The sequence below is a fragment of the Panthera tigris genome, chromosome A2, assembly GCF_018350195.1.
Source record: "Panthera tigris isolate Pti1 chromosome A2, P.tigris_Pti1_mat1.1, whole genome shotgun sequence".
In the NCBI taxonomy this organism is placed as follows: Eukaryota; Metazoa; Chordata; class Mammalia; order Carnivora; family Felidae; genus Panthera; species Panthera tigris.
In genome coordinates, this window is record NC_056661.1 from 135,073,627 (window position 1) to 135,145,715 (window position 72,089).

The 72,089-nt window shown below is 37.1% G+C and overlaps 2 protein-coding genes and 2 long non-coding RNA genes across 4 annotated transcripts; 2 read left to right on the top strand and 2 right to left on the bottom strand.

The window, feature by feature from the left end:
• The first annotated feature begins 6,780 nt into the window (after positions 1 to 6,780).
• Positions 6,781 to 14,340, top strand: LSM8 (LSM8 homolog, U6 small nuclear RNA associated). Its single transcript, XM_042970675.1, has 4 exons — positions 6,781 to 6,915; positions 7,884 to 7,950; positions 11,241 to 11,368; positions 14,082 to 14,340. Exons 2-4 carry the CDS (start codon positions 7,885 to 7,887, stop codon positions 14,170 to 14,172), a joined length of 285 nt encoding a protein of 94 aa, XP_042826609.1. The 5' UTR covers positions 6,781 to 6,915; position 7,884; the 3' UTR covers positions 14,173 to 14,340.
• A 2,563-nt stretch (positions 14,341 to 16,903) lies between these two features.
• Positions 16,904 to 30,817, bottom strand: LOC122234383. The gene is made up of 3 exons (XR_006212169.1): positions 30,673 to 30,817; positions 22,432 to 22,467; positions 16,904 to 18,010 (listed from the first exon to the last, which is right to left on the bottom strand). It is a non-coding gene; the product is annotated as an uncharacterized LOC122234383 (long non-coding RNA).
• Positions 30,818 to 35,803: 4,986 nt separating this feature from the next.
• Positions 35,804 to 52,415, bottom strand: ANKRD7 (ankyrin repeat domain 7). Its single transcript, XM_015540674.2, has 7 exons — positions 52,032 to 52,415; positions 49,346 to 49,460; positions 49,019 to 49,192; positions 47,216 to 47,322; positions 46,400 to 46,537; positions 37,550 to 37,659; positions 35,804 to 36,132 (listed from the first exon to the last, which is right to left on the bottom strand). Exons 1-7 carry the CDS (start codon positions 52,259 to 52,261, stop codon positions 36,125 to 36,127), a joined length of 882 nt encoding a protein of 293 aa, XP_015396160.2. The 5' UTR covers positions 52,262 to 52,415; the 3' UTR covers positions 35,804 to 36,124.
• A 95-nt stretch (positions 52,416 to 52,510) lies between these two features.
• LOC122236457 lies at positions 52,511 to 59,376 on the top strand. Its single transcript, XR_006214529.1, has 2 exons — positions 52,511 to 52,589; positions 59,284 to 59,376. It is a non-coding gene; the product is annotated as an uncharacterized LOC122236457 (long non-coding RNA).
• Positions 59,377 to 72,089: the final 12,713 nt, after the last annotated feature.

The following is a 72,089-nucleotide window of genomic DNA, read 5'->3' on the forward strand; positions in this document are numbered from 1 at the left end:
CCAAAGATGGACGCTTAATCAACTGAACAACCCAGGCACGCCTCTACCCAATACATATTTTTAAAAAATATTTATTTATTTTTGAGAAAGTGAGCAAGTGAGAGAGAGAGAGAACACGAGCATAGGAAGTGCAGAGAGAGAGGGAGAGAGAGCATCCCAGGCAGGCCCCACACTGTCAGTGCAGAGCTCAAACTCCCAAAACATGAGATCATGACCTGAGCTGAAACCAAAGTTGGACACTTAACTGAGCCACCCAGTTAAGTGTTGCTTAACTACCCAATACATATTTTAACATAATTTCAGCATTTGCTTCCCAAAAGTAACTGAAGGTTACTCATGCTTAGTTTTTGTCAATATAATTCAAATACTTCCCTCTACCACTCCATTTATCTTCTGTACTTTCTCGTATTATTCTTCCCTCATAGCCTAACTTCAGTATTTTTCCCCAAGGATACCAATACATCAAATTTGATCTCTTTTTTTTAAGATTTTTTTAAGTAATCTGTTCACCCAACATGTAGCTCAAACTCACAACCCCAAGATCAAGAGTGGCATGCTCTATAGACTGAGTCAGCCAGGAGCCTCTACATTTGCTCTTTCTTGCAATATAATGTCACAACAAATCTACATCAATCTATTCCTTCAGTGTGGATTATGCCATTCAGGAATGAGTTCACGTGAAACATTATAGACACCTAAGTCAAAGTAATGTCTGCCTTCAATATGATTTTTCAATTTTGTCATGCCAAATCCCAGTGAAAAGGAAAATATAATTTTACCTATACTGCAATCCAAGCCACTAAAGACACTGAGCTTTAAATATTAGCAAAAGTAAAAATGCAAGTGGATGCATTCAACTTAAAATAATGTTTCTTAACTTGCTTTGTGATGGTGATAACACATAGATGGCAATTTATACAAAAAAAAAAAAAGATATTAAATGGCTCAGGCATGCGTGTTCCATTTAGATTAGTCCTACTAGGCGCCTGGGTGGCTTGGTCGGTTAAGCATCCGACTTCAGCTCAGGTCATGATCTCACGGTCCGTGAGTTCGAGCCCCGCGTCGGGCTCTGTGCTGACAGCTCAGAGCCTGGAGCCTGCTTCCGCTTCTGTGTCTCCCTCTCTCTCTGACCCTCCCCCATTCATGCTCTGTCTCTCTCTGTCTCAAAAATAAATAAACGTTAAAAAAAAAAAAATTTTAGATTAGTCCTACTCTCGCTATTTAAATAAAGTCACCCCACACTGTACAAATTCAAACATCCTCTTAGGACAGAGTCAGAGGTTGTAGACCTTCCTACCCAAAAAGGTAGCTGCTACTAAAAGGGAGGATGAACCACAGGAGGGGAGAATAGGGGCAGATTAACCACATTTAAAGCCCATATTCTCAGTGGAACAGTAACAGTCTGTTGTGCTATAGCGCTGTTTTGTATAATGCAAATCAGCTCATGTGATTATTAAATAGGGGGGAAATGTTAGAATGACACAGAAGGCGGGTTGGTTCATACTTAATTTTTCCTAGCACTTTATGTCTTGTGCTACCAAGAAACAACAGCTGAATGCAAAGTACGCAGCTGACTCCACCATGATCACGCCAGGCCTGGAGGAAGACAGTACCCAAATGACATTTCATTGTGTGGCATCCCATTCTTCCTTTGGCTTAGCTCAACCCTGTTTTCCATTTTGATAGTGCTTAGTTTGCAGTTCTCTTAGATCTTTGTGCAAAAGCCACAGAGGACATGAATCAGAGCTATCCATCTCTGGCATTGCTACATTTTGTGCAAAGTTTGCAACTGCTTCTCTACCTGCAACCTCTGATGATAACTACTGCCTGCTCGTGTTTCAATCAGTCAGCAGTATCAACTCTTCCACAAACTCATTTTTCAAGCTAACTTCAACTCTTTTAAAAGGTAAATAAGTAACGACGGCTTTTATTTGTTAGGAATTGTCCCTGTTAATGCTGCAGTTCAGTAGTTCCCAAACTTTGCTTCATGTTGCAGTCACCTGGGGAGCTTTTTGGGAGAGGCTGGATGCCCAGACTCTCCCTTTATTCCATTTAATTCGGAATGTCTGGGGGTGGTTCCCGGGCATCAGTTTTCAAAGATCCCCAGGTGATTTCAGTGAGAGCAGTCAGGGAACTATTACTCATCAGGTCAAGTTTTGAGTGGTCCTTCCCAGATCTATGTTTTCCTTAAGCTCTGTTACATTGAGAACTTTTTTTTTCATGTTTATTTACTTTTGTAAGAGACAGCATGCGATTGGGAGAGGGGCAGGAGTGGGGGGAGAGACACAGAATCCCAAGCAGGCTCCAGGCTCTGAGCTGTCAGCACAGAGCCCAGTGCAGGGCTGGAATTCACAAATCATGAGATCATGACCTGAGCAGAAGCTGGATGCTTAACTGACTGAGCCACTCAGGCGCCCCCAGTGAGCTATTTTTTAAAAGGTAGTATTTACAGGAATATAATTATAATATATATATATATAAATTATAATTTAAAATGTAATGTTTATAGGAATATAATTATAGCACACTGTAACTAAAATGTTTCTATTACTATTTAGGTTTCCAAAATAAAAATAATGTAAAGAATGCATAAAAGCATACATAAGTATTTTATTAACGTATATTATCCTTCATGAAGGCAAATAGTGAACCTCCTGAGATACATTGATTCGCCACTGGACCTTTAAGGTGAAGTGACTGCCATTTTCAGAGTGACCAGTACGTTCTGTAGCCTCACCACTAGCTGGTAAGCAACAAGTGTTACATGTACACAGTTTTACAGACTGGACCATCCACTTTATTACCTAGCAGTCCTATTTTCCTGGGTCTCCTTACACTTGCCATCCTTTCACTTCACCAAAAACTGTCACAGTGCAGCCCACGATATGCTGTCTGCCCCACTGTCTTTCTTAACCATTATTTCTGAATGATCTTTATTCTGCTTTCCTATTCCTTCTGCTATAAATCAGATATTCACACCTGGATTCTTGTTAGCCTTCTTATCCTTAGTTCCTACCACCACTAAATAAATAATGTCAGATTAATTTTCCTAAAGTGTATTTGTACTTTTTTTCAAGCCCCAGTTTAAGTCTTATGCTGTTCATAAAACCTTCCAAGATTCTGGGGTGCCTGGGTGGCTCAGCCAGTTGAGCATGCAACTTCGCTCGGGGTCATGAACTTGCAGATCTTGAGTTCAAGCCCTGCATTGGGCTCTGTGCTGACAGCACCTTCTCTCCTTCTCTCTCTGTTGCTCCCCCACTTTCTCTCTCTCTCAAAAATAAAGATTAAAAAATTAAAAACAAAAAACAAAAAACCTTCCAAGATTCCAATACATATCCCTCTTCCTCAAGCACTTAAAATGTGCAACCCTTCAGTTTGGCCAATCAGAAAAAAGGGCAGTGAACAAACTATTGTAGGAAAACAAGCTTCGGAACTGAAAGGTTATGTGATGTATATCCTTGAGTAATAATAACTAATATTTATTAAGTGCTTTATTTTATGCCAAGTTTTATAAGAATTACTTTTAGTCCCCCAACAATGTGATGAGGTAAGTAACATCTTCTCAATTTTACAGTTGGGGAAACTGAGGTAAAGTTATGCAATCCACTTGGTTACACAGTATCAAAATCTAGACAGGCTAGTTCCTGGGTCAGTCCTCTTAATCATGATCCTGTACTGCTTCTCAATTAACAAGTCAAATTGTATATGATTTTTTTCCCCATCCCTTAACAAATGGGAGTTTAAAATGTCTGTCTTAATAACTTAGAAGACAAAAAAAGAAATATGGGTAACCCTTTGTAATCTATAGTGTTAAATGAGCTAATACTTTAACATCATTTATCTTTCCTTAAATTTGGAATATTTATTGTTTTTCCATGTACTAATTGTTTCAGGTTTATAATTAAAGCTCTGTACCTATTCAGTTTACTTGTAAGGAGAGACCATGATTTATGTCCTTTTCTGTCTTGGAAAATCCTAGAATGATCTATTCAACATATATTACTAATTAGTTGACACTTTTGGAACTCAGGAATGTAAATCAATAAAAAATAAAAGTAAATAAAAGTTCATATCACATTAGGTTAAAAGTAGTATTTTCCATGGGCCATTCACAGGAAAGTGAAAATTTAGTATCCTCAGATCCTAGTATGAGTCTGATTCTTCAGGTTAACAAAAGAATACAGAATACAAAGGGAGATGAGTTATGTCCTGATTCTGCTTCCAGAGAGACCCATTTTATACACATTGGTTTCTACTAACAAAAAGTAACTCCCAGGATGTCAGATGTCTAGGGATACTGCTTTCTCTTTTTGGTCCTGTTCTTGATTAATCTTATCTGTTGTTCTGGATACAGGCGACTGGATTACTAACAAGAGGGAGGCTCATGATTGGGCTGGGAGATATAAAAAATTTTAGGTTAGCCTTTTTTTTTTTTTTTTAATGTTTATTTATTTATTTTTGAGAGAGAGAGAGAGAGAGAGAATGAGTGGGAGGGGAGAGGAGCAGAGAGAGAAGGAGAGAGAAAATCCCAAGCAGGTTCTGCACCATCAGCGCAGAGCCTGATGCAGGGCTTGGGCTCATGAACCATGAGATCATGACCTGAGCCGAAATCAAGAGTCGGTCGATTAACTGACTAAGCCACCCAGGTGTGCCTATAAGCTAGTCTTAAATGAACTACATATGAAAGCAAAACGTAGTTTTCTCCTTAAGGTTTAGATTCAGGACTAATTGAATAAAACGAGTATCTATTCCAGCATACTTTGGTTGACTCTTTTTAACAGTAATAGAGTATCATTTAAATGAGTAGCACTTTGAGAGGTTTTGATCGAAATTAAAGGTCTCATTGTACACCTTGGTTTTTCAGTTGTCAGATGTTTATATTTATCCTTTTCCCCTGATGGGACTTAATTTTCCTTCATGAGGTGTTGAACTCTCTGTCCATATAATCCCAAGGTCATCCGGATATAATTCTTTTTTTTTTTTTTTTTTTGTCTTACTAACTGGACTTTTTATCCATAGGCTTTCTCTCAGCATTTGTGACCCTTATGGACTACAGAAAATACAGCATTTTTAAGACCCGTGTAAAAAAAGTTTCAAACCAAAGTGATGCTACATAAACACTACACATCTGCTATTTATCTGGCATATTAATTTACTGGAAACCACACAGGGTCATAAAGTTGTAATGTATTTATGATAAAATTGTTACTATATAATGTTAATAAACATTTTCAAACATAAGCACTCTAAGAGGTGAAAAACTTACAGATTATTCATTTTAAAAATATAGCAAAATTATTTTTCTTAAATTCTTTACTAATGATACCTCATTTATCACTAATCACCATTCTGTTTTTCATTATTTCAATGTCTAACGTTTGCAAATCGCACAATACCTTCATGTTTTCATGTATGGAAGATACTTTCATTTCCCCCCCTAAAAATAATGGGACACTCATCACCTAATTCCTGACTATCTGGAGTTTCAAACAGGCCAGAATACCTTTCAGTATATAAAATATTAACCATTTGGGAGTGATCTGTAGGTAATTGTGTGGGTATGCCGTAATGAAAACAGATGCTTCACTTTTCAGAAGAAAAAGGCTGAAACTGCAAGTGATTTCAAACCCACAATACTTCAGTTAAGAAATCACAAGCCTAACTAAAACCATTTAGAAATTTTGTAAAAATAGCTTTCGTCGGTATTTTGTATATAGATTCTCTTCTAACCTCAAGTTATAAGTTACAGTAAAATAGTAGTGACGTTTTCTAGTAATATATGGCGATACCCAAAATACCTGTGACAGGATATACGCAAACTCAGATCCAGGTAAGTTGCTGTTACTTGGGCAAGGACGACCGCATAATTCGTTAGCAGAGCCAAGTCTAAAACCCAATCCGGTGCTTATGTGGAAGCCTCTTCCTGAATCTGTCTTTTCGCAAGCAGTGGCAGATCTGCCTTATATTTACTAATTTCACCCTGAGGACACAGAGACCTTGTGGCACGGTAATAGGGAGGCGGTTTTCGGAGGCTCACACATCTTTGTATTCGGTTTCTGAAATAAATTAGTAACAATGCCTTCACGTTGGAGCACTTTTAGAGGGAAATGTAGAATGCGCGAACATGCTTTTTACTGTAGTGTTCTCCAGAGATGTATACTATATGGTCACAACGTGCACAATTTTGTCCTGGGCCACTGAACTTCTAAAATATTAATTTTCGGCCCGTGTGGCAGAAAACCAGGGATCGTTCCAGTTCCCTGCATCTACATTTCATATGAGAACACATTCATCTCTCTACTTGTGATGAAAACACCTTATTTCGTTTTCTCCCGCCTTCCCTGTCTTCTCGCAACATTCTCCCTCAGTGACTTCTACTACTTGCCTTTCACTCCACTAGAAAACTCGCTCTCCCACCTTCTCCCTCCTACCCCACCTTCAAGAAACTTCCTCCTTTCCTCCGCCTGCTGCTCGTTTTTGCCACTCTTGGTTCCTGAGATCGCCGACCGGAAAAACTGCGGAACACACCACGCAGGCGCACTAACTCGCTACCGCTTTGACTCTCAAGTGTGGTTGGCCGGTTTCTTTAAATTTCCGATCCACTTAACCTGCGGGGCTGTAACTCTCGCGATATTTGCTTCCGCCACTCGGCGGGAGCCGCTGCCGGTCCCTGGCGGGCCTTTTTAGCTCCTCTTGTCCCCTTTGCTGCTGTGTTGCTTAGAGCGGCCGGGCCGAGCATCATGACGTCCGCCTTGGAGAACTACATCAACCGTATCCTCGGGCCGGCTGCCACAGCTACCAGCCGGGGCACGGCGAAGCCCGCGTTCGCACTTGGGAGGGCTGGTGCTGGAGAGATCGGGGGTCGGGACCGGCGGGCGGTTGGGATGTCCGGCCCCTGCGCGGCCTGGGCTGCGGGTGAGGGGCTTAAGTACCTGGGACCCGCTAATCCCGCTCCTGGGGCTAGAGCCTGCCGGTCCTGGGGGCCCAGGGCGCCTTTTAATTTTCACCTAAAACCGAAATATTCCTGTCTCTATAGAAACGCCTGTCTCTATAGTAATCAGCCATCTGTTCCTCCACGCTACTTCCCTAGAGGCCTATACGTTCACATTTGGGGAGAAGGGTCTTGTAAATCCTTGAATTTACTTTATTCATTGGCTTTGCTCATTGTTCGACGATACCAGAAACTTTAAAGATGGTGCGCAGATTGAGTTTCTGACCCTTTACCACTTAAAGTCTCAACTTCTTTGTTGATAGAATGACAATAACGCTCGTTGTTGTAATTGCTCTCCACGAAGGGCAAATAACTTCTAAAACCCCATGTGAAGTCTTAATGTACCCTATATAGGTGTTACCATTTTAAAATCTCAGGACAGAAACACTACATTGCTCTCCTGTACAAATTTGGGACAAAAGTGAAATACTAAAGCCTTAATAATGCAAGCGTACTGGCACCTTGTGACACTGATTATAGCTTCTTTTTTGAGTTCCAGAGGCCAGGTCCTAGAATAAAGTGTCTTAACACGTTTGAAAAGAGTCAACGTTGATTAATTTAGCACTGATTGAATTTTCCTTTTAGAGATCAAAGAACAGGTTGACGAATGGGGGAAATGTCTTGCTCAAAGTCCAACTGGCAACATTCCCCAGTGAAAAAGTACCAAACATCTCAACTGTTTTGAGATGGGAAACAACTGATCACAAACAGAAAGGGATTCTCTTTTTCCTGTTTTAATTGTGTAATTTAATTGAGGAAGTTATAAATACTTAAAGTTATCTTGTGAATGTAGTGGCTGTGTTGAATAATATCTTAATTCCGTCCACGTTTTTCCTACTAATTAAAACCATTTCTTTACCAGATTCTAACATTTTTATTTTCATTCCCTGAGAATGCTTTCCTTGATTCAGTTATCAGGAACTGTTGCAGTTATTACTTCTGATGGGAGAATGATTGTGGTAAGTGTTTAGCATATTCATCCTTTCCTTGTAAGCTTCTTGGTTGTAAAGTTTTAAGTCAAACTTCTGATCTCTAATGCCTAAGCATCACAGTACACCTGCATTGCAGTTTTGTTATGATTCACCTCTTTATCATAAATAGCTGCTGATCCATATTTTCTTCATTAATAAACGTTGGGTGCAATTTATATACAAAGCTTCTAGGAACCAAGATGAATAACAGATTCTGTCCTCGGAGAGCTTCGAGAATAGTCTTCAGACATCTGCCTGTATTTTATATTTATCTTCCTCTAACATTTTTTATTTCCTTCCCCCATTCAATGCTCTGACATCGCCGACATGAATCATAGGCTTTCTTTTGAAATTTTGTGTATGCCTCTTAGAAACTTCTTTATGATGTAGATACTACATATATAGAATAATGAACATTTTAAGGCTTGTATGGTTGTTAATATATTTTTAATATTTGTAGGTTGCATGACCTCTGTTTTCTGTAGGATAAATTATAATTGACTCTTTTATATCATTTTATTTGACCTTTTATCACAGTATCCCCTTTATAATTCCAGAAAATTCTTGGATTCTCTCCTTGATCTGTTTCTTGATCTGAGGAATTTATCTCATGATTTTTGGCTACTTAATTATTTCTTCACTTATAATTCATACATTGTTTAAAAAAAAAGTTTTAAAGCTGCTTTCTCTGTTTTCTTTAAATTTTTTTTTTTTAACGTTTATTTATTTTTGAGACAGAGACAGACAGAGCCTGAATGGGGGAGGGTCAGAGAGAGAGGGAGACACAGAATCTGAAACAGGCCCCGGGCTCTGAGCTGCCAGCACAGAGCCCGACGCGGGGCTCGAACTCACAGACTGTGAGATCATGACCGGAGCTGAAGTCAGACGCTCAACCGACTGAGCCACCGAGGCGCCCCCTCTGTTTCCTAATTGTATCTAATTCATGTAATTTAATCTTTTATTTTCCCATTTTGCAGTTGGGTCTTTGTTTTCTTTTTAATCCTTGTGATTTTTCCAAGTGAGTCCCTAAGTGATTTATCAAAGTGTTAAACTTAGCCATTTATTTAAATGTATATCATGTGCCAGGCACTTTACATCTAAATCTTCAATACAACTCTGTAGAAGTATCCCTGAATTCTTGGTTAGGAACCAGGTTCAGAAAAAGTGAGTCACTTTCCCAGAGTCATTGGATAATAAGTGGCAGAACAAAACTGAGATTTAAATTCAATTTGACTCTTTAAAAAAAAGTCCATTTGCCTTGTTTCCTTCTTTAAAAAATTTTTTTAAGTTTATTTATTTATTTTGAGAGAGGCAGAGTCAGCGTGAGTAGGGAGGAGCAGAGATGGAGAGAGAGAGAATCTCATGTGTGCTCCCCACCATCAGCACACGGCCTGATGCCTACCTCGAACTCACTTAACTGTGAGATCATGACCTGAGCCGAAATCCAGAGTCAAGATGCTTAACCCACTGAGCCACCCAGGCGCCCCTGCCTTGCTTCCCTCTTAACTGACTGAGCCACCCAGGCAGCCCTGCCTTGCTTCCTTCTTAAGAAAACAATCTTTTTGTTTTTTAGGCACCTCATTGTATGTTGTCAATAAGGACAGTTTGAAACATTTTTATCTCATCTTGACACTTCAAGAAATCTATTGCTATTAAATATTTGCAAATAGTTTTTTTTTTATTTAAAAAAAAAACAATAATACCTCAAGTTTAATTTTTCCTGTTTTTGTTAATGGGATAGCTAAGTTTGAGAAATATTTTAATTTTATAGAAGAAGGAAAGTTAGGGGCATCTGGGTGGCTCAGTTGGTTAAGCTTCCGACTTCGGCGCAGATCATGATCTTACAGCTGGTGGGTTTGAGCCCTGCATCGGGCTCTTTGCTGACAGCTCAGAGCCTAGAGCCTGCTTCAGATTTTGTCTTCCTCTCCCTCTGCCTCTATCCCGCTTGCTCTGACTCTCTCTTTCTCAAAAAAAAAAAATAAGTAAACACTAAAAAAATTTTAAAAAGTAGGAAAGTTATTTTAAAAGAGCATTTTGAATACCAAAATTTAGTAATTTTGTATTTTTTTGACCCCGGCTCACTTGATAGAATGCTTACATGTAAAATGAAGTCAAGAGGCTATGTCTCGGTGTGGTAACAACTATATACTAATTAGTTTAGTAAATACTCCAGATTTTTTTTCTCATCCAAATTCTAGGTTATCGTTTTCTCTTGTTATATCCTGATTTTACATATTTTGATTTTCAAAACATGAAACAGTTTAATAGCTTGAGAGAATTAACCAACCAAAACAACTGTAAGTTGACATTTCTTCAGAAACTTGAAAAGCATCTGAGTGACTGTGTTGTGCTAGATCCATATCTTCCTTTATTCAAAACCAGGATTCTTCCATAAAATTTTCTCTGAATATTTCCTTCAAGTTCTGCTTCTACTAATTACAATCCTATTTGTATTTACCTTACTGGGTTTGAGGAAGATTAAATAAATACATGTGAGGCCCATAGAACACTGGCAGATAGGAAGTACTCCTTAAGCGTTAGCTGTCACCACCAGTCGAAGTTTGTATATATTTATGGGACTGATTTGAATCTCTGAAGAATGGTAAATTCTATTTGCTCGTTCATAGTAGTATAATATAGTAGTTCAGTGGCATGGCTCTGAAGGTAGCTTTTTGTGGTTCAACTCCTAACTCTGCTGCTTTCTACCCATGAAACCTTGAGAGATGACTTAACCTCTCTGTGCCTCAATGTTTCTTCTCTAAAGTGGGAATAACTATGGTATGTACCTCAAAGGATTAAAATTATTTGAGATACTGTGTACAGTGTGTTTAGCACAGGCCTCCTACTAGTATGTAGAACGAAGTGATACTGTTCTGTTACCAGCTATGGTTGCTATGTATATGCTTCTTCTTCTTGTATATTTATATAGTTTTCCCTTGTGTTTTATTTGTAATAGTCTATGTCTAATGTTAGCTCCTACACTACATGGGCTTTTAGGCTACTTCCTTATTGGTACATGGGTGTTCTTTGTAACTCTGGACAACTCTGCACACTAGTCACATGTGTGGTGTGGTTTTTCCTGTCTTAAAAAACCCAGAGGTAAGTTTTGTGCCCCAGGGTACTGTTGGTTATAAAGAAGTGTTCTATTTTCAGTGGACTTCTATTTAAAATGAATACTTCTGTTAGTGTCCCTGGAACTAAAATTTTTGTGTCATTGAATGTCTATATTCAGGTAAACTAGAATATTTATCTTTTTCTTTTGAATGTTTTCTTTACAGGGAACACTGAAAGGTTTTGACCAGACCATTAATTTGATTCTGGATGAAAGCCATGAACGAGTATTCAGCTCTTCACAGGGAGTAGAACAGGTGGTGCTAGGACTATACATCGTAAGAGGTGACAATGTGTAAGTAACATAGGTCTTCTTTTTAAGGGCAGGTCAAATCTGCTATAGGTGTACTACCTTGCTGTATGGAGAAGAGGTTTTTATCTACTGAGATTGGTCATATTTATGATAGTTAAGTGGCCTAGATAGGATCCAGAAAGGGCCCTGCCTTACACTGAATACTTCATTAGAGAGCCTTCTTAAAATGTTCTTCCAAAATAATCCTAATTTTAGAGAAATATAAATATACTTCTAGGGTCCAAGGCTAGGGTTTGAAAATGCCTTTGAAACCTCTTGTGTGAACAGTTTTAAATAATTCATGCTCTATAACTGATGAATTTATGAGTAAGTACTTATCCATTATTTTTTTTCTTTAAATATTTTAGTACAATAAGATGCCCCGTGTTTATGCTGTAGCGTCAGTTAACTGAAAATACACTTTAGTGGTAGCAATTTAAGAAAATCTGCAACAGTATAAAGCAATACTGTGCAGTAGAACTTGTGGCAGTGATGGAAATGTAGGTCTGCATTGTCCACTGTCCTAAGGTACTAGTCAGGTGTGGCCATTGAGTACTTGAAAACTGGTGTGATGGGAATTGAATTTTAAATTTTACCTCATTTAATTACTTTTAATAGTCACATGTGGCTAGTAGCTATTGTATTAGTGTAGTTATAGAGGCTATAAGATTGTTGAATCCATTTTCTAGTGAGTATAGAATTAAAACATGGTTGGAAGGCAGCAAAAGATATATTACACATTATTTTGGAAGACAAATAGGATATCGAATATAGACAATAGGATATAGATGAGGGAATACTTTATTCATTTAAATTATCTTAAGAAAATCACCTTTGGATGGATAAATTATTTGATCTTTAATCAAAATTGGGGAGTTTACAAAATATTCTAAAGAGGTGACTTTTAGGTGTGAAGTTATAAAATGAGCTATAAAATACGAGAGAAAGGCAGAGTATTTGGTGGGGACCAGGTTCCCTGATGAGAATAATAATGATTATTTTATATTGGATCTCTGCCTAATAATTGATTTTAAGAAGCTTTCTCCTACTTCGATTTTAAAAAAAAATTAAAAATAAAACTTTTGGACTTCATTTTTAAAAAAATTTAAACTTTGGTGTAGACTCAGTGGTGTGCTAGAGCCAGCTTGATTGGCTCATGGAGGCAGATTGTTATATTTTCAGGAATTTTGCAAGCTGGTTGATGTCTTGGTGGTAGCTTGAAATTGACCATAGTGGGAGTATTTGCACTATGGATGTGAGTAAACACTGCAGGTCTGCCTCCCTCTTTTCCTTTGGAGAGCCAGTTTTAAAACCTGTACCAGTACTCCACTGTCTTCCTTAAGGATTTCAAATGATACTAAAATTTTTAAGGTGGAATTGAGATCTTTGATTTGTTTTATATTGAGAAAACAATATTTATTTTAACCAGAGTTTGGTACTTCTCATTTATCAGAGAGCTGAAGGCTATGTAGAGTTTAAAGCAAAATTGGGCAAATTCTCTATTACTTGTATTCACTAATAGATGCTACTCTTATTAAAGCCAAACTAATTTAAACAACCAATTTTTTTGTGGAATAATGTTTCATATATGTCCTGTGGTGTGGATATAACAACAACTGTATCCAGCTGGAGAGCCGTGGCTTGGTGCTTAGCATGGTATTAACGTTTTCATTGTAGATGTTATGGTAGTGATTCCTTGAATCAAGGAAAGTTTTGCTGGCTTTAACCCTAGCCAATCACATCAAAAAATCATGTGTTAAGTTACCTGAGTACCCGTTGCTATTATCTTTGTGTCTTTTTTTTTTTTTTTTAATGTTTGTTTATTTTTTAGAGAGAGAGAGACCGAGCACGAGTGGGGAAAGGGCAGAGAGAGGGAGACACACAATCTGAAGCAGGCTCCAAGCTCTGAGCTGTCAGCACATAGCCTGACGTGAGGCTTAAACTCACAGACTGTGAGATTATGACCTGAGCTGAAGTTGGACACTTAACTGACTGAGCCACTGAGGCTTCCCAAGAACTGTACATTTTGGTCTTGGATTTAAATTGAGTAAACTGAGAAATCTTGAAACAGAAATTAATGGGTATTACGTATACTCTGATGGATTTAGTTCATTAAAGTTACTCAAAGAATAGACACTTATTTGCTTATTTAGTAGTGATTTTGTGATCAACCCTAACACAGTCCCTGGGTTGAGTTGAAATCATAGGATTGGAAGTTTGGGGATTTTGATTTTTTTTTAATGTTTATTTTTGAGAGAGAGCAAGAGAGATAAAGCATGAGTGGGGGAGGGACAGAGAGAGGGAGACAATGAATCCAAAGCAGGCTCCAGGCTCTGAGCTGTCAGCACAGAGCCTGATGTGGGGCTTGAATTCACGAGGTGTGAAATCATGACCTGAGCCTAAGTCAGATGCTTAACCGACTGAGCTACCCAGTTGCCCCAGTTTTAGGGTTTTGTACCTTATCTATCTGATATGTGCCTTTTTTCTTTGAAGACTCATGATCCAATCACACTGTATACAATCTGTCTTAATAATTGGTTCCTACAATAATGTTGCCTTCAAATTACTTCTTGAGTTTTGTGACTTAAATTGCAATTCACTACTTCATGAAAACGGTATTTGCTTGTCACCTTAAGTAGTTTTTACTGTGTCCTTCCAGTTTTATTTACAAGTGAGATTATTTTAACTGATTTTTTTTCTCCTTAAATAACTACAGTGCAGTCATTGGAGAAATTGATGAAGAGACAGATTCTGCGCTTGATTTGGGGAATATTCGAGCAGAACCTCTAAACTCTGTAGCACACTGAGGAAAAACTACATACATTGGACATCTGTAAATCTTTGTATAGAAACTGATTATTCTGAGGATGATGTATGGAATTTTTATGAATGTGTAATTGTGGACTTTTGACTCCATATATTGATTCATTGTAGTATGATATGTAAATTAAAATATTTCTACATTTCCTTGAAAATTTTTTATTTTATTTATTTATTTTTTTGCCTAAATCAGGTTTGGTAGCTTAGTTTTATTTTTCTCTTAAATAGTATGAAAATCTAATGTGTACTGTGAGAACTTTTGGAAAAAATATTTTGATATTTTAATATTTACAGAAAACTAGTTAAAAAGAGAAATTTGTGTGTTATGTTAAATCAAGCATCCGAATACCATCAATGGTGCAAGATACACGCGTTTCCAATTTTTAAGAAAGTCACAGAAAGGTAAGTCATGTGTCATGTTGTCTGAACCATCCCCATTTATCACACTGCCCTGGTGGTTCATTGTTCTCTAGCATTTTAGAAGCCTGGGTAAAAAATGTGTTTGGTTAAGAAAAGGAAAAATGCTAACAAAGTTGATAATTATCTGAAAAAAGAATGATTCCGTATAGTCTTAAAAGCCATCTTAGTTTTTAATCTTAAAAATTGGAGAATTTTTAGTATTAACAGTTTTTTGTTGTTTATAAATGTGAGTAAATAAACCTTATGTTTGTATTGAGGCAGTGCTCGCTATTATTGTCAAGAACTTCCATGACTCCTTGGTTCCATAAACCTATTTTCAAAAGAAGTAAACCTGGTTTCTCAGAGCAATAATCAACAGAATAGGTTGACTGTTTGAGTGAATCAATTAAGTAGATAATGTCCCTCATCTACAAATGGGCTGTTTTCTAAAACCCCTTGTACAGTTCACTGGACTTTTTAAAAAAAAATATTTATTTTTTAGAGAGAATGCACAAGCAGGAGGGACAGAGAAAGAATGGGACAGAGGATCCAAAGCAGGCTCCATGCTGACAGCAGCGAGCCCAGTGTTGGGCTCAAACTCAAGAACTGTGAGATCGTGACCTGAGCTGAAGTTGGGCACTCAACCAGCTGAGCCATCCAGGCACCCCAGTTGACTGTGGACTTTTTAAAGAATTCATAGAAACAATGCTAAAATACTGTTGAGATCTCTGACTGGTCCACAGAAATTCTCATCAGTTCCCTGAGGGCCAGAGTCTGTAACTTTGTGGTGAGTAGAAAATAGAAAAATATTTACATTCTTGTAATTCAAACAAAAAATTAAAATAGTTTTTCTTTTTTAAAAAATGAAAGTGTTTAAGGGTTGGCAAGTGTTACGGTTGGCATTTTTGTAAAAATGCAGATAGCAAATATTTTAAGCTTTGAGGGCCATATGGTCTCCGTCACAACTCCTCAATTCTGTTCTGTCATGAAAACAACCATAGGTAATACATAAATGAAGAGTTGTGGCTGTATTCCAGTAAACTTCATTTATAATAACAGGTAGCAGGCTGGATTTGGCCTGTAGGCCATAGTTTGCTGACCCTTGGCTGAAAATAATACAAGCTCAATAAGAAAAGATGAGGGCTAATTTGTTTAAAATCTGAAAAGAGCTTCTGGAATAGATCCTTTTAGAGTTTAGAGGTAGATTTCATTTGTACTTTTAATATTTAACTCTCTACTTGCCAGATATGATAGTTTTTTGGTGCAAAAAGAAAACATTTTTCAGAGGAAAGTATCTTCACTCTTTCACAGAAACAAGACTTATAAGGAGATCTGTTGAGATAGTTTTCTTTACTGGTCGTCAAGGCACCGTCACCCAGCATATCTTGGTTGATGTTCTGATCTGCCTCAGGATTAGAGGAAGTTTAGCTAGTATTGGCTATCATAAGTATTTTGCTTTTAGGGGTGCCTGAGTGGCTCAGTCAGTTAAGCGTCTGATTCTTGATTTCGGCTCCAATCATGATCTCACAGTTCATGTGTTCAAGCCCCACCTCAGGCACTGTGCTGACAGCGCAGAACCTGCTTGGGATTGTCTCTCTCCCTCTCTCTCTGTGCCCATTCCCCTGAGTGTGTCCACAAGCTCACTCTCTCTTGAATAAATAAAACTTAAAAAAACATTTTGCTTTTGTAGTATAAAGTTTTATAATTAATAAAATGAAAATAATGCAAAGTGAGTAAAACAGGTAATTTAATTAGGAACTATAAACCAAATGTGCTATTTAAGTAAATGATGGTATTTTAAATGGGTAAACTATTTCCAAAAATCAAATAAGGAATACAGATATTCATTTGCTAAGTGAAATGTATTCTAACAGTACAAATGAAGTCCAAGTCAGATACTTTGTCAACATACTTGATATAATACAAACCACACACAAAGTAGTAAACAAATCCTAGTCCCCCCCACCCTCCCTCACAGTAATGAGGGATGTCAAAAAAAATCATTCCCCAAATATGACTTGGATATTTTTGTGAATAGTAGGGAAAGCAAACCAAATGAAATGCACACCAAATGATATAAGCAATTCTTGGGGTGCCTGGGTGGCTCAGTCCGACTTCGGCTCAGGTCATGATCTCATGGCTCGTGATTTTGAAACCTGTGTTGGGCTCTGTGCTGACAGCTCAGAGCCTGGAGCCTGCCTCAGATTCTCTGTCTCCTCTCTAAGCCCCTCCCCTGTTCATGCTGTCTCTCCTTCAAAATAAATAAACCTTAAAAAAAATTTTTTTTTAAGAACAAAACAAAAAAATGGTATAAGCAATTCTTTATTTCTGGGTGCACATGGTAGGGTTTCTTTTGTGCTCTTAACCAGTTCAATTTGGATTTTTTTTTTTTTTTTTTTGCATGAGCATTGTAAAGGAACCACAACCATGAGTGGCAACTTGATTCTTACACAGTGTCAAGTGTTTATGTTTTTTAATGAGACTTTTATTTTGCAATCACTAAAGAGCCTCAAATAAATTTTAACCAATAATTAGCTCTGCTCTGTGATTCTGGCACTATCTAAGTCCAGCTTAATGAATCAAATAAATTTGTCTTGGCAAGATATTTCACTAAACTTTTTTGTAAAGGGCAATTAACTGCAAAAGGACTTAATTTGTTTCTTTTTAACTGAAAAACCAGCTAAAGCAATAGTTTAGAACACTGCTTTTAGGCTAATGTACTTTGCTAAATCAAATGGCCTTACATGCTGACAGTTTTAGCTTCAATATTACAAATCTTGATACCAGAAGAATAAGAGATAAAGATAAGCTTTATTAATATATGCTTTACTTAAATATATTGTTTAACACCTTTGTAAAATCATTCAGAATTTTTAACCTGATGTGAGATATGATAAAAACTTTTAAGTAGTATTTAATAATAAATGTAGGCTCTCCATGTCAACATATTTCTCAGACATGTAACAAAGGATTCACCACGTGGATGAGCAAGTATAATGTCTTCACAATGGCATGTCAACCTGCTTGGGTACCACCCAGAATTATAGAGCAATCTTTAACCGGCCATACAGTGTAATTTGGGCCTTCACCTTCAAAATTTAGTAGGTTAAGTGCATATCATGTGTTGGGCATGATGCTAAATGCTTACAACAGTGACCATTTTACACATGGGTAATTTGATGCTCAGCAGGGTTAAGTGCCTTATGAGAGGTCACACTTATGAGTAACAGGGCTTGAATTTGATCAGGTCTTCGTATTTTTATAAACTGCCTATGAGTAGAAAGTGTAATATCAAATTCCTGAGGCCTGAAAGAAATATTTAGATGATCTAAGGCAATTTGCAAAGCTGTGTTATGGGTCATTTTCAAATTACCTGAATTGCTTTAAATATTATCAGGTCCCACTCACTGATACGGTTCAGTAGATCTGAAATGATGCAAAAAGTAATAATAAATAGCTAACTAAGTAAGGAAAGTGTGGTAGAATTATTAAAAGACCTATTATATGCCTTGATGAGTCCTTAATTATGCTTCAAAATCCTTACCTTTAAGACATGGATAACAATATGGATCTTTGGGCATTGTGACAAATAAAATTAGATTCCCTTTACAAAATTTGATTTGATTTATGGGATTTTACAGTAAACAGCTTATTCTAGGTATTCAAAGGCCAAACTGGAAATGGCAGTCTTGCACCTTCGGTTTTCAGAGTCCCACTGGCTACCATATCTCTATGTCAGGGACTGGAGTATTTATATTATGATGATTTAAGGTGAAGTGGAAGGTATGTGTAGTAAGTTTATATTATTTAACAAATATACAGTATAAATAAATTTGTTTTATGGCAATCATATACACTTGATTGATGGGGTTTAAATGAAAACATAAGTTTTTCACATAAACTAGGATATCCATTCTGAACTTGTGTAGTTATATACCTCAGTTTATAAATTTATTCATTTTAATATTCTTGTTTACTGATTTGGCATTTTGTTTTGTTTTGTTTTTTTACCTTGGGCTGTTATTCTCAGTTTTTAAGTCATTGTCAAATTTGGTAAAAATTCTGTTTATATTTAAGACTGAAAAACAATGTTGACAAGTGAGAACTCTCCACTCAAGTTGATACTGATCCATTAAACAACACAGTGTTCCCATTCAGCCAGCTACCAATTTGTTTAATTATAAGATATTTAGTCTTTTTTCTCCATCTTGCTTATAGGGACTATTTATGTGAAATTTGGTCAAATGCTTTGCTGTGATCTTCATTTCTCTTTTAGCAGAGAAACTATGTGACATGGGCATATTCAGTCTTCGTGAATCAACGCTGCCTCCTAGTGATCAGTGCTTCCTTTTCTATTTTTCCACAAACTGAAAAATATTCAGTACTTTGGAATTTTATCAGAGACATTTGTAAAGCCATTAAGGCACACTAGGTACCATGCTTTAAACTGTGGATATACCAGGGAATGACATTAACAAGTTTTTGTCCTTGTGAAGCTTGTTAGCACCTCAACCAAATCATCTTGACTCAAAGGTTTACTATCCAAGGTCATGAGTTATTTTGTTAAATTCCTTCAGTACCTTAGGAAGTCACTTACAGGGCTTATACTCATTTAAAGCAACTAGAAACTGCCTTTTTAAGTGGTTCTAATTTTTTTCATGTTTTAAAATTGCAGAGTCTCTGTAGTTGTGTAACAGTAAGAATAAAGGCAAAAGAGGACTTCAGCAGCCATTTTCTCTCCTTAGTTAACAGACTACCATCTGCTGCCCACGATCTTTATTTGGTGAATGGAGGAGTTGAGAATATTCTGCAAGACATCTTTCAGATCTTAGGTGCAGCATTAAAAATTTTTAAACCTCCACTTTCTGTATTGATTTTTTTTGTTATACCTTTTACTTCCATCTTTTGTGTACATGTTTCTTTTTTAAACATCCTTTTATCTTCTAGATGTATTACTTGCCAGAAGTGGCACAGGTAAAGTATTGCTACAACTAAGATCCAACTCCCATCCTATTATTTCTACCCCAGTGTTCTTTCAAATATATGGCTTCTCTTTTCTCATTAGGGTAATTTTCAATTATACTGTAAACCTTTGGTTTTTGTTTTCTTTTCCCTGTATACTGTCTTCAAAATACCAAATAATGAAAATGGTACCAAATTGTTTCATTTGAAATATATTAAAAGGAAAAGAATTCAGGAGCAGGGGTATGGGGGGGGCATATCTCTGGGGGATACATAACTTAATTCGTGTGTGAAAAACGTGTGCGTGTGTATGTGTATATTGGGGAGCAGGTGAAAATAACGTTCTGTTTGATGTCTTAAAATATGCACAATATATCTTTTGTTTCACTTAATTTGTCTTATACCAGGAAAATCATAGATTATAATAAATTGCACTCTACAAAGGGTAAGTTTGTAAGCTGATACAAGTTGCCAGAAAGCACTGCATTATGGCTTATATAACATTTTAAAAATAATGATGTTAATGACATAATAGCTAAAAAGGTTTTAATTTTTCTTAAAAGTTAAAATTTTATTTCAAAAAGTATTTAGAGATCTCAGCCCGACTTGGGTAAACTCTACTGTAATTATGTAGAAAAGGACCAGAGACACTGAAGATAAGTAGGAGGTGTAATTTTTAGGGATTTTTAAATTAGAGTCAGGTGAGGCCAGTGTAGTATGTCAGTGAAGGGAATCAGACTTAGCTTTTGTAGCAAATTAATCTTCCCATGTCTTAGATGCTCTAATAAAAATGGGACAACCCTCCTTGAGTTGTTAAATGAAGATTAAGATAGTAAACACTTAGAACACTGCCTGGAACAAAGTAATGTGTCAATGTTAATAACACCTAACATACATCCTAATATTGAATGAAGGACTTTGTCTATTGTGAGGTAGGAAAAGTACTCAAAAGTAAGAGCATTTCCTGATAAAGCTCTTTGATGGAAAAAATACTAGTAAGATTCTGTACAGAGCTGTAAGTTAACGAAGTAAAAGTATCTTTCCCTTAAAGGTGATAAGTTTTGATCACCACTTTTTTTAAATGCTGGAGGTAGCAAAAGTACAGAGAAAAGCAATTAAAGTCAAAATGATTAGAAGTCCTAGAAAGATTAGATCTCTCTAGCATGAAAAGATAGATGGGAAATGGAAATGTGTTAGAAGTCTGAAATTAAGAATGATAAGAACTTGCACAGTTAATTTTGTATATTAAAACTATCTTACAAAGATTGGAAGTTTATCTTCTAATAAACCGTTTAGGGCAAATAAAATTCTACATTAAAGAATGAATAATAAACCCAAGCAATTTGTCAATACAACTTTACTTCCTGAGAATGTGCTATATGAGAATCTTCACTGAAAGATGACAAAGTGATTATTTGAGGGCAATACATAAATGTGCCCGATGTATGGCAGAGTTTGCAAATGCTTCCATGTGCAGAGATGTGGGAGAGCACGGAGGAGAATTCATGGAAACAGATTTGTGCTGGGTCCTTAGGGGTAGTAAGGCTTTGCATAATGGTTGAGACAGCTTTCAGCATTGGTAGACACAAAGGCCAGAATGAGCAAGATGTGTAATAATTCCTTGAGTAATAAGGAATAGACTGATGTATCTGTGCAGGAAAAGCTCCAATCCTGCACACTCCAAAGAAAGGACTTGGCCTGACCCTCTGTCTTCTGGGGAGGTAACCTCGGAGTCCTTGGAATATCCTTCCTGATAAGAGAGCTTTCATATACCTGAAGTCCTGGGCCATGCTGGTTTCAGTTTAACTTAAGGGGGTGGGAGCTGCATATCTATCTATCTATCTATCTATCTATCTATCTATCTAATCAACAGTGTTCACTGAACTGATAGAAACCCCGAACGCCAAGGCTTGGGTGAGCTGCTCAGATTAGCAACACTTGGCACATGTTGTCAGACGTTGGGAAAATTAGAGGCTATATGCAACTCCACTGGGAGAGGACTATTGGAAGCTTGTAACTGGTTGGGGTTTTTTGTTTGTTTGTTTGTTTTTTGGGTTTGGTTTTGTTTTTTGTTTTTTTTTTTGGATTTCACCCTAAGTATCTTTTTCATTTGCTGATCTTAATCTGAGAAGGCAATCAAATAATCTATAGTCTTAAGGCCACAGCTGAGATCTGCCCTCAAACCCTTATGGCAAAAACAAGGTATTGATTACTACTTTAACTATCAAACACATTAGAACAAACACATTCTAGGCCTAATTAGGCTTCTCAGAAAATAATAAAACCAAAGCAGTTAAAATCTGACTTCTTGAAGTAGATCTTTTTTTTTTTTTTTTTAATTTTTAATGTTTATTTTTGAGAGAGACAGAGTGAGAGTGGGGGAGGAAGAGAGAGAGGGAAAGACAGAATTCAAAGCAGGCTCCAGGCTCTGAGCTGTCAGTACAGAGCCTGACCGCGGGGCTCAAACCCACGGACCACGAGATCATGACCTGAGCTTAAATTGGACACTTAACCCACTGAGTCACCCAGGCATCCCTTGAGGTGGATCTTAACTGGATCCTGTCTCTTGCTACTATGGGTGTACCCATGGGGAGAGGAATTGGTTTGAAAGCCTGGTAGGCTTGGAGTTAAGTTATGGGGCTGAATGTGTTACCTAAGGGATCTTGGGCCAATTAATCAAGCTCCCTAAACCACAATTTTGTAATTAATAAAAAGAAAATGACAGCATGACAACTTTGCAGAGCAATTATGATTATTATACAGAGAACATACATCAAGCACATAATGTCCTGTCTAGCCCAGAGTCAAACACTGAATGAATGTTAGTTCCATTTCTCTTCATTTCCTTATTTAAAAGGTAATAAATGAATCTATAAAAATCCTACCTGCTAGTAAGTCTTCTTCAGAACTTTCATCCATAACTAAAAAATAAAATGAATTTGAATCAGCAAAAGGAAAATAATATTATTAATATAATACTCTTATGCTTTTCCACAAAGTATCCCTTTGGAACACCCCTGGAGAATATTCCAGAATGAGTATTAAGTATACTATTGGTAGGTAGTTGATACATTAAAATCTTCCCCACTATCACAATCATTAGATGCAAAGGACAATGTGATTTATCAAAATTTGATACAGGTATAGTTATAATCGTAACCTAAACCTAACAAATCAACACAAAATGGCATCATGAATGGAATTTGGTACTACAACTGAACAACAAATTTAAGTAGCACAATTTTTCTAGATCTCTTCCATTGGGGGCAGTCAGGTGACAGCATACTTTGCTAATTCTTTAGTTCAAAGAGGAGATGTAGGTAGAAACTGTTCAGTTTAGCATGAAGAACCCATTATAAGGTCTAGAGGGACTATACAATGCAATGTTAGAAAACAGGTAAGAGACAATGATCCTTGCATAAACTTTCCAGTAGCCAGAGGAGAGGAGTACAAAATAGACAAGTGTACTTATTTCCTGTTCTCTGAGAGATGCCAGTAACTCATTTAATCCTAGCCACTTTATGTACCCTGCAAACATATCTACTTCTCTCTTGAAAGAATAAATGAAAAAGGTCTGAACTACTTGGAGTTTATACTTATTAACTCCAAGATGAACCACTGAGCAGGTGGTGGCAATTTTCCAGAGTGGATCCTGCCGGATATGTAATTAATAATTTACATCAACACAGTCAAGCTCCCAGAGTGTGACATTAGGTATCCCTCTCTCTAGTGGGAGAACTCTCGTTTATAACATGTAAGCCACAACAGTGCCATCTTTTAAAAGTACTTTTCACGACAGAAAAACTAGTAGAAATTAAGCCATATTGTGTGATACAGGCTGTTTCCAGATTTGTCCCTCAAGGGAAGAAGATCAATGAGGAGACTTTGAAACAGCATTTATATTCTGTATTGACTCTGTTTCCAATAAGGAGATGGTTGTGGAAAAGTCTGTGATTCTAGTTTTAAGTGGTGACCACTTGAGATTCTCTCTTTTAGTGCTAGAGAATCTGGACTCTCATACAGTAGGATGGTCCAAAGAGTGATGTCATTTTCTTATGACAAGCCCTATGTCAAAGGACAAGAAAAATCTTTTTCATTAGCTTGGCATTTTTGTTTTCTAACCATTTAAAAGCCATCCACTGACCCTTCTATTACAGTATGTTATAGCATGGTTTAGCTGCCTAGAAAATCAAGTATAAAGATCAAAGTAAGACAATATAGATATTACCCTCAAAAGCATATGGAAACACACAAAGCAAATAATCTTTAATGTATACTGAGGTAAGAAAAATACTTTCCATTCCCCAATACTAAGAAGAAATACTAATACAACTAAAACAATTATCTGTTGAGTGAATAAATGAATGGATGAAAACAATGTTTTCCTTAGAAAAGATTAGAACCATGGAAATTAATTCTGCTCTAACGTGAGTACCTTGAAGATGAGAACTACCTCTATTTCATGTTTGTATTTCTGATCTGAAGTAAAATGCCAGATTCATAGAATGTCTAACGAACTTAGACCAAACTAAGATGGCTTCACACAGTTTATTAAATCTGCATTGCACAAGTCACCACATCTAAGGGTACAACTTACATCATAGCATTTTTGTTTTTGTGACACATTTTTGTACTTCTATTGAAACTTTAAGTCCAGAGATGGGCTGGATGTATATTTATTATACAACTACAAATCTGGCTGATGGTAATAAAATATCTTGTTCTAACAAAATTAGTAAATGTTACCAAGTAAATGTTTATGTCCCCCCAAAAGTCCTATGTTCAGATTCTAATTCCAATGTGATGGTATTTGGAGAAGGGGGCCTTTAGGAGGTAATTAAGTCACGGGAACCCTCATGAATGGGATTAGTGCCTCTTAGAAGCCAGAGATGGTCTTTCAGCCATCTGAGGACACAGAAAGTCAACAGAGAGGGCCCTCACCAAGAACCAGATCATGCTAGCACTCTAATCTCATACTTCCAGCCTCCAGAATTGTGGGTAATAAATATTTGTTGTTTAAGCAACCTAATCTATAGTAATTTGTTATACCAACTTGAATAGATTAAGACAGTGAAACATGATAATTAGCCAACAAATGGAAGAAAAATATTTTGTTCTAATGGGAACAACTCATTGTCTTCAACCTATTAAAGAGAAAGGTTAATAGATTGTTAACGTAACAACATATAAAAGAACTTGTGATCCTCAATAAGGAATTGCTTTTCCAACTTCCATACTGATCTGCAAAAGTAAATTAAAAATATAACCTGAAATTTCTTATTGCTTTGTGTTTATTTACAGTCCCAGTTTAAATACACAGGTACTTTTATTATGAATATGTTGCTATCATTTCTTATAAATGATTATTACTTATCATTTATTATAAATAATTATTACTTAATTTATTAGAAATAACTTGTAAAAATAATAAATCCATTTTATAACAAATCCAGTTTGTAACTGTATAGAAACAAATAACAATTATTTTCTAATTTATACAAAGGTACCATATGTATTTAATGAACTTAGTAAACTTTTGAAACTACATTTCTCTTCATACAAAAAATGTTACACTATGATTTCAGAATCTCCCAGTTAACATCTTAATTTTAAATTGTAGAATTTTAAGGGGCGCCTGGGTGGCTCAGTCGGTTAAGTGTCTGACTTCGGCTCAGGTCATGATCTCACAGTTCGTGGGTTTGAGCCTCGCGAGGGGCTCTGTGCTGACAGCTCAGAGCCTGGAGCCTGCTTTGGATTCTGTGTCTCCCTCTCTATCTGCCCCTCCCCCACTCATGGTCTGTCTCTCTCTCAAAAGTAAATAAACATTTTTTAAAAATTGTAGAATTTTAAGAAAGGAAAACAATAAAACTTACACACTGATTTTTAAATAGCTCTTTTATTATCAAAACTGTCATAATCCTACTTTCTGTATATTTGGCAGGACCACCAAGAGAAAATTCATTATCAGAAGTTTTAACTAGATAGCTATGTTTGGATACAGAATATTTGGATCTCCCTTATTATTTTTTCTGGAAAATCACATGGTGACTATTATATAGAAAGAAGTCATAAATAACATTGCTATTTTAATACTGATATAATGTACCAACTGTACTACATAATACTCATATTTATAACAGAACAGGAGCTTATAACTACAAATAATTATATAAAATTGGTATATAATTTTTATATACTTCAAATTTCTGAGCTATACTAACTTTATATTAGCATTTCAGTAAAAAAATTATCATTGAGTAGTCCTGAATTGAGGGCAGTACATTTCATTAAATTAACCAGAAGTTGCATGATATGATGGGAAGATTTTAAAGTTCTGAAGATTAGCTCTTCTCCCAGTTTGGACACATAACTATTTTTTCTTGGTCAAGTACTTTCTCTTAGGCTCCACTGTCTTCTCTAAGATGTGAATCTTGCCTGACTTTCCTAATCCCTAAGTGTTGTTGTGGGGCTTTAATGATGTGAGATAGTGAAGCAACAGAAGAAATTGCTCATTAACTTAGTTACTATCCTATTCTGGATCCTTAAATAAATTCCACTGTCTGTTTTCTTTTTTCTTTTTTTTTAATGTTTATTTATTTCTGAGACAGAGAGAGACAGAGCATGAATGGCAGAGGAGCAGAGAGAGAGAGAGGGAGACACAGAATCCGAAGCAGGCTCCAGGCTCTGAGCTGTCAGCACAGAGCCCGAGGCGGGGCTCGAACTCACGGACGGTGAGATCGATACCTGAGCCGAAGTCGGACACCTAACCGACTGAGCCACCCAGGCGCCCCCCACTGTCTGTTTTCATATAGTTGCTACAGTTTCCAAGTTCTGCAGTTTTCATAAAATATTTTAAATCCCAATATTACTTACTAGGTGGCTTATTCCTTGTGGCTTGTAATTTCATGACTTGCTCCCAGCTACTGCATCATTTGTAACTAAAGTTACATATATTATAAGTCATTAGATAACACATTTGTGATTGCATATAAAAATTTTAGGGTCTCTATTAACAGTGGCTAATCATGCTAATGGGAGACAGCTAACAGAGGTCAAGTCTGATTTAGAATACTGTTCCCACTCTATCCACAAACATTCCAAACCAACTGATCTTAGTGAGAATAATGCTCAATTTCCATGTTGATCCCCAATTGTTTTAGAAGATGAACATTAACCTTTATATTTGGATTGTCATATATGGATGGGTTTGAATGAACTTTCCCTGAGAGACTTAGGTTCCCTAGATTTAGAGAATTCTGCTGAACCTTGAAAATTATGATAGCGTCTCCTAAAACTAAGGTACAGATACAAGCCACATAGGAGGTTTTCATTACTATATCAAACTTAGGACTTGAGTAGTTGACCTTAGTAGTTGGAATTGAAAGTAAGTGGTCCCCCACTGCTCTGGAGGAAGATGACATAGGAATTTTCACAATCTGACACAGGCAGCTACATCAGACATAGGTCTTCGGAGACCATCTAGGAGCAAAGAAAGGAGACTGATCCCTTTTTGCAATACTCTTTGAATTTGATGGCTTAAGCTGGTCCCTATTAGCACTCCTTGGATTTACACACTAAGTGTCCCACTTTCCTCATCCTAGTCCCAGCCCTGATTTCTTGGCAAGAACAACAAAGGGCTCAAAAGGGAACCTAGCAGAGAGTCTGGGTGATGATCTGGGCTCCACATAAAATTCCAACTGACATGAGGGAATGCTTCGGAAACAATGCCTGAGCACTTCAGTGTGCACTAAAAGAGCTGTACTCTAAGACTCCAAGTGCAGTTCAGTACTAAAAATCTGGGCCAGCACTTATGAATTAACCTTTCCCTACTAATTTGAATTTTCATAATGATCAAGTATTGATTCTCATATATATTTGGGGATGTTTCTAGACTTTCTCTTCTATTCCATTCATTTGTCCACCTATTCTTCTGTCAGTAAAACAATATTTTAATTAGTGGAAATTTACAAATATCTTTATCTTTTTCCAAAACTTTTCTTAATATCATCATAATGGTATACGAGAATAGCATCACAAATGATTCTAATTTTTAAAATCTTGATATTTGATTTGGTTTATAGAAAATTACTAAAATAATAAGAGAAAAGTTTACATATTTTAGATTAATGAGTGTTTTTGTTCAAGAACATGGAGGACCTCTCCACTCCAAAGGTTTTTCTAAGATGCCTTTAGTAAAGCATACAGTTTATACCTCTCTACCTACCTACATACCTATGATTAAAACAACTATGTTGATTAAAACTACTAAGAGATCTACACACCTATCACAACAGCCCAAACCTAGAAGATTGACAATATCAGATGCTGGTGAAGATATGGAACAAAAGAAACTCTCAGTCATTGCTAGTGGGAAGACAAAATGGTACACCCATTTTGGAAGACAGTTTGTCAGTTTCTCACAAAACTAAACATATTCTTAGCAGACAATCCAGCAATCACACCCCTTGGTATTTACCTAAAGGAGCTGAAAATTTATGGCCACGAAAAATCTTGCACATGAACATTTATAGCAGCTTTATCTATAATTGCCAAAACTTGGGAGCAACCAAAATTTCCTTCAGGAGGTGAACGGATACTGTGATACATCCTGACAATAGAATATTGTTTAATGCTAGAAAGAAATGCACTGGGGTTCCTTGATGGCTCAGTCAGCTGAGCATCTGACTCTTGATTTTGGCTCAGGTCATGATTCCAGGGTCGTGGGAGTGAGCCCTTCATTAGGGCTTTCTTTTAAGGGATTCTTTCTTTTAAGTTTCTTTCTTTCTCCCTCTCCCCCTCTCCCCCACTCGCTTGCACTCTCTCAAAAAAGAAAAGAAAAGAAAAGATAAAAAGAAAAAAAGAAATGCACTACCGAGTCATGACAAGGCATAGAGGAAACTTAAATGCATGTTATTAAGTGAAAGAAGCCAATGTGACAAGGCTACATACTATATGATTCCAGCCATCCTGGAAAAGGCAAAACTATGGAGACAGGAAAAAGAGGTTGTCAAGGGCTGGAGGGAGTGTGGAATGAATGGGCGGCGAACATACAAGACCAACGGTAAATGTAACCTATGGATTTGGGGTGATTATGATGTGTCAATGTAGGTTCATCCTTGGTAACCAGTGTAGTTTCAGTGAGTGATATTGATAGTGTGGGAGGCGGTGCATTTGTGACAGAGGCATATGAGAAATGTACCTTCTGCTCAATTTTGTTGTGAACCCCAAAGTGCTCTAAAATATAAAGTCTATTTTAAAAACATGATTTTATCAAAAGTATTTTTAGTTCACAAGTTCCTATAAGAGTTTTTTTCTCTCACTACAGACTTATCTATAATATGCTAATATTTGATAATTTAAAATGAGTAGGTGTGCCCAGGTGGCTTAGTCAGTAGAGCATCCGACTTCTGCTCAGGTCATGATCTCAGTCTGTGAGTTCAAGCCTCACATCAGGCTCTGTGCTGACACCTCAGAGCCTGAAGCCTGCTTTGGATTCTGTGTCTCCCTCTCTCTCTGCCCGTCCCCTGCTCGTGCTCTGTCTCTTGCTCTCAAAAACAAACATTTTAAAAAATTAAAAAAATAAATAAAATGTATATATTAAAAAAGGACATGGTGGTTTATGTACTTTCTATTACTATTTAAGCTTAGTTAAACCTCTTTAAAATTGTCAATAATGTGTCCGATAATGCATTATGAAAAGATCAGGATCCAGCTAAAAGTTTTTAGTTCTGTTGTTGATGTTAAAATTTTGATAAATGGCTGACAGACACACAGTGTCTTGGATCCTATGTGAGGTTACGATTTTTTTTTTAATGTTTATTTATTTTTGAGAGAGAGAGCATATGCATGCAAGGAGAGGGAGGGGCAGAGAGAGAGGAGAGAGAATCCCAAGAAGTCTTCACAAGCAGAGCCCCAAGTGGAGCTCAATCCACCAACCCTGAGATCATGACCTGAGCCAAAATCAAGAGCCCAATGTTTAACCAACTGAGCCACACAGGTCCCCCCTGAAGTTACTGGGGTTTTTTGTTTTGTTTTAATTTTTAACGTTTATTCATTTTTGAGAGACAGGGAGAGACAGAGTATGAGCGGGGAAGGGGCAGAGAGAGAGGGAGACACAGAATCTGAAGCAGGCTCCAGGCTCTGAGCTGTCAGCACAGAGCCTGACGCCGGGCTCGAACTCACAAACTGCGAGATCATGACCTGAGCCGAAGTCGGACGCTCAACCAACTGAGCCACCCAGGTGCCCCCTGAAGTTACTGTTTTAAGTGCTACTATGTCCCAGCTGCTAAGGAAACTTCGAAGGGGAAACAATGCCTCACAGGGGATGCAGATAGTGTCCATCTACTCCAGGGGGTGGAGTCAGGGCAGACACACAGTCTTTTCCCAGAATGTCTCCACTTTTTCCTGGCCGCGCCCCATTGGCCTCCTGTCACACTGTCCCTATTACCTGCTCTTTTATGACTTGTAGGTGAGGCTATTGATCCCTATCAAAAGGCGACAGGGCACTTTCCTCATGTTCCCTACACACCACCCCTGTGGATTTCCTGAGCTCTGTAAGTGGGACTCAGGCTCGTCACCATTCATGCCCATGGCCCTGCAGTCTCTTCTCTGGGTGGAGGACCTGATGTGTCACTAACCCTTCCTTTCCAAGGAAGAACACAACCTATTTCATTGTCTAGGGGAGTGGGTTGAGGATCGCCTAAAGGAATCCTGATGCTCTCCTAGTTTCCTGTTTCTTTCTGCCACCTGATCTCCCCCCTCCCCCCCGAAGCATGAGGTCACAGAAGCAGTTCCTGCAGCGGTGACCCACAGCATCAATGCTCTGTTCCTTATAACCTCGTACTTCCAGGGAAAGGAACAAAGCTAAACCCTTTGAAACTAAACCTAACTGTAAGGCAGCAGCTCTGAGCAAGGGCATTTGTTCTAGCCATAGGCACACAGTGAGCAGGTGCTGAACTGGCCCTTCTGTGTCATTTGCTAGATATGGTTGTACTTACAGCAGTGGGTGGGGAGGTGTTCAGGAGGGCACTACAGCCTGTGGACAGTAATGGTAATAGCCTGTGGCATTGTGATTTGCACCCAGAAAACTTCCCCTGGCACCTTGCATTTGTTTTTCTTCTACTTACTGATTCTAATGGCCGAAGCTTCCTTCCTGAAGCTGATTCCACTCCCACATCTGGAAGGTAGTGGGGATTATAATTTGGGAGCCCATGCAGCAACCCCCGTCCCTGCCATGGTTTCAGAGTGTGACAGCACATGTGCCCAAGGTGAAACCTATGAAGAAAAAGGGAAGTACCCTGTCCAGATGAAAAGAAAAAAGGCATTTCGTCATCTCTCCTCCCCTCCTCTTCCAGTTCTGCCTCACTCAATAAAACCTTACCTTTAAACTTTATCCCTGATGCCAAGTAAGTTTCATGAATTTGATCATAGAGATGGCACTGTCAAGATTTAAAGAAATTTCTCCTCACACAACTTTAGAGAAATGTTAACATCATCAACTCTCTGTCTGCAAATAGCTTAATTACATGCAAAATGTTTTTGTGTTAAGGATTTTCATTTTAAAATTTATTATTCAAAACAAATCCTTCATATAAATCTGTTTCATGTGTTTTTCTCCTCCTCCTCTTATAAAATATGACAAGATGGCCAAAGAAGAAATTGGCTTCTGTCACTGTGGTTTCTGGTCTTCCATTTTTTTTTTCAGTATAGTCAAATCTTTTTTTTCAGCCAACTTTTGATTCCAGTGGATCTTAACACACTGAAAGACTTTTGGGTTGCCTGGGGGACTCAGTTAAACATCCGATTTAGGTTCAGGTCATGATCTCACATTTCGTGGGTTTGAGCCTCGCATCGGGCTCTGTGCTGATAGCTCAGAGCCCAGTGCCTGCCTCGAATTCTGTGTTTCCCTCCCTCTCTCTCTCTCTCTCTCTGTCCCTCCCCCCACTCTCTCTCTGTCTCTGTCTCTCTCTCTCTGTCAAAAAATAAATAAATACAAAAAAAATAATTTAAAAAACACTGAAAGACCTTGGAAAAATATTGGTAGTGTATTTTATGAAGCATACATACTTTTATACTTTAAACTAGTAATCTCAGTGTAGAAGTATGTCTCCAACGGACATAATCCCAAAGAAGAAAACATGGATAGCAAGAGAAGCTTTTTAGCCTCTAAGGGGGCGGGGGGGACAAAAACAAAAACGTAATACTTCACAGTAAGGGAATATCTGAATCATTTAGCCAATCAATACAATTTATATCAAAGATCCATGATTCCAAGGATGCTAAAGTGTAGTATAACCATAGGATAAAGGAGAAAAGATCTGCCTCATGAGAACGATCTTGGGAAGTGGTTAGTGTATCATCCTTATATTACATTGAAGGAACTGAAGCTATAGTTAAGGACCTTGAAAATTCTTCTGCATTTGAGGGGCTAGGTAGACTTTTGATTCTACCATATCTTTTCCACTGTGCTACTGAAACATCAATGGAAATAGTAAATATATATAGGAAGTGTAGAAGTTGGCAAATTTTTCTCTTGTAATGATTGTAGAAGGCAGAAAAATGACTTAAACATCTTAATAGTAACTTGTTGATTAAGTACTTACATTTTCTCAAGACTTAATACTCAGAAGTCAGAAGGAGGCAAAGAAATTAATATTAGAATACATATGAAAGAGTAAATACACAGATGGACAATAGCCAGATCGTATATGAAAACAGTACTCTGCAGCAATCATCCCAGAATGGTCAAAACCTTGTCAATAACTGCCAGTTTCCCAGTGTTTCACTGCTCCCTCCTTCTGCTTCCAACTCAGCACCAACCAGAGAAAGCCAAATATGCTCTTCAAATTAATCACATAAAATGCAACATTTCTAATTAACCAATCTCTAGCTTCCCCATGCCAACCACCCCCAATCACAGCATACTTGAAGTCTTCCATTGTTTTCAATATTAGAGCTTTCTCATTTTCCTACTTTCCTTTGAGTCTCCGTCAAATGTAAGTGATGATGGCTGACTCCCTTACTATAATCTCTGAATGAATAGCTTCTATTTATTCTCATTTGGGTTATCTTTATTTCCACAGTTTCCTTAGACCACCCGGCAAGACTTGATTTACATCACCTATCACTGCAGATCCTGATTTCAGCTGGGTGCAGTTCCCTTGGAGACTTCTTGTGCCTTGCTTTTAGTGGCTTGTTGAATCCCTGCTAACACAGAAAGTCACCACTGGGTCTGAATTATGCTCAACTTCATGTTGAGTTCCTGGGCTATTTATTCTCAGCTTGGTAATAAACTAAGATGAATGTTTTGGTTTCCTAGTTCATATCAAGGTTATGTTTATACTACACTGTAGTCTATTAAGTGTACAATAGCATGTGTCTAAAGATATAATGCACATACCTTAATTAAAAATACTTTCTTACTAAAAAATCCTAACCATTATCTGGGCGTTCAGCGAGTCATAATCTTTTTGCTGGTGGAGGGTCTTGCCTCAGTGCTGACGACTGCTGACTGACTAGGGTGGAGGTTGCTGAAGGCTGGGATGGCAATGGCACTTTCTTAAAATAATGCAGTGAAGTTTGCCACATCGATGGACTTTGCAAATGATTTCTCTGTAGCATGTGATACCGTTTCATAGCATTTTACCCACAGTAGAACTTCTTTTAAAATTAGAATCAATCCTTTCAAAACATGCTGCTGCTTTATCAACTAAGTTTACACCATGTTCTAAATCCTTTGTTGTCATTTCAGCAATCTTCATAGCATCTTCACCAGGGGTAAATTTCATCTCAAAGACTCACTTTCTTTGCTCATCCATAAGAAGCAACAACTCATCCATTAAAGCATTATCATGAGATTACAGCAATTCAGTCATATCTCCAGGCTCCACTTCTCATTCTAGTTCTCTTGCTGTTTCTATCATATCGGCAGTTACTTCCTTCACTAAAGTGTTGAACCCTTCCCTTCCAAGTCATCCATGAGGGTTGGAATCAACTTCTTCCAAACTTCTCTTAATGTTGGTATTTTGTCTTCTTCCTATGAATCACGAATGTTCTAATGGCATCGAAAATGATGAATCTTTTCTAGAAGGTTTTCAATTTACTTTGCTCAGACGCATGAGATGAATCACTACGTATGGCAGCTCTAGCCTCACAAAAGTGTACAAAAATGTATTTCTTAAATAATAAGACTTGGAAGTCAAAATTACTCCTTGATCCATGGGCTACAGAATGGATGCTATGGTAGCATGAAAACAGGCACTATTCTCCTTGCACATTTCCATGAGAACTCTTGGATGACTGGGTGCATTTTCAAAGAGCAGTCATATCTTGATGGAATCTTTTTGTCTGAGCAGTAGGTGTCAACAGTGGGCTTATAATTTTGAGTAAACCGTGTGGTAAAGAAATGTTCTGGCTTTGTTATTTCATGTATAGAGCACAGGAGGAGTAGACATAGTATATTTCTTAGGGGCCCTAAAATTTTTGGAATGGTAAGTGAGCAATGGCTTCCTCTTAAAGTCACCAGCATTAGCCCAGAACAAGAAAGTCAGCCTGGCTTTGAAGCTTTGAAGCCAGGCATTGACTTCTTCTCTCTAGCTATGAACATACTAGATGGCATCTTCTTCCAATACAAGGCTGTTCTTTCTACATTGAAAATCTGTTTTTTAGTATAGCCACCTTCATGAATCATCCTAATTATTATTAATTATTATTAGCTAGATCTTCAGGAGAACTTGCTGGAGCTTCTACATCAGCACTTGCTGCTTCACCTTGCACTTTTATGTTATGCAAATGGCTTCTTGCTCTAAACCTCATGGCGACCTCTGCTGGCTTCAAACTTACCTTCCGCAGCTTCCTCACCTTTCTCAGCCTTCATAGAATCGAAGAGAGATAGGGCCTTGCTCTGGATTAGGCTTTGACTTAAAGGAACGTTGTGTCTGGTGATGTCTCCAGACCGCCAAAATTTTCCCCACATCAGCAGTAAGGCTGTTTTGTTTTCTTAATTCATATTAAGTTAACTTGATTAACACTTTCAATTTCCTTCAAGGACTTTTCCTTTGCATTCACAACTTGGTTAACTATTTGGCACAAGAGGCCTAGCTTTTGGCCTATTTCAGCTTTCACCATCCCTTCCTCACTAAGTATAATCATTTCTGCCTCTGATTTAAAGTGACTGACTTGAGACTCTTCCTTTCACTTGAACACTTAAGAGTCCATTATACAGTTATTAATTGTTCTAATGCCAATGCTGTTGTGTCTCTGAGAATAAGGAGGCCTGAGGAGAGGGAGAGAGAAGGGGAACAGGAGGTTTGGTGGAGTGGTCAAAATACATGTTTATCGATTAAGTTTGCTGTCTGATGTGGGTGTGGCTTGTGGCACAAGCCAGTTATAATAGTAACATCAAAAATTACTGATCGCATCACCATAACAAATACAATAATAATGAAAAAGTTTGAAATATGAAAATTACCAAAATGTGACACAGAAACATGAAGTAGGCAAACTGCAGGAAAAATGGTGCTGACAGACTTGTTTGATTCAGGGTTACCACAAACCTTCTAGTTGCAAAAAAATATTTCCAAAGTGCAATGAAGCAAAGTGCAATAAAATGAGGTATGCCTGTATTTGGCAACTGAGTATTTCCTATCACCAGACATTTTACAAGTGGTGAGGATTTACTATGAACCAAAAGTTCAAGGTCTCACAGATCTTGCAATCCAAAAGGCAAGGGGGAGAGGAATAGATACTAAAACATTGTAAGTGACAGAATGGCCAGGCAGCCAGAGAAGACTTCATTGATGTCCCATATGAGGTGAGGAAGCGTCCCAGCAGACAACTCAAGGAAGGGTCTTCCAGGGAAGAACCCTGAAGCTACACTGTGATGGATGTGTTGGAGGTAGGACATGGAACACAGTGAAAACTATGTAGTAGGTATTGTTTTTAAAAAGAAAAATGTAAAACTGTAAATTCCCTTTGAGGAAAAAAAAAAGTCAAGCAGATTTTAAAAGACTACAAAACATGCCAAAAATGAACAGATATTTTGTTTGGGTGATGACACTATGGGTGATTCATTTTCTTATTTTCTTTTCTGTAATACCCAAATTTTCATGATATGTATTATTGCAGTGTTTCTCAAAAATTAAAAAAAAAGGTTTTGTTAGTGAAAGTACTTGTAAATAGGAGAGAATTTCCATTTACACAGGATTATTTATCATTTCTTCCTCTATAGCTGCAACTTCCTCTATTTTTATACATCAGTTATTTCTTTGTTTTTGCTTTATTTAAATGCTCTACTGCATACCTAACACAATATATTGCAAAGCTTCCTCTTATGAATATCCCATTCAAAACTATGACTAAAAAGATTTTTTTCTGCCTATAAGCTGAACACAAATTGTATCCTTTCAACTGACAGTTCATGATATAGATGTTTGTCTTTTGAAACTTCTTCACATCTTCTAAGGCGAAAACTGCTCTGTTTAACAAACTTTTCTTCAAATGCTGTGACAGTTCATTTAGTTGCTCTTTCAAAATGATTTTCTAATTCAAGGCAGCAGCAAAGGATTTGTAGAAATGAGGTTACATGTCTAGAAAACAAGTAATATTTGTAATGTCTTCATTTATGTTCAGATATTTTCATTCCCAAGTATATTTCTTAAAGTCTATGCCTCAGCTACAAAACAATTATAATTTATATACTATAATTATAATATTTCTTTATTTAATGGTCATTTTTTAAAATGCATAATTAAATGACCCCATTTGAATCTGACAGAAATACAAACTTTAAAGTTCACCATCTTTTGCAATGTCTTTTGGCAATTTTCTTGACCTAATATTTCCATTATGCTTCAAGACATAAAGATTAACATTTCACTAAAAACTGTAACATGTATTGCCGTTGATAAAAGGATGTGGGGGGAGGGGTGTTTTTAATTGTGTAGCCTCAGGAGATACTCAAAATATAAGAGTGGTATTTCTAAGTTTCTACTGCTTTATTTCCCTAAAGAAATGAAGTGTAAATCACAGAAATTCCTTACTTCTTACAGCTATGTGAACATTATAAAAAAGATAGAGAGAGGGTAGGAGAGGAGCACATTAGGATGAAGAACAAGGGTCCAAAGAAACAAAATTTCTTCAGTGTGTGACATTAAGTTATAAGGAAAATTCAGGGAAATTCTCTCACCTAGAGGCAGTAGGACCACGCACTGCTCCAAGTATCATAACTTAGATACTTTAGATTTGAGGCGATGAAGGAAGTGTTTGAATAGTTGTGACAGTAATGGGACCACCTATTGCCATCAGGTTCCCTCTCTGCCTTAAGTTTTCTTTTATTTTTCTTCTTTTTTATACTATAGGTGAAGGGAAGGGGAGGAGTGTGGCTATTGGTGAATACAGAGAATAACTAAAAATTTTTATGTCATCTGATTAAAAAAAGTCAAAGTATGACATATCGACCAATAAAACAAAAACCAATAACAAAAAAAACAAAAAAATCCCAAAACTATGTATATTTGTTGTTTTTTTAAAATAAGAACCAAAAATCATTTTCATAGATGCACGGTATTTTCAATTCTTCACAAATACTGTTACCTAATTTTAAGTTTTATGGAGATATTATATTAACAATTTTCAAATGTATTTACCTGATGCATTTTTAGAATAAAATTTAAAATTTACTAATAGCTTTATATTTATTTAAAAATTTGTTTTTTATAACTAGTCATCATTATTACAACTAGTCACATTTTGTTTTTTTAAAACTAGACTACGAATAAAAATTATCTTAATCATTCAGTTTCTCTTTACATTTTTAGCCAACACATCAGAATATTTTAATTACAAATTTTCTTAAGGACAGTTTTTAAAAATATTTAATATTTCAAAATAGGAGAACTTCTATTTCAAATTTAAATGTTATTTGATAAGGCTGTATCCCTTCCTAAAAAGCAAACAAATGAAAACCATTAAGGAAAACTACTTGTTCAGTTTGTATCTTCTTACCTTCCTTCAGTTCTTCTGTATCAAATGTAGTGCCCAAGATTGTATCTTTAGAGTTAGATACCTGTTTAACTTTCTTCCCCTTTCCATAATTGGCAATTAATTGATAATATCTATCAACAAAGAGAAAATATATATAAATTCCAGAATTCACAAATAGTCAATTAAATTCATAATATATAATCACCAAATCAAAACTTTAGACATTAGCTAATGCCTTCTTAAATATGCTACACATTCACTGCTGACCTGAAGCCTCCTTTTAAGCCAACTCCATTAACAGACACCATTTTTATTTCTCGTACTCCCATTCTCTGTTTCTTCTTTACTTCCTGCTCTCAAAATAAACCATAAGCAAGGTATAAAAAGTAGCTTTAGGTTATAGTTGGTGTATTAGTTTGCTAGGGCTGCTGTAACAAAATACCACAGACTTGGTGGTATTTACATTATTGTCTCATAGTTTTGGAAGCTGGAAGTCCAAGATCAAGGTTGGTTTCTACTGAGGGCTGTAAGGGGAAGATCTGTTCCAGACTTCTCTCCTTGGCTAACAGATGACTGTGCCCTTGCTAAAAGTTGCCCCTCTGACAGCAAGCACCATTCTTGTCTCTATGTCTTAATGTCCTTTTCTTATAAGAACTCTAGTCAAACTGGATTAGGACCCACCCTACAGCACAATAATTTTAATTTAACATTTCTTTAAAAGCCCTCTCTCCAAATACAATCATCCAGATTGTGAGATACTAGGGGTTAGTACATGATTTGTGGGGGGTGGGGGGGTGGGCAGTAGAGGTAGGACACAATTCAACTCATCAGACTTGGGCTTAACAGTAAATTGACAAAGTGAAGACAATTAATTCAGGGACTGACTGAAACATATCCAGTAGGTAATAAATCTTTTCTCCATGCCTGAAAAGAGCCGACCTAGTTATTCATTAATAGACATATGGTTTCACAATTTCAGTGAAATGAATGTGCCAATGTGAGTTAAAGCCAATTGTAAAATAAATAGCTAAATATAATTCTCTCATTTGACAGTCTCACTTAGTTTTTTTTTAAAAAAAAACTATATGAAAAGCATACTCTATGCTTCTACTTTTACTAAGCCATAGATGTGCACCAAGAAGAGAGCTAACTAGTGATACCAATAAGCAGAAGCCATGTGCTAAATACCGTAGATAGGCAACAACTATTTAAACAACAAAAGTCACAATTACAGAGAGCTTAGTTCCCACTGAAAAAGAGGAATAAAAGCAGAAAAGAGGACAGGGAGAATTCGATTGCAACTTAGAAGTTATTTGTAATTTTTATTGAATGCTCATAGTTCCCACATCCTAAAGGTAATTGCTTCATCATTAGGAAATTACCTCTCTTCCCTTTTACCTCTCTGAAAAAAAAGAAATGATGTAATGCTTAGAATTTTAAATAGTGAACATATTAAAATAAAATTGAGAGGATAATATTCCATGGTCAACATGCTTCTATTTATTCTGAAATTAATGATGGAGTAAACTACAAAAAGAATGTTCTGCAAAACCATTTGGGGGAGATGAATGAAGATGGTAAGATTTCCTTCCCATCGAACTAGACAATAAGAGCTTCGCAAGATTTACAGATGCAAAAAAGTTATTTTAGATATATAAGTATTGTTTTTAGACTAATGTATATTTTAAACATACATATATATATATCCTAATTGCATTTACCCAAACTTTTTAAATGATGAGGAAAATTCCCTATTTAAAAGTAACAGGAATTCTTTTTATAAAAAAGAAGAATCCTTTCATAGAATAGATATTCATCAGTAATTTTTCTCTTTATTTAAATTTTTCTACATATGGTTTGCTTGAACCAAGGTAAAACATGGTACACATGTCCAATATTGCAAAGAAAGTATTATATTCAATTATGGTTCATATATGTAATTTCATATATTTACTTTCTAAAGTTCAATTTAGACTTTAAAAATAAACATCTGAATAAATATTTATATATATAATATGTAATATACATATAAATATACATATAATATACATATAAATAATATAAATAATATATATGTATAATATACATATTTGTATATATGTATATAATATACATATATATACATATATATGTATATGTGTATAATATACATATTATATTATATATATTATATATATTTATATATATAATATATATAATATAATTACTTCTTTATATTTATATATTTATTATATATTTATATATATTTATATATATATTATATATTTATATATTATATATATATTATATATTTATATATATTATATATATATTAATTATATATTTATATATATTTTATATATATATATAAATTATATATATATTTACTTCTCTTTCTCCTTTTTCCACCACTCCTAAGATGCTCATATGGAATTAATGGTTAAAATGTATTACTAAAATGTGAATAAGTAGGTGGAAGAAAAATAAGAACACAGTAAACTAGAAAAAAATGTCTATGTAAAATTAAAATTTTACCTTAAAATGAAATTATAAGGAAAATATCCTGTATATTGTTTAATTTCATTAGCTATAAAGTAAATTTCTGTTCATTGCATCTTACTTCCTCATTGACTTTTTTTTTTTTTTTAATGTTATTTTAGAGAGAAGGAGAGAGAAAGTGTGTGATCTGGGGAGAGGGGCACACGGAGAGAGAGAGAATACATAGCAGGCTCCATGCTCAGCACGGAGCCAGACACAGGGCTTGAGCCCACAAGTCTGGGATAACGACCTGAGCTGAAATCAAGAGTCGGACGCTCAATTGACTGAGCAACCCAGGTGCCCCTCTCATTGACTATTAAAATTTAGAAATGCATATTCATACATGATAAGTTTTGTCTTTTATTTATTTATTTAATATGAAATTTATCGTCAAATTGGTTTCCATACAACACCCAGTGCTCATCCCAACAGGTGCCCTCCTCAATACCCATCACCCACCCACCCTTCCCTCCCACCCCCCATCAACCCTCAGTTTGTTCTCAGTTTTTAAGAGTCTGTTATGTTTTGGCTCCATCCCTTTCTAAACTTTTTTTTTTTCCTCCCCCTCCCCCATGGTCTTCTGTTAAGTTTCTCAGGATCCACATAAGAGTGAAAACATATAGTATTTGTCTTCCTCTTTAGGACTTATTTCACTTAGCATAACACTCTCCAGTTCCATCCATGTTGCTACAAAAGGCCAGATTTCATTCTTTCTCGTTCCCAAGTAGTATTCCATTGTGTATATAAACCACAATTTCTCTATCCATTCATCAGTTGATGGACATTTAGGCTCTTTCCATAATTTGGCTATTGTTGAGAGTGCTGCTATTAACATTGGGGTACAAGTGCCCCTATGCATCAGCACTCCTGTATCCCTTGGGGAAATTCCTAGCAGTGCTATTGCTGGGTCATAGGGTAGATCTTTTTTTAATTTTTTGAGGAACCTCCACACTGTTTTCCAGAGCAGCTGCACCAGTTTGCATTCCCACCAACAGTGCAAGAGGGTTCCTGTTTCTCCACATCCTCACCAGCATCTATAGTCTCCTGATTTGCTCATTTTAGCCACCCTGACTGGCGTGAGGTGGTATCTGAGTGTGGTTTTGATTTATATTTCCCTGATGAGGAGCGACATTGAGCATCTTCTCATGTGCCTGTTGGCCATCTGGATGTCTTCTATAGAGAAGTGTCTATCCATGTTTTCTGCCCATTTCTTCACTGGATTATTTGTTTTTCGAGTGTGGAGTTTGGTGAGTTCTTTATAGATTTTGGCTACTAGCCCTTTGTCAGATATGTCATTTGCAAATATCTTTTCCCATTCCGTTGGTTGCCTTTTAGTTTTGTTGATTGTTTCCTTTGCAGTGCAGAAGCTCTTTTTCTTCATGAGGTCCCAATAGTTCATTTTTGCATTTACTTCCCTTGCCTTTGGGGATGTGTCAAGTAAGAAATTGCGGCCCCTGAAGTCAGAGAGGTCTTTTCCTGCTTTCTCCTCTAGGGTTTTGATGGTTTCCTGTCTCACATTCAGGTCCTTTATCCACTTTGAGTTTGTTTTTATGAATGGTTTAAGAAAGTGGTCTAGGTTCATCCTTCTGCATGTTGCTGTCCAGTTCTCCCAGCACCATTTGTTAAAGAGACTGTCTTTTTTCCATTGGATATTCTTTCCTGCTTTGTCAAAGATTAATTGGCCATACGTTTGTGGGTCTAATTCTGGGGTTTCTATTCTATTCTATTGGACTATGTGTCTGTTTTTGTGCCAATACAATGCTGTCTTGATGATTACAGCTTTAGAGGCTAAAGCCTTTAAGGCTGATTACACCTAGTAGAGGCTAAAGTCTGGGATTGTGATGCCCCCTGCTTTGGTCTTCTTCTTCAAAATTACTTTGGCTATTTGGGATCTTTTGTGCTTCCATACAAATTTTAGGATTGCTTGTTCTAGTTTCGAGAAGAATGCTGGTGCATTTTGATTGGGATTGCATTGAATGTGTAGATAGCTTTGGGTAGTATTGACATTTTAACAATATTTATTCTTACAATCCATGAGCATGGAATGTTTTTCCATGTCTTTATATCTTCTTCAATTTCCTTCATCAGCTTTCTATAGTTTTCAGCATACAGATCTTTTACATCTTTGGTTAGATTTATTCCTAGGTATTTTATGCTTCTTGGTGCAATTGTGAATGGGATCAGTTTCTTTATTTGTCTTTCTGTTGCTTCCTTGTTAGTGTATAAGAATGCAACTGATTTCTGTACATTGATTTTGTATCCTACAACTTTGCTGAATTCATGTATCAGTTCTAGGAGACTTTTGGTGAAGTCTATCAGGTTTTCCATGTATAATATCCTGTCATCTGCAAAAAGTGAAGCCTTGACTTCATTTTTGCCAATTTTGATGCCTTTGATTTCCTTTTGTTGTCTGATTGCTGATGCTAGAACTTCCAACACTATGTTCAACAACAGTGGTGAGAGTGGACATCCCTGTCGTGTTCCTGATCTCAAGGGGAAAGCTCTCAGTTTTTCCCCATTGAGGATGATATTAGCTGTGGGCTTTTCATAAATGGCTTTTATGATGTTTAAGTATGTTCCTTCTATCCCGACTCTCTCGAGGGTTTTTATTAAGAAAGAGTGCTGAATTTTGTCAAATGCTTTTTCCACATCAATTGACAGGATCATATGGTTCTTTTCTTTTCTTTTATTAATGTGATGTATCACACTGATTGATTTGCAAATGTTGAACCAGTCCTGCAGCCCAGGAATGAATCCCACTTGATCATGGTGAATAATTCTTTTTATATGCTGTTGAATTCGACTTGCTAGTATCTTATTGAGAATTTTTGCATCCATATTCATCAGGGATATTGGCCTGTAGTTCTTTTTTTTTTGCTGGATCTCTGTCTGGTTTAGGATCAAATCCTAAATCAAGTAATGCTGGCTTCATAGAATGAATCTGGATTTTTCCTTCCCTTTCTATTTTTTGGAACAGCTTGAGAAGGATAAGTATTGTCTCTGCTTTAAATGTCTGGTAGAATTCCCCAGGGAAGCCATCTGGTCCTGGACTCTGATTGTTGGGAGATTCTTAATAACTGATTCAATGTCTTTGTTGGTTATGGGTCTGTTCAAGTTTTCTATTTCTTCCTGTTTGAATTTGGGAAATGTGTGGGTGCTTAAGAATTTGTCCATTTCTTCCAGGCTGTCCAGTTTGTTGATATATACTCTTTCAATGTATTCCCAGATAATTGCTTGTATTTCTGAGGGACTGGTTGTAATCATTCCATTTTTCATTCATGATTTTATCTATTTGGGTCATCTCCCTTTTCTTTTTGAGAAGCCTGGCTAGAGGCTTATCAATTTTATTTATGTTTTCAAAAAACCAACTCTTGGTTTCATTGATCTGCTCTACAGTGTTTTTAGATTCTATATTGTTTATTTCTGCTCTGATATCTATTATTTCTCTCCTTCTGCTGGGTTTTGGGTGTCTTTGCTGTTCTGCTTCTAGTTCCTTTAGGTGTGCTGTTAGATTTCGTATTTGGGATTTTCTTGTTCCTTGGGATAGGCCTGGATTGCAATGCATTTTCCTCTCAGTACTGCCTTCACTGCATCCCAAAGCATTTGGATTGTTGTATTTTCATTTTCATTTGTTTCCATATATTTTAATTTCTTCTCTAATTGCCTGGTTGACCCATTCATTCTTTAGTAGGGTGTTCTTTAACCTCCATGCTTTTGGAGGTTTTCCAGACTTTTTCCTGTGGTTGATTTCAAGTTTCATAGCATTGTGGTCTGAAAGTGTGCATGGTATGATCTCAATTCTTTTATACTTATGAAGGGCTGTTTTGTGACCAAGTATGTGATCTATCTTGGAGAATGTTCCATGTGCATTCGAGAAGAAAGTATATTCTGTTGCTTTGGGATGCAGAGTTCTAAATATATCTGTCAAGTCCATCTGATCCAATGTAGCATTCAGGGCCCTTGTTTCTGCATTGACCGTGGGTCTAGATGATCTATCCACTGTTGTAAGTGGGGTATTAAAGTTCCTTGCAATTATCACATTCTTATCAATATGGTTGCTTATGTTTGTGATTGTTTTATATATTTGGGGGCTCCCGTATTTGGTGCATAGACATTTATAATTGCTAGCTCTTCCTCATGGATAGACCCCTGTAATTATTATATAATGCCTTTCTTCATCTCTTGTTACAGCCTTTAATTTAAAGTCTAGTTTGTCTGATATAAGTATGGCTATTCCAGCTTTCTTTTGACTTCCAGTAGCATGATACGTAGTTCTCCATCCCCTCACTTTCAATCTGAAGGTGTCCTCAGGTCTAAAATGAGTCTCTAGTAGACAGCAAATTGATGGGTCTTGTTTTTTTTTACCCATTCTTATACCGTATGTCTTTTGGTTGGAGCATTTAGTCCATTTACATTCAGTGTTATTATAGAAAGATATGGGTTTAGAGTCATTGTGATGTCTGTAGGTTTCATGCTTGTAGTGATGTCTCTGGTACTTTGTGGTCCTTGCAACATTTCACTCACAGTATCCCCCTTAGGATCTCTTGTAGGGCTGGTTTAGTGGTGATGAATTCCTTCAGTTTTTGTTTGTTTGGGAAAACCTTTATGTCTCCTTCTATTCTGAATGACAGACTTGCTGGATAAAGAATTCTTGGCTGCATATTTTTTCTGTTCATTACATTGAAGATTTGCTGTCATTCCTTTCTGGCCTGCCAAGTTTCAGTAGATAGGTCTGCCACTAGTCTTATGGGTCTCCCTTTGTAAGTTAGAGCCTGTGTATCCCTAGCTTTCAGAATTTTCTCTTTATCCTTGTATTTTGCCATTTTCACTATGATATGTCATGCAGAAGATCGATTCAAGTTATGTCTAAAGGGAGTTCTCTGTGCCTCTTGGATTTCAATGCCTTTTTCCTTCCCCAGATCAGGGAAGTTCTCAGCTCTGGCTTGTTCAAGTACACCTTCAGCCCCTTTCTCTCTCTTCCTTTTCTGGAATTCCTATGATACGGATATTGTTGCATTTGATTGCATCACTTAGTTCTCTAATTCTCCCCTCATATTCCTGGATTTTTTCATCTCTCTTTTTCTCAGCTTCCTCTTTTTCTATAATTTTATCTTCTAATTTACCTCTTCCCTCCTCTGTCTCTTCAATCCGAACTGTGGTAGCCTCCATTTTATTTTGCACCTCATTTATAGCATTTTTTTTAGCTCCTCATGATTATTTCTTAGTCCCTTGATCTCTGTAGCAATAGATTCTCTGTTGTCCTCTAGACTTTTTTCAAGCCCAGCGATTAATTTTATGACTATTATTCTAAATTCTTATTCCGTTATATTGCTTAAATCATTTTTGATCAATTCATTCGGTTTCACTACACCCTGGAGTTTCTTTTAAGGAGAGTTCTGTTTTGTCATTTTGGTTAGTCCCTGGGGTGGTGCCAAACTTCAGGGCACTTCCCCTGTGCTATCTAGAGTAACTTGTGTTGGTGGGTGGGCCTCAGTCAGACCCGATTTCTTTTGAAATCCGCTCTCTGAGCAGAGCTGTTGACTTTTAACATTCCAGATGTTAAGTCCCACTGGCTGTCAGAACTCACAGAGTCCAGCCCCTCTGCTTTTGCAAGTCACACTCAGGGGCTCTGCCTTGCCAGGCGGGCTGCCTCTCGACTGCCCCAGCTCCCTCCTGCCAGTCCGGGTAGTGCACACTGCCTCTCCGCCCTTCCTACCCTCTTTCGTGGGCCTCTTGTCTATGCTTGGCTCCAGAGAGTCTGTTCTGGTAGTGTTCTGGCGGTTTTCTGGGTTATTTAGGCAGATGTGGGTGGAATCTAAGTGATCAGCAGGACAAGGTGAGCCCAGCATCCGCCTATGCCACCATCTTCCCCCATTATCTCAAAAGTTTTGTCTTTTAGATTAATGAGAATATATAGGTTAATGAGAATTCTGAAAACTTATCAAACTAAAGTTAGCTGACATAACAACAATATTCAAAGCTTGAATAAAATATTTATATTACTAATGCATAAAAACATTGAAAGAGGCTTGTGTAGATTAATCATCTTTTGCCCAACGCTTTTACATAGATGTTTTATTATTGGCTATGTCACTAGTTGCTGAAATCACTGTCCTGACAGACTTCAAATTCCCATACCACTGGGAGTGAAGCTGTACACTTGGCCCACTTATAGTTCTTATATTGACTGGATCCCACAACCAGGTGAAATCAAGGATCCCTGGGTCCCTGGGACCAGAGTTCCTAATATGGTTACCCCCACTACAGAGCCCATTCCAGCTTTTTACTTTGGGGGCTCATGGTTCTTATGATCAAATCCCATACAACTGTTAAAAGATATGCAGTACCACTTACACAGTAAAACCATTAAAGGAAGCATAGTCCTCAGCTGTGAATCCATAAATATCTTGGGAAGATAGGTTCACTTCTTGCTGAAGAAGAAGACTGACTAAATTTGTTGGTTCATCACTTAGAGCAATCATAAGGGCTGTTCTGGAGCAAGAGAGATACATAAATGTGTATTTATGGGTCTTAGACATGTCTTGTACATTTTTTAAACGTTAGTCTTCTAAATGTACTGTTCAAATGTAGAATCTCTATCAGGAAAAGAATCAGGGCAAGAATGTAAAAACTGGAGCAAATCTACTCGAAAAGGTTTATCAATCACAGATTATATCATGGAGTCTAAAGATAGAAGAGTCTCTAGGAAGCAGCTAGCTCAAAGGTTTTCAATCCCTGCTCCCTGGAACCCAAATCTCAAAAATCTCAAAATGCTAGGGAGGGGCATGTCTGGGGTTCTGGGGTTCTGGGTCCTCTGCCTCATTTAACTACAGCATCTAGAATTTAGAGATTGAGTTCTGTGTAAGATTCTAATTCTAATGTTATAAGTAATATAATAATAATAACAATAATAATAATAACAACAACAACCACTACCACCACCACCACCTACTAATCTGGCCCAACTGTTTGATTTTACAGAAAAAAACAGATCCTGGGTATCTAGGTAATTTGCCCAAAATAAATGGCCAGATCTTTTATCAATATCACAACATGCATAAACATATAGGCACAAATACACACACACACACACACACACACACACACACACACACACATCATCTTATTAAGTAGCTAGAGTTATATGCTCTTATTTAGAATGTATTATACCTTTGATTCTTATCTGAAGCATTCACATCTGCCCCTTTCTTCAGAAGATATTCTACCATTTCTGCATTATTTTCAGTAACGGCAAGTAAAAGTGGAGTATACCCATCCTGAAAATTTTATTTCAAAATGATTATTTAAACTATGGTACTAATATTTTATGCATTTTATTATATACATTTTAGATTTAGGTTTAATTTAAAATGTAAGTGTGTTACCACCTCACACCTGTCAGAATGGCTAAAATTAACAACTCAGAAAACAGATATTAGCGAGGATGTGGATAAAGAGGATTTCTTTTGCACTGCTGGTGGGAATGCAAACTGGTGCAGCTACTCTGAAAAACAGTATGCGGTTCCTCAAAAAATTAAAAATATAGTTATCATATGACCCAGCAACTGCACTACTAGGTATTCATCCAAAGGATACAAAAACGCTGATTCAAGGGGGCACATGCACCCCAATGTTTATGGCAGCACTATCAACAATGGCTGAATTATGCAAAGAGCCTAAATGTCCATTGACTGACAAATAGATAAAGAAGATATGGTGTGTATATACAATGGCATATTACTTGTGATCAAAAAGAATGAAATCTTGCCATCTGCAGCAACGTGGATGGAACTAGAATGTATTAGGCTAAGTGAAATAAGTCAGTCAAAGATAAATATCGTATGATTTCATTCATATGTGGAATTTAAGAAACACAACAGATGAATATAGGGGAAGGGAAGGAAAAATAATATAAAAACAGAGGGAGGCAAACCATAAGAGACTCTTAAATACAGAGAACAAACTGAGGGCTTGCTGGAGGGATACTGGGTGGGAGGATGGGCTAAATGGGTGATGGGCATTATGCAGAACCCTTGTTGGGATTAGCACTGGGTGTTATGTATAAGTGATGAATCACTAAATTCTACTCCTGAAACCATTATTACACTATATGTTAACTTAGATATAAATAAAATAAAAGACAAATAAAAATAAAAGATAAGTGTGTTAATAAGAAACCTCTGAATATATACTTTAATTTTGAAAAGGTTTTGATATATAACAAAATATGATTTCAGAGATCAAGAAAACAAACTGGAGTTGGGTCACTAAAAATTAAAATTGAAGTTTCTACTTTAGGCTTAATTCAAATTGTGGGCAAGAGAAGCCTGGAGTATTTAAGTGATAAGCACCTAGTATTTAATGTAAATATTACAAACCATCAATTCACATGTAATAATATTACGCTTGAGTTTCCACAGAATTTCATTTAAACTTCCAAGCCTGGGCATTTATTCTGGGCTGTCATGGAGACAAAATATCAGTGAATTTAAGTGTTAAGAAGCTTTTTTTTTTTTTTAAACAAACAAAAACAAACAAACAAAACCCCTCATCTCTATAGGAGAGTTGGATTACTTTTAGTATAGTAAGTGATTTTCTATGTCAACTCCATTTTCATTATCTATGAGTATATAAATAAGACAGGAAAAAAATGTAGGCTTATGATTTTTAACCAATATCCACTTCTAGGGAAATCAGATATTTCTCATTTGATATAAGCCTTTGAACAGTTATCATTGTTAACCATAATGCTGTTTTGGAGGTCAGCATTATAGTCTAACATGAAATGGACCAAGATTTTTTAAAAAAGAAAACCTTATCAGTATTTCATCATCTTATTCTCCTTCTCCTTTTCCCCAATTTCATTTTGGAAAATTCATGCTTCATATAACATGTGTTTCAACAGACATAAATCATCTGCAATAAATACCTTCTTCCATTGCTTTCTAAAATATGTTATTTTTAATACACTACCTTATTTTGATATTCAAGATTAGCTTTGTGTTCAAGCAATTTTTCAACTAATGAGACACTGTGGCCACAGACGGCATAATGGAGAGCAGTATTGCCATCGAAATCTACCAGATTTGGGTATGCACCATGCTCCAGAAGAATAGTAGCACAGTCCTCCTTTGCACACTGTACTGCCTGTCGATACAACAAGAATAAATGAGTAACCAACTTACTATCCAGGATATATTAAACTAACGTGTGGTACTATATTTTAAAAGATGAAATCCAACCCAAGTTAAGTAGAAGAACTCAAATGCATTTCAATTGAAAAGGAAAAAATTAACACACCTTAGTCAATGGAGATCTTTTTTCACCATCGCAGACATTTATTTCGCACTGTTTCTCAATTAAGAGAGATACAATATTTGAATATCCATTAGCACAGGCCAGGTGCAAAGGGGTTCTATATCAATATGACAGAACACAAAATTAAGGTAAGTCTAAGATAAGTCTTAGTTTGAGAAGTTACGATACACAAGAACATGCCAGATCAAATACTTTTAAGGTATTTGCTTCAGGTACTTATTGATCTTTATAGAAAATTTATATTAATTGCTTTTTACTGAACTAATAAGGCTGTGCAAATGCCTTGAAGATCAAATATTTAACTGGTTTCACTTCAAGGAAAATTTAACTATAATGTGTCAAAAAATACCTATGTATGTATGTATGCATACCTTCATCATAAAAATGTCTTAGTAATCATTTACTATGGCTAGGCAGGGTTCTGGATGATGAGGATCCAGCAGCAAACAAAACAGACAAAAACACCTGCTCTTATGGATCATAAATGTTAGTGGAAAAGGTAAATAAAAAGCTGGAAATAGAAAAGCATGCCAGACAGTATTAAGTGCTAAAGAGAAAAATCAGGCAGGGAAGAAGGACAGGAAATGTCAGCAAGGAGAGAACTTATAATTATAGATAGAGTTGCCCAGGAAGCCCTCATTGATAAGGTGATTATTAAATAGACACTGTAAGGAAGTGAGAGAGGAAGCCATGTGGGTATCTGGTGGGAAAACACTCGAGGCAAAGGGAACAGCAAGTCCAAAGGTCCTAACATTTCTGGCATTTCTGAGGAACACTGAGGAGGCCAGGGAAGCTGGATATGAAGGAAAGGGAGAGTCATAGGATGTAAGATGAGAGAGAGAATAGGGTGAGAGTGCATATCATGTAAGGCTGAATGAGCCATTGGAAGGACTTTGGCCTTTATCCTTAATGAGATGGAAAGCCAGGGGAAGTTGTTAAGGCAAGGAATGATTCATTTTACATACATTTTATAGGATCATTCTGACTACTGTGTTGGGAATAAATTGAAAGGGTTAAAAGACAAAAAACAAATTCCTGCCATTGCAGCAATTTTGGTTAAGATACGATGGAGGTTTTGCCTAGAACGGTAACTGTGAAGGTGGCAAGAAATAGTTGGATTTTAGATACAACTTGAAGGTGGAGCCAAGAAAATCACATGGGTGGTATGAAAGAATGAGAAGAGTCAAGAATGACTCCAGGAGGCAAGAATGTTTCTGACCAAACAACTGAAAGAAAGGATTTGGGATTTCTAGAAAGAGAAATGAAGATCTCAGGAGGGAAAATGGAAGTGCTGTTTGGGGATGCTTGAGATTTGTAAAGAGTGAGTGGTGGAGCCAGTGGCTCTCACAAATCAATTACTAAATTTTCAGGAACTATTCAAGCTAAATGACATCACACTGGTAGCCTGAAATCAGGGCTTCTCCTCCCTTAGCTCCACTCCCACCCTCACCTCAGAGCTTGCTATTAAACATTTACCAGTACACCACAGGCTATTAGATATCCACACTGAAGTATAGGTATTTGTATATGAGTCCAGAGTTCAGGGAAGAGGTCTGGCTCGAGATAAAAAGTTGGAAGGCATTGGAATATGGACATTTAAAGATAATCTCTCTCTTCACCAGGCAAGTGAAGATTAAGAGACAGAGTCGTTTCAAGTTCTGAGCCCTCAAATATTTACCAGGCAGGGAGAGGAAAAGAAATCAGCAAAGGAGTCTGAAAAGCAGTGTCCACAGAGGTAGGAGAAATGCCAGGTGAACCAAGTGTCCTAAAAGACAAGTCAATATTTCGAATACAACTTATAGGGCATGGAAGATACTTGGCTGAGATATGAGCCAGGTAAGACTGAGAATTGACCACTGAATGAAGTCATTTTGAGGCTATCTATGACCTTGTAAAGTAATTGAATGGGGTGGTGTAGGATAAAAGTTGGATAAATTTAGATAACTCTGTTTTTGTCAAAGGGCATAATACTATCAGCAAACTGACATAAATCTTAATAACCATAGTTTCCAGTTACCCAGTTATGGTGAAAAATAATGCTCTTCATACCCTATAAGTTGAAAATGCCCCCAAAGATTTTAAGGTAGGCACAGATAGTACATATTTTGTTATTAATGTCAAACACATAACTTCTATGTTTCTTAATATATAAAATTAATTTTGTTTTTGCAGTAAGTGGTTGTTGATGGACTTTTTCAAGAGACTCTGCAATTGAAAAAAATCATCAGAGATCCACATTAAAGTCAATTGTTTTGCTGTCTCAAAATATTAAAATCTTAACAACCACTATTCTGAGAGGTCTCTCTACTCTTTTCCTATTAGTATATTAGTAATATGGTAAATCTTGGATGGCTTAGGACAATATATATGTATCAAGTTAAAAACAGTAGTTCGGGTAAAGGGTGAAATGCCAGATGTAGATTAATGCAGCGGGGGAAGTGGTGGCAATCAGGGAAGGCACAGATGCCCTCAAATATCCAGGTAAGCATTAAACAAAATAACAAGCTGGATTTGGGCACGTGACCCTCTGTCAGTGGTTACCTGACCTCTCCACTGTGGAAAACCTGTAGCGACAACCCATGAAGGAGCCCAGACAAGTCCTGCTCCTGATTACAGGAACCAGTGGACCCAACTTCCCTTCCACACTGCCCTTCATCCGTCTGGTCACCTGTACTGTCTGTCCCGTACATTCACATCACGTTTCTTGAGCTGAAGGTACTCCTTCACCTTCTCCAAATCCCCGACCCAGGCAGCTTTGTGAAGTTTCTTTAAATCTTTATCTCGAAGGTTGTAGCCTGGCTGGGCGGGGTGGTGGGTACTGGCCTGGGCCACAGGCAGGTGCGAGGAGGGGCCTTGAGGCTCATCCTTCCTTCTCCAGAAGGTGAGAAGCTTCTTCATGGTGGCAAAGGAGACAGTCCTTCAGCTGGACCAGGATGTCCCGGTCACTCCTAACCCCCCGACCTGCCCCAGGGGCCTGGACCCCCTGGCTTGAGGGTGCGCCCGGGCAGGTCCTCACCCCACTCCAGGAGTCCAAGCTAGCCAGAGACAGGAAGTGAACCAGTGACAGGAAGCGGGCAAAGACAAAGGGGTTGGGCCACTTGCCTGGGGCAACGCAGGCGCCTCAGTTGCCTGGCAACGCCGGGGACCTTGAGCGACAACCAGGATTCAGTGTTGTAGACGCCCAAACCCAGACTCTCACTTAAGATCTTTGACTGACTGCTACACCGTGAGTCTTACTAGTAGATCAAAAGCCTTTTGGTAGAAACCTACCAACTTTCTTAGAAATAACCCCTTCTCGTTCGAGTATAAACCTAATGACTTAAACTCTTGAAAGCTGAGATTTACCCTCCTTGTGGTGGGGATGGATCTTCTCCAGGGACCTTGCCCTCCAGCCTATCCCCCACCCTCATCCATATGGTTCACAGGATCTAACACATAGTTAACAGTGACTGAGATCCTTCTATAATCTCAATATCAAACTTACTTTTCAATGTTACCTCTCATATTCCAGCTTACCTTTTCACGTCACAAAATTTCAAAAATCCTTCCAACTCACTGCACCTACAGTGCACTAATTCTGCAACCTTCACTGACCTTGACCACTGCACTTTGTGTCCACATTTCCCTACTTAACGAGATTAAATTCCATGGTTAATCATTATCATCACTCCAATGCTTATACCTTCATGCTAGCCCTAAATCTTTTTCTTACTTGCTGCCTAAACCACAGTCCTGGGTAAATCTAAAACTCCCAACTAAACTTATCTTTCTTGAGTCACTGAATGTGACTGAAGGAAAAAACAAAGCCACATTATCTTGTCTCATCTTTAGTTCATGAAGATTCACCTTAAGAAGATTGCCCTACGTTCCAGCAATCCTCAAATATTTCCGATTCATTTACACTCACACCTTCCTTAACCATTTCATTATCTTCTCTCCAAAGTCATTCTTGGCTGATGACCTGGTATCCTGATCCATTTAGACAAAAGAATTAATCACAAAAGAAATTTCTACACTCCCAGGACATCTACCCACCTACTTACCAAAAAATATTTTACCTTCTCTTCTGTTCATATTGATGATATGTCCATGTTTCTAGCAAAGGCTAGCACTTATCCTGTGAACTGGAACCCATCCTCTGTAGCCTGCCCAGGGACATTGCTTCAGCAACCTCTTGCTTTCTCATGTGTCTATAAAGTTTGTCTCTCTGTTAACTAACTCTTATTAGCATAAATACATACTAATATTTGTCCAAACTAAAAACAAACAAAACTGACCACACCTTCCTCCACAACATTCATTGCCTCATTTCTCTCCTTTACAGCAAAACTCCTTAGAGTTGTCTATAATCTTATAATCTCTCTATATCATTTTTCTTCTTCTGTTCCCATAGCAATTCCTATCATTACCTATTTTTTATTGAGTTATAACTGACATAAAACAGTATATCAGTATCAGGTATACAACATAATGAATTGATATTATGATAGGAAAAGATAGGATAAAATAGGCAGAGAGGAAAAGGATTAGGACCTGAGATCCCTGGGTGGAGAGACATATTTTGGTACAAAGTTGGGAGTGTCTGACCACAGCATACCCTGCCCCACTCAGGTGTAAGGCTCCTCTTGAGAAAGTAACACACCACCTACTTCCCCTCAGGTTCCCCTCAGGGATCTGACAAAAGACCTGACTAAAAATAAGTAGTAGACCATAAGACCTATAACCCACAAGGAATGATATGGCCATAGACCATCCCTCATACAAAGGAAACGAGCCAATCAGGAAAGGACCACCCAGCACCTAGAGCTATCAAGCCAGTGAGGATAGGACCTGAGAAGGAATTAGGGGGAAGGGAAAAGGGGGGGGGGTGTTGACCTGAACCTTATAAAACAAGGACCCTTGCCTACAATCGATGGGCATTCACTTTCTAATATCCCCCTCTCTGTAAAGAGAGTTTTTTTTTTTTAATTTTTAATATTTATTTATTTTTGAGACAGAGAAAGAGCATAAACAGGGGAGGGGCAGAGAGGGAGACAGAGAATTTGAAACGGGCTCCAGGCTCTGAGCTGTCAGCACAGAGCCCGACGTGGGGCTTGAACTCACGGATCGTGAGATCATGACCTGAGCCGAAGTCAGACACTTAACTGACTGAGCCACCCAGGCACCCCTCTGTAAAGAGAGTTTTAATACTATTCTTCCTTTCCAATCTTAAACTCTAATAAACTTTTGCCTGCTGCTCATTTTGGGTCCACCTCTTCATTCTTCAAAGTAGCGAGACAATGAATCCTGAGTATTAAGGTAAAACAATCCTGCAACAATATTTGTATATACTGCAAAATGATCAACACAGTAACTCTACTTATCATCTGTCATCAAAGTTACAACAAATTTTTTTCTTGTGATTAAGAACTTTTAGGGGCGCCTGGGTGGTGCAGTCGGTTAAGCGTCCGACTTCAGCCAGGTCACGATCTCACGGTCCGTGAGTTCGAGCCCCGCGTCAGGCTCTGGGCTGATGGCTCAGAGCCTGGAGCCTGTTTCCGATTCTGTGTCTCCCTCTCTCTCTGTCCCTCCCCCGTTCATGCTCTGTCTCTCTCTGTCCCAAAAATAAATAAACGTTGAAAAAAAAAAAATTAAAAAAAAAAAAAAAAGAACTTTTAAGATTCACTCTCTTAGCAACCTTTCTTTTGTTCCCATCCCTCTCAACCAACACTGCTTTAAGTATGATTGATCATGATCTCTAGCATGTGAAATCCCATTGTCATCACTCAGTTTTTATATTAATCCAGTAGCATTTGACACAGGTTTCAAGGACCATTACTTGCTCCCTGAAACACTGTCTTCACTTGGCTTCTAAGATATCACACTTCCCTAGTTTGATTTCTTCCTTTATAAAAATTCCTTCTCGGTTTGCTGATTCCTCTTTATCTCCAGTATTGGAGAACCCCAGGGTCAGTCCATCAATAGCTTCATTTTGTGCCCCCCCCTAAATCCTTGGAGTCAGTCATCTTTGAATCTTATCTTTTATACCTACATTTAAATTGCCAGCAAATCCTGTTAACTCTAACTACAAAATATATCCAGAATTCATTTGATTTCTTCCCCTATCCATATTCCCTTCTGGGTGATCTCTCTCATTCAGTCCCATGGCTTTAGGTTATCTATACATTATCAACTCCAAAAGTGAGAGTTCAAATCTGGTCCCCTGTCCTGAATTCTGGACTAGTATATCTATTGCCTATAGATTCTTCTTCCTCAACATGTCGTGTTGCTGCGTCAGAGCGCTGGGCATGCACAAGAAAAGGAGTACCTGTTTGTCCTTCAGAAGGGCCTAGATCTCTTTCAGCGAGGCCTTCAATCTGGCAGATCAACCTTCATGAACTCATTCTGAATGTGAAGGGGTTGAAGCTGGCCAGCTGGGTCTTGGCCTTGCTTTGCTGGCTGTTGCCCATTCCATGCTGAGTGGACTTGCTGTCCCCTTTCCCCTTCCAGTGTGATTCTGTGGTGGGCAAGTGGACTTTTCACTCCTCACTACTCTGTCATGTCTCCACCCAGATGCCCTGTTTCTGTCACATGGTGGCCTGGGGCCCCACAGTCATTGTCCATGGCGCCATTATACTCTACATCTCTGGAATCTGTCTTCTATGCTGTAGCCATGGTCTCTGGGCCCACAAGCTGTCCACTGCAATCAGCTTCTCCCCTTATCCAGGAAGATAGCACAACAGTCTGTTTCCCACTCTAGGTGAGTGCCATGGGGCTGGATGTCACCCTACTTCCAGTAACAACTCCTATTGTCAGGGTGGACCACGAATCCTACTGACTTCCTACATGAATGTTACACTTCACATCTCTACCTGACATTCCACTCTGTCACTCTCTTACTTAAAAACAGGTAACTCCATTCTTTAAAAGTCAGGTCAAAAGTTGCTCAGGTCAAAAGTCTTAGCATCATCTTTGACTTCCCCCTTTCTCAATGGCCACATCAGCTAGCTCATAAGTTAGCAAAATCTAAATGTATTGCCTCCAAAATACATGCAGAACTTTACCACTGCTGTCCATGTAGCATAGGCCAACATCATTTCTCTCATTTGTAGTTTTACTTTAGTACTTTATAGGAAAATCCTGACTGGTCTTCATGCTTCTGCTCTTGTATGCCACCCTGCCCCAGTCTATTCTGAACCCAGCAGCCTGAATGATCCAGTTAAAGGGCCTTCAGATGGTATCATTTGTCTGATAAAAATACTTCAATGATTTCCTAACTCCCTCGCAGTAAAAGCTGAATTTCTTATAATGACCTGGGCCTGTGCAATTTGTGACCTCCTCCTTCACACTCCACCCTTTACTTCTCTACCTCAGGTCCTTCTTCTTACTCAAGCTCACATAGCTCCAGCCACCATGGTTTCTCAGTGGCTCCCTGACGCACTAAGCATGTTCCTGTCTCATAGCCTCTGACCTTGTTGCTTTCCTTTCCTGAAGTGCTGTTCCTGCCACCGTAAAGTAAGCTTTGAGAGGGCAGCCACTTTTGAATGCTTTGTTCCAGGCTAATTCTCAACTTCCATAACAAGATTTGCCACACTAAATGCTCAATAAATGTCTGTCAAATGAATGGATAAACAATTGAATAATGACCTCTGCTTCTATCTACCTTTTAAATTCTTGAATGCAACTTTGGACACAGAACTTCTCCTTAATTCCATGGATCAGAGGTAAAAAGCAGGATGTACTGTTTAAACAAGAACTTGAGGGTGGCAGATGGGAGTGTGAACACAGAACTTAATGTGAAACTGGTCCACCAGAAGTAACTGCCAAAATCACAGACCCCAGTCCATCTCCACAGGAGCCTTCAGTAAGCAGCTTCCCGGCCACGAAGAATGCCAATCCCTAATCTATCCTCAGTGTGCTCCTAAAATCAGAAATCTTCAAAGAATAGTACATAGCACTCAAAGCATACAAAAAAAAAAAAATCCACTGGGTGGATATCAGAACCTTTTTATACCAATTATTATGTGTTGCTTTGAAAATGATTGTATATGTCTGTATGTTCTGTAATAGACAAGATACATTATACTGTATTATACAGTATACTGATACATGTTCTGTAATAGACAACATACATTATACTGTATTATACAGTATACTGATATATGCACATAATATATACATAATAACTGATTCTTGTCATGTACTGCTCCAAGTGTTTTGCATAGCTTATCATGTAATCTTCACATAGTCTTGTTGAGCTAAATACTATTTGTATCAACATTTGATAGTGAGGATACTGAGGTGCAGCAAAGTTTAATGACTTGCTCAAGGTTACTGTACTGGCAAGCTGAGAGTTGGTATATAAACTCATATGACATAGATTTGAACCCACCCAATCTGACTCCAGAACTTGCCTCGTTAGCCAATATTCCATACTGTCTCTTTCATGAATAGATGAAAACATACCATCTCTGTAAACCCTATTTTTAATGGCTCAGAGGAAAGATTTATTTATTCATTTGAATACATTTGTTGAACTCCTTTCTAGTGCTACATGATGTGGAAGATGTAAGGTGGAGAACAAAACCTGATAATTCTTTACATCAAGTCAATGCACACTAATTCCCACAATGGTTTAGATCAGTGGTTCTCAACCAGGGCAATTTTATCCCCCAGGGAATATTTGGCCATGTTTGGAGATATTTTTGGGTGTGGAGACTGAAGAAGAATACTGCTAAATATTCCACAATGCACAGGGCAACCCTCTACAGGTACTTACCTGGCCCCAAATGTCAATAGTTCCCAGGCTTAGAAACTCTGATCTAGGCTCTATATTATTTCAGAGGAGCAAAGATGAAAAAGATATCTTACATTCTCTGCCTTCAATGAGCTCACTAATGTTTAGTTAACCTCGACCCTTCTAGCCCCCACCACTAAAGAAATTCTTTCTCAGCTATATAAGTTAGTGAGGGTCGCATGATGTGTACTCTACCTTTAATATTAGCCTAGAGGGAGGGAGTGACAAAGTAGGTTATGGACGGTCGGGGTGATTTCAAATAAAAAAGAACTTTTGGGCTGGGCTTGAAGAATAAGTAGATTTTCTAGGCTTTCTAATCAAAACTTACCTATAATCATAAAAGTTAATTCATAATAGAGGCACAGGGGTGACTGGGTGGCTCACTTAGTTAAGCGTTCAACTTCAGCTCAGGTCATGATCTCATGGCTTGTGGATTTGAGCTCTGCATCAGGCTCTGTGCTGACAGCTGGAGCCTGCTTTAGATTCTGTGTCTCTCTCCTTCTGCCCCTCCTTGCTCACACTCTGTCCCTCTCTCCATCTCTCTCTCAAAAATAAACACTAATAAAATTAAAAAAAAAATCCACAATAGAGGCACAAGCAAAACACACAAGAATCAGGATCATCTAATATTATTTGTGGAACCTCGACCAAGGTTAGCCTGGGATCTGAATCAGGTCCTGAAGGTTGAGTGGAATTTTGATGTGGGACATCTAATAAAAAACTAGACAGAATAGATAATTTTGTATATTTTATAACTGAATTCATGTTGACTGCCCATTTCAGGAAAATGCATACTCTGAAACAGTATTTTGTAGTGCAAGTTTAGTGCAATGGTACTTGATTTAATTGTGACTCGTTGTTGTGAGTTCTCCTAAGTATTTAAAATCTTAGAATGTTGCCAAATTGTGAATTACTTTTTATTGTGTCTGGTAATATCTAAGATAGAGCACATTTATTCTTCCTTTAAGAAGTTTAACAACAAAAAGACAACTATTTAACACCTATCCAACATAAGGTGAATATTTAAATCTCGACTAGACAGCCATATAAATAGACTATTTTTCTCACTCGTGTGGACAGCTTAGAGGAATACCCTTTTCTATAACTGAAGTCCTTAACCTCCATCTCTCCCTTCTTATCCCAGCCAAACTAGTACGATGGCATAAGGTGGTGCAGATCTAGGCTGCCTCCTTGGAAGAAACAAGTGGGAACGGCCAAACCACGTACTTTGACACAGGTCTGTGACAAAGGAAAAAAGGGCACATTTTTCTAACTTTCAAAGGTACTTTTTTTTTTTAAATGTTTATTTATTTTTGAGAGAGATAAGAGTGCGAGAGGGAGGAGAGACAGAGAGAGAGGGAGACACAGAATCTGAAGCAGGCTCCAGGCTCTGAGCTGTCAGCACAGAGCTTGATGTGGGGCTTGAACTCGTGAACTGTGAGATCATGACCTGAGCTGAAGTCGGACACTTAACTGACTGAGACACCCAGGTGCCCCTCAAAGGTATTTCTAATGGGCCAGTAGTGCCCCTGTTTCAGCTCCACTACAAACTCTTCTGAATTTGTTTCCTTGGCTATCTCTCTAAAACTGTAGCTTCTGCTGGCTCCAGCTAGTCTCCTGGGGTCTGAGGCTGCACTGCTGTCTTCCAGAAATCCATGGACCATGACTTCTCCTGGGCTACTGATCCAGCTTGTTTTAACCTCATTTCCATGCAAAACCGTCCTTCCCAATTTTGATAGAGGTTGCCATCTTTTTGTGTTTTTCTAGCCTTCTATTTTTAGAGTCATTTCTTATGCCCATTGACTTAGTTTTTCAATTTTACTTAATGATACATTCCCGAATTACCATCATGGAATACAAACTACAGGGACTTGGGCAATATTCTTAACCTTTCTGAGTTTTTTTTTTCCCCCTTTACTTCACAAGCCTGAGAAAATACATGAGAATGAAATTATTCAGTACAGTACCTGATAGAAATGTTGCTTATCAGAATGTTGGGGTTCACCTTCCTTTTCCTTTAGGTTAAAGAAGTAATACTAACCCAGTTTTTTCTTTTGCTATCTTCCATATTCCCTTGGGCTTACTGTTTCAGTCCTGTGCAGACTTTAATGCAAAACTCAACATACACTACGGCTTTTACCACATTTCAAATGACACCAGGTTCACCATTAGTTTCCTAGTTGACTGAAGTGTTCTGGGATTACAGTGGACTGGAATGTTGTTCAGCAAACATTCACCCTCTTCTCCCTGAAGTGACAAGTTGCTCTCCTCTAACAGAAGCCTATTACCCTCCTGCACTCTTACCATCCTCTGTGAGAACAGCATGCTTAGACAGGCTTGCTTCTGCAGCCTGAGTCTCAGCATGAAACACACATCGTGCAGCTCTGAACCCAAGTCTAGCTGCTACTGGGAACCCAGCTGGGCCCAACAGAACCACTGCCAAAACTCATGAGTGAGACATATTACTTACTGTTTAAGCCACTGAGACTATGAGATTGTTCATTACCCCAGCAAAAGGCTGATCAGTATAGAAATGGAGAAGGGGCCCTGCAGCTTCTGGCATTTCCTTCACCCAGTTCCCAGGACACATACTCTGGGTTCTATTCCTGGATTCTACATCCCTCCCCTCCCCTAGTTGACCCAGAGCAGCTCAGCCCAGCACTCCACCATCCATCTCTTTTATGATGCAGAATGTTTTTCCTCTTGCCCATGAAACTTGCAAGAAACTTGTCAGCTCCAGAGTGTATATCTCACTTAAAACGTACTTACCTAAGTACATTATCAAGAAATCAAGCCTTTCTCCACAAATAATTATTTTATCAGCTACAAGGAAAAGAATTTTCATTATGTGTTCCATAAGATGAGTGCTTTTTATCCTGCAGTATTTTCTGAGTTATTAAGCAAATCTTACTCAAGTTTAGGCAATCACTTTCTTACTTTAAAAGAAATATCTGATATTTCTTTGCTAAGGAATTACATTAGTTTCTTATTATTGCTGTCAGAATTTACCACACAGTGGCTGAAAACAACACAAATTTTTTACCCCACGGTTCTGGAGATCAGAAGTCCCCAACGGGTTTCTCAGGGCTAAAATTGAGATGCCAGCTTTCTTTTCTGGAGGCTCTCTGGGAGAATCTGTCCCCTTGCCTTTTCTAGGTTTCTGCCTCCCTTTTTCACATGTAAGGAGACTATTTGCATTGGGTCCAAGATAATCTCCCATCTCAAGACCCTTACCCTAATCATATATTTTTTCCTTTTGTAAATTACAATGTTGTGGAAAGGCACTTTTTCATGGTGACCATCCTAACAGGTGTGAGGTGATACCCCATTATGGTTTTGATCTGCATTTCCTTGATGAGAAGTATGTCAAGCACCTATCCATGTACCTGTTGGCCATTTGTGTGTCTTCTTTGGAAAACTGTCTGTACAGTTAGTTCCTCTGGCCAGTTTTTAAGTGGATTGTTAGCTTTCTTTATCTTCAGTTGTATGAGTTCTTTATATACATTTGGATATTAACACCTTATCAGATATATGATTTGCAGATATGTTGAGCCATTCTGTAGGTTGCCTTCTCATTTTATTGTTTCTTTTGCTGTGCGGAAACTTTTTAGTTTGATGTAGTCCCACTTTTTTATTGAATTGTATGAATACCTGGAATATTAAGGCTACTGATGTATTACCTGTCATTTTTTATTGCATATGATAAATGTAGAGATGATTTTGATTTGGTTCAATAGATTTTAAATTGGTAATTCCTTGTAGAAATGAACTCCACCCTCATTAGTAATATATTTATCCTTCACTAAACTGTTATTTAAATATGTCCTCTATATATGATCATTCATATTTCCCCCCTAGACATAAGTTATAAGTGATTACAGTGTTTTAAAACCTAGACCATTTTACTGACAGAGCTGCTTATGGTACCTTTTCATTTTATTTATTTATATTTAAATGATGAATAATTGTGAACCATTTATTTAGTCCCTATAGCTAAGAAACATTTCCTCCTTATAAACTTACTTCTATTTTTTAATTTTTGCTTTGTTTCTGATTCATAAATAATTATAAATAGGAATTTGGAAGGATTTTGTCCTGGATAAAGATTTAAGGTGATTTTAGGATATTTTATTTGGTACTTACTGTACTTGTAAAAAAAAAATCTGACTTTTCTTTATAACAAATCTTTAATTCTATAAGATCTTTTCTCTATTGTCAGTCTCCTTGAGTGATCATTTGCCATCTAGTGGACAATATAAGTACTGCTCAGCTTTGTAAGAGGGTTCTGTATAGGGTGTATATAGAGATGGAAACTGATTAGAGACATTCTGGTGCAATGTGTGATTTCTATTTGTGTATAAGAGTTCAGATTACATAAGATAAAATTTAATATTTCATTTTGTCCTTATATGCTGATATTAGAGATATGTATACTCATCATAGATAAAGCAACATATTGTTCTTATTACAGACTTAGTATTCAGAAACAGAAAATGAAAAGCTAATTTATAAAAAAGCAAGTAACAATTGTTTAAGAGAACAAGTACTAGTCAGGGAGAGGAGGTGAACCAGTAGATAGGATAGCGGTGAGAAGAACAAGGGATTTAATGAGAGAGAAGAGAAAGGGAGAGTGGAGAAGGATACATGGAGAGAAAGGATAATGAAGAGACTGAAAGCAGTAGCAAAGAAGAAACAGAGGGAGCTGGGAAAAGAGGCAACTAGACAAAGTGGAAATGGAAAAGGGTATTAAAAGTTTTCTCAGAAGAAAAGAAAGATGGGATTAAAAATGAGTTGAGAGACAACAGAAATGGTTGCAATGTGTCAGCTATCTAGAAACATCACCTCTCTGATTTCATCTGTCAGAAACCAAGAAAGTGCTCCATAGGTCCTACTTCCTGGTTACTATATTAATGTATAGACTTACATCACATATGCATGTGTGATGACTGATGCTTTCCTTTTGCATCTTTCATACTTACAGTTCTCACAATGCAGGGAAATAGTGATTAGGGTTGTGTTTCTTTTACTAGAAACTGATTTCACTTGGGATTTTGTTGGAGTATTCAACCAGTACGCCCCTACAAGTGTAATCTAGGACACCTGATTGACTTGAACAATTAAGGCAATTGAGATTGTTGGAGAATAATGTTAATCAACAGATACTTTAGACTTCTGTTATTTACAAAGAGAAGTCAGGGGTTCCATTCAACAAATACTTACTGAATTCCTATTATATGTCAGGCATGTGGTAGACATGACACTGTAAAACGAAAAACATCTTACTGTCCAGTGAGATTTTTAGTTAAATGGAGAGGTTATGGATTGAAAGTCTCGGGGAGCCTGGGTGGCTCAGTCGGTTGAGCGCCAACTTCGGCTCAGGTCACGATCTCGCGGTCCGTGAGTTCGAGCCCCGCATCGGGCCCCTGTGCTGACAGCTCAGAGCCCAGAGCCTGTTTCAATTCTGTGTCTCCCTCTCTCTGACCCTCCCCCATTCATGCTCTGTCTCTCTCTGTCTCAAAAATAAATAAACATTAAAAAAAATTAAAAAAAAAAAAAGAAAGTCTCTTATCTCTCTTCTTTAAGACTTATGTTTTACCTTATATGAGTCTCCATGCTTTGCGTGATAGGCAGAATTAATAAGATGACTCCAAGTGACCCCTGCCCTGAATGTGGATGGCATGTGTAAATATGGTAAGCTAGCATTTCTTATGATTATGTTACCTTAAATGCAAAAGGGAGCTTATTCTTTTTGAGCTTGATCTAATCATATGAGTCATTTAAATCTAGATCTAGAGGTCAGACACAGAAGTCAGAGATGTAAGTATGAGAAGTATTTGACGAGAGGGAAATCCTCTTATTGGCTTTAAAGATGAAGGGGGCCATGTGGCAAGAACATGAGAGTAGCCTCTAGGATCTGAGGGCATCCCCTAACCAAGAGCCAGCAAGAAATAGGGACCTTAGTCTTAAAGACACTAACCACTGAGATCTTTCAGCATCTATATGAGCTTGGAAGAAACCCCTGAGCACCAGGTAAGAATACAGCTTGTGAATATCTTGATTTGAGACGCAAAGTAGAAAAGGATAGAGAAATATGGGGCGCCTGGGTGGCTCAGTCAGTTAAGCATCCCACTTCGGCTTGAGTCATGATTTCGCAGTTCATGGGTTTGAGCCCCACCCTGGTCTCTGTGCTGACAGCTCAGAGTCTGGAGTCTGCTTTGGATTCTGTGTTTCTCTCTCTCTCTCTCTGCCCCTCCCCACTCATGCTATCTCTCTCTCAAAAATAAATAAGCATAAAAATTTTTGTTTAAAAAAATTAAAAATAAATACAAATAAAAAAAGAGGGGATATAGAATATACTATTATAAGATTTCTTATGCTACATGTGAAGCGGTATAACATTATTGAAAGACTGTGATGAGGTGTGTGTGTGTGTGTATGTGTGTGTGTGTGTGTGTGTGTGTGTGTATTATATCTAGGAACAAACACAAAATTAAAAAAATAGATAATCTAACCAAAAAGTCAATAGTGGAGATAAGATGTCATAAAAATACATATGCAGTCATTCCAAAAGAAGGTAGGAAAAGAGGGAAAAGGCCCCAAAAAGTGAGGATAAGTAGAGAACAAGTAACATATGGCAGATTTAAATTTAAACATATCAATAATTCATTAAATATAAAGGTTCTAAACACCCAATCAAAAGGCAGAGAAAATCACTATCAGACAAAAAAGCAAAATCCAATTCTATACTATTTATGAAACACCTACTTTAAACTGAGGTTTGATGGGGGGTGAGAGGGAGGGAAGGGTGGGTGATGGGTGCTGAGGAGGGCACCTGTTGGGATGAGCACTGGGTGTTGTATGGAAACCAATTTGACAATAAATTTCATATATTGAAAAAAATAAAAAAAAAAAAAACACCTACTTTAAAACAAGGACAAAGAGGGATTAAAAATGAAACAAAATGATATGCCATATAAACACTAATTGAAATAAAATTAGATTAGCTATATCAATATTAGATGAAGTAGATTTAGAACAAGAAATATTACCAGGAATAAAGAAGGACATTGCATAATGACATGGGTTCATATAATGAAGAAAATATCCAACCCTAAACATGTATGTATATAGTAACAGAGCTTCAAAATACATTAAGTAAAATTGATATGATACAACTAAAAGGAGAGACAAATCTACAACTCTAGTTTCAAACTTAAACACTCTTCTTTCATTAATTTATAGAACAAATAGACAAAAACATCAGCAAGCATATGGAAAGACTATTACCCAATTTGACATAATTAACATTTATAGAACACTCCACTTTGCAACAGAAGAACACATTTGTATTGTCTTTTTTTGCAAGTGCACATAGAACATTTACCCACATTGAACATATTCTGGGAGCACAATACTGATCTCAACAGACTTACAAAGACTGAAATATTAAAATTATGTTCTATGACAAACATGAAATTTGAAATTAATAAAAATGTATCTGGAAAATCCCTCAATATTTTGAAATTAAACAACATATTTCTAATTAATCCTATCTCAAAGAAATCACAAGGTATATTAGAAAATATATTGAATTAAAAGAGAATGAAATGAGAACCTGTAAAAAGTGTAGAATGCTTCTGAAGTACCTTTAGCAAAATGACTAAAACAGTCCTTAGAAAGTTATAGCTATCAATGCTTATATTAAAAGAAGAATTGTCTCAAGTGAATGCTTTAAAATTTCACCTTAAACTAGGAAAAAACATAAAGCATGAAGAAAAAAATACATGAGCAGAAATTGATGAAATAGCAATACAATTCAGCAAAGCTAAAATTACTAAACCTAAAGCCAAAATGATCAGGAAAACAGAAGTTGCAAATTAAAATAAAAAATGAATAAGGCTAGGGTGCTTGGGTGGTTCAGTTGGTTAAGCTTTTGACAGTGGCTCAGGTCATGATCTCACGGCTCATGGGTTTGAGACTGGCATCAGGCTCTCTGCTGTCAGCTCAGCGCCCACTTTGGATCATTTGTCTCCCTCTCTCTCTGCCCCTCCCCCTTTCTCACTCTCTCTCAAAATAAATAAACACAGACACACACAAAAAGAAATGAATAAGACCATCAATATTGATTCTACAGACATTAAAAGGATTATAATGGAATAATGTTGCAGCTTCCAATAAATTTAATTGCACAGATGAAATATACAAATTTCTGAAAAGACAAAGAAAATTTTTAAAGCTCACTAAAGGAGAAATATATGAGTAGACATCTATTAGATGTCTAACATAGCTAAACACATTCCCACAAAGAAAATTCTGATTCAGATGACTTAATTACTCAACACAGTACTAGAAGTTCTAGCCAGTGCAATAAAGGCAAGAAAAGAAAACAAAAAGCATAAAGATTAGAAAGGAAAAAAACAATTGTCTCTATTTTCAGATGAGAAGATTATATATGTATTAAATCTGAAGAAATCTGCAAAAGAACTGCTAAAATAAGTGAGTTTGTCAAGGTTGCAAGAATAAGATAAACATACAAAAATCAGTATTTCCACATACTAACAAATGAAAAAATGAAATACTTAAGAAAACATGTATAGAACTTGTACAGTGAACATTACAAAATGTTGATGAAACATAAAAAAAATTCTCAAGAAATGGAAAGACACAATATGTTTGTAGATTAGAAGTCTTATAGTAAAGATGACAGTTCTCTTAAAGTAGATGTGGGTTTAATGCAATTTTCTCAACATCTCAGCAAGACTTTTTGTAGATATAGTCAAGATTCTAAAATTTATTTGCAAAGGCAATGGCACTAGAAAATTCTTGAAAAAGAATAAAGTGGGAAGAATCATTCTACCTGATTTAAAGACTTATTATTTCTACAGTAGTCAAGATTGTGTGGTATCGGTGGAGAGATCTACATACAGATCAATGGAATAGAAGACAGAACACAGAAATAGACTCACAAATATGCCTGGCTTTTGACGAAGCCTGGCTTTTCTTTTATTTTGTAAAAGAAATTCAATGGAGGAAAAATAACCTTTTCAAAAAATGGTGCTGGAGCAATTGGACATCCATAGACAAAAAATGAAACTTGACTTGAGTTTCACATCTGATATGTAAATAAACTCAGAACAGATCATGGGCTTAAATATAAGATATAAAACTATGAAACTTCTAAAGAAAACAAAAATAAGAGAAAATCTTCAGGCTCAATAGCTAGAGAGAGTTCTTAGACCTGACACCAAAAGGATGGTCTATAAAAGGAAAAACTGATAAAGTCGACTTGATAAAAATTTAAAACTTTGCTCCATGAAAGGCCCTGCTTTGTGCTCTGTTAAGAGGATAAAAATACAAGCCAAATTCTGGAAGAAAACATTTGCAAATTACATATCTGACAAAACACTAGAAGCTTCTACAATATATATAGAACTATCAAAACTGGAGAATAAAAAAATTATAAAAATAAAGCAATCCAGCTAGAAAAAGGGACAAAATACACGAAAACACCTTTTAGAGAGGATCTACAGATGGCAAATAAGCATATGCAAAGATTTCAACATCATTAGGAAAATGCAGATTAAAACTATAATGAGATACCACTACATATCTATCAGAATGGCTAAAATAAGAAACAGAGTCAGTGTCAAATTCTGGTTAGGATACAGAGAAACTGGACCCCTCACACATCATGATGGAATGTAAAATGGTACAGCCACTCTGGAAAATTATTTGGCAGTTTCTTTAAGTAATAAATATGTAACTACTGTACAAACCAACAGATGCACTCCCGGGAGTTTATCCCGGAGAAATGAAAACTTACGCTCACACAAAACTCAGTACACAAATGTTAATAGTATCCTTATTTGTAATAGCCACAAACTGGGAATACCCTAGATGGCCTTCAAGGAGTGAATGGTTAAACAAACCATGGTATATCCATAGCACGGAATACTATTACAATAAAACAAATAAATACAATAAAGTACTACTACAATAAAACAGAAATGGACTATTGATACATACCACAATCTGGGTGAATTTCCAGATAATTATGCTGAGTGAAAAAGCCAGTCCCCAAAGTTTACATATTGTATGGTAGATACCATTTATATAACATTCTTTAAATGCAAAATTATAGAAATGAAGAACAGATAGGTGATTGCAAGGGATTAAGGAGGTGGTGGGAGGTAATAAGGGAGCAGGTGTGGCTATAAAAAGGTCACAGAAGGTTTCCTTGTGATGATGAAAGTTATGTCCTGACCCTACCAATGTCAATATCCTGGTTATTTGTAGTTTAGTTTTTGTATGGGGGAAAACAGACTAAAGCATAAATAATATTTCTCTATTATTTTTTACGATTGCATATGAAATGACATTGATCTAAAAGTAAAAACTATATACATATAAAAATAATTACTAGGGCAAAATGTACTCCTCTGAAGATACGGGTATTTAAGAATAGTTTACTTCTTCCCACCTAATAATAAATATCACAGCTTCACTTAATATTTTTATGTCCTTGAAACCGCCAATTATTCTGTACAGTTGGAGAGCCAGCTTCTGTTCTAGGTGTACAGTGTTCATATTTCTCCAGAGACATGAAAATTGGTAGTAAAAATAGAATTTTAACAAAAATGATGTATTTATTTTTCTAAACAATAGGTGGCATCTGAGTTTCACAAATAAAATTGATGATTCATGCTCTTATATCAGGAAATGTAATTGTATTTTTCAAATGAATTTAAATTTAACTTACATACATAGTACTCCTCATAGTTTATAAGTATTTGTAAGTATTTGTTAACTGACTGAGAAAATACACACTTTTTTCTAAAATTAACACTGGGAATGCTGCTACTTTTTGGGAAAAATATAAAAATAACCCATAGATTTCATAATGCAATTATGTGTTCTTTCAATGCATTCTAAGTTATACGTAACTAAAATCTAGTAAATTCTAGGGCATATTAAATATTAACTTTTCTTATTTTAGATAATATTATTCAGATGTGTAGAAAAAGCTAACATAAGTATTCAGTATATGACTAACACATAACTTTATTTTCTAATAAAGTTTACATTATTTGGGAATATTACCCTTCCAACTCTATGAACTTTGACAACTCTTTTATATTCTTAGGCACCAGATGTTTCCTTGTTCCTCTTCTTTAGTATTTAAAACTTATTGTGGGGCTCTTTCAAACCTGAGGAACAACCTTAGGTGAGACTTATCACTTCCTGTTGCTTCCAGGTGTTTGGTATTTGTTGGCTACCTCTACTCCATTAAAAAAACAAACAAACAAAACACACACACACACACACACACACACACACACACACACACACAAAGCCTAGAGTTTTCTGTGTGTTATTTCTGTTTATAAACTCACAAACATATTCAGAGCTGTTGATTTTATTCTTCCCTAAGAACCAGTAGGCTCTATTATTCTGAACATATTTATATTTTACGTTGTCATTTTGTCATGGTAACTACCAGTATATAACCCTTCATAAGAGGCCATGAAGAAAATCACCTTCCAGCCTTGCTATGATTATATCTGGGTCTTCAGTCTCTATCCCCCCAGCATAACAGGATAAAATCATAAACCCTGACTCAATGAGTGGTAAAAAAAAATTCCATGTTTTCCACTGAGAGATTGGATTTGAATCTATGCCCAGTCATTTTTGACCTCTGAAACCATGAGTAGGTCTCCAAACCAAACCTCAGTTTCATCCACAACATGATCTGTTGGGAGAATTTAAGTTAAATAATATATGTGTAACCTATTCTATAACAGGGGCCTTATTCATTTTTGATCACTAAAATATAAAATTTTTAAAAATGAATTCAGTGTATAGATTCACACTATATATTAGCAGAGTATTAAAAATAAATTGTCAGTAATACCTAGCCAGCAGTTGTCAGCTATAGAAAATTTAAATTTAAAAAAAAGAGAGAGAAGTGCTTGGGTGGTTTAGTCAAGTGTCCAACTCTTGCTTTCAGCTCAGGTCATGATCTTGCAGTTTTGTGAGTTGGAGCCCTGTGTCAGACTCTGCACTGGCAGTGTGCACTCTGCTTGGGATTTTCTCTCCCTCTCTCTGCCCCTTCCCCCCCACCCCACACTGTCGCTGTCTCTCCCAAAATAAATGAATAAACTTTAAAAAAGAAGAATAAAAAATATAAAAAAGAGGAAAAAAGTTGGAAAAAAACTTCTTTTTTTCTCTTTCCATTTTGGAATTTAGTGCTCAGGGTAGAAATACTCTACTATTGTCACAGTCTCACCTTGCTTGATCAAAACATTGCTATAAGATCTTTGAGCTGAGAACAGCAGAAGCTGTCATGCAGAGGGCTTACTTTCACTGGAGAAGGTAAGGACAGCCTTAAGGAGAGCTGAGCAGCATTTGAAGGGCTGTGACATTCTAGGAAGGGTTGTGGGAGAGGCTGATACCAATACTGAATCAACGGTGTGAACACACGGTTTAAAAACCTAAAGGAAGACATCATCTCACAGCAGTATACTATCACACATTGTCGTATACTGTCAGGCATTTAATCTTTGTGGGAATATATGAATATATCTTATCTCTATAAGCACAGCCTTCTGAGTGGTGGTGCTTTATAATCTTTGTGTCCCTTAGAGTGTCCAGCACTATTATGTATAATCTGATTATATAATAGATGACTTAAATTAGCCTCTACATCTATAAAAATAAATTCTTAAACTATGCATCCCAACTACAAAATGATTTTTATGTAACTCTGAAGTTATATTTTCTTTCAGGTTTTACTTTTATGTTCTTCAAGGATTTACTGTAGCCACTTTCTTAATCAAGTTATTTATTTTCTATAAATTTATTTCATTGTAGTAGAAAGATAGGGAGACCCCTAACTATATTTCTTCCCTGAGATGGCTGGTATCCTTAAAATAAATTTGTAGATGCTAGGTCTAGGTAATGAGGCAAATGTTTTGCCTAAGACCTTGCATACAATTAGCATAAGTGAAAAAAAAAGTCCTGAGAGCAGTGGAGGTAACGTAATGACTTATTTGAGCATTCTCTCAGAATTTACTGTGAATGTGACTCATGCAGGACACACAGAATAAATTTTCGGTGACTTAAGGAATCATGTCTCAACAATGGTTTTCCTTTTACTCCTTAGTTTATGCTGTCTATAAATTATCAAAGACATTTACAAATGATTTAATAGTACACCCAAATTTTCTTTTAAAGTAAACTACATTAACTTTTAAATTTGGACCCCATACCAAAGGAGTTGTGTAACTGGAGAGAGCATGGTTGAAAATTAAATAGTTTATGGATTCCTTGTACTGTGGTTCTTTTTTACCTGATTTACCTTTGCAAGCACTATATTCATAATTAACTAGCCAAATCAAATTAAACATACTGAATTTAGAGCAAACATGACCTTTGTGTTCTATGCTGAAATGTTCATCCACTAACTGTCAGCAAATTCCATCAATATTCAATTCCCTGGCTTGGTGTGAAGCAGAACCTTCCCTACTGCACATACACTCATGGGGGGAAGAGTTAAAGAGGAGGGCAATGACATGGCCTGTCGCTTTTTATTTATGAAAACATGGTTCCCATCTTTTCTGCACCGGGTAGGAATGCAATAGCACATTGCAAACACATTCACTGTTCACTTACCTGTGGAAAATGGTTTCCATGAGCAAATTTAAATAAGGAAGAAATATGCTTGGATTTTTTGTTTAGAACAAATGCTGCCCTCATATAATATTTCTTTTTGCTTGGCCACTCTGCTGAGCTCAGCATAACCTGTTGGTGCTGTAAACTGTCTAGTAAATCTCCAGCCCTGCTATATATTGAAAATAACACAGTGATATGACAGGCACATCAGCAGTGGAAATGGCTGTCCATGCAAAATGATCTAGTGCTAAGATTAGTTTAATTTTATTGGCATTAGTG

Bases quoted from the DNA above. Each gene is read 5' to 3' on its own strand.
- LSM8 (XM_042970675.1), top strand. From the start codon at position 7,885: ATGCTTTCCTTGATTCAGTTATCAGGAACTGTTGCAGTTATTACTTCT. The intron at 7,951-11,240 runs GTAAGTGTTTAG...TTTTCTTTACAG, and splicing joins CTGATGGGAGAATGATTGTG to GGAACACTGAAAGGTTTTGA. The intron at 11,369-14,081 runs GTAAGTAACATA...AAATAACTACAG, and splicing joins ATCGTAAGAGGTGACAATGT to TGCAGTCATTGGAGAAATTG.
- ANKRD7 (XM_015540674.2), bottom strand. From the start codon at position 52,261: ATGAAGAAGCTTCTCACCTTCTGGAGAAGGAAGGATGAGCCTCAAGGC. The intron at 47,323-49,018 runs GTAGTGTATTAA...TAAAATTTTCAG, and splicing joins ATCTTGAATATCAAAATAAG to GATGGGTATACTCCACTTTT. The intron at 37,660-46,399 runs GTAAGTGGTACT...CTTTGTTGATAG, and splicing joins TCCTTTAATGGTTTTACTGT to ATATTATCAATTAATTGCCA.